We start from the raw sequence: 52,778 nt of genomic DNA, 5'->3' as shown, positions 1-52,778 counted from the left end.
TGTGTGTGTGTGTGTTAAATCGTCTTCAAGTCAAACAGTGGCTATGCAATGAGCAGAGACACTAAGGAAATATGACAGAAGACATGCCCTGAATGTCCGCACATGGAAGCACCATGGACAGATTTAATAATGCCCTAAATGTACTAACGTCAGTGAACACATCTGAGTCTACTTTAAGCCATCTGTGTGTAAGTGCCTGCTTTTGTTGTTGTTTATTTAAGAGTTAGTGGTTTAACTTTAGCCAACATCCACTCGTTCTGATCATAGGCACATAGACATCTTAGATATTATATTATTATATTATCTTTTTGCTTTGCACTCTGTAGGATCTAACAGTATATGTTTTTGTTATGTACAGTAATAGCAATGTATTTATTGACTAATCATATAGCCTAAATAAAACATAATGAAATACATTTTCAAGAAAATACTGATTTTATATTTCTAAGTTGTTCTCTGTGAGCATGTGAAGGATGAGCGCGTCCACAGCTCTGTCCTCCTGTTAAACAGCTTCTACTGCTGCTGTTAGAATATCTGCTCATTTTAAGCTAAATATGAAGCAAGACATTTTAAAATGCATTTTCTCCTCCATGTCTCTGAGTCCACACACATTATATGGAAGGATTTTCCATCTCCATTACTTTATTTTAATGTTTTAAATTAAATGTAATTTAAATATATTTATATATATTTTGCTCGGGCCGTGAAGGGACAGCGCCACTTTTTACATGAACACAAGATGTGCGCCAGTGTACTTCTGATAGGTCGCTGGTTTGTGACAAGGTTCCTAGGATTCATTTACCTTTAAAGCCAGGTGACTCTGGATAATCAACACCATGGAGTGTCCTGCTAAATAATTCATTTTTATATAGCACCTTTTACAACCTCTATAGGGTACAGAGACCCAGAGTCCGAACCCCCGAGCAAGCAGACAGGGGCGAGAAAACTCCCTTTTAACAGGAAGAATCCTTGAACAGGACCCGGCTCATAAAGGACGGGTAGAGGAGGAGAAGAGGTGGTGAGTAAAGTTTTAAACCATAAATAAACTTTGGCAGTAAAACATCTGAAGTGGAAAAAGTAACATTAGCACTGAAAAAAGAAAAAGGAAACTAAAACACTTATATTAGGCTACATTAGTCTTTGTTGTTTTTTTATTTTATTAATTCTTATGTTTTTATGACAGGATGACACGGGGGTGGTGTTCTCCCTGTGACTGCGTGGGTTTTCTCCGGGAAGATTAATTGCTTGTTAGGTTAATTGGTGACTCTAAATTGCCCGTATGTGTGAGTGTGAGTGGTTGTCTGTCTGCGTGTTGCCCTGTGATGGACTGCTGACCTGTCCAGGGTGTACCCCGCCTCTCACCTGTAGACAGCTGGGATAGGCTCCAGCCCCTGTGACCCTGCACTGCAGGACAGAGCGGGTTCAGATGATGGATGGATGACAGTTTCAATTTTCACTGTTTTAGCGCAGAGGGGAGGGGCTTCAGGGGAGGGTCCTCTGATTGGATGAACGCTGTCACTGTATGGGCTGCCTGCTCCTGGACTTCATGCCATGTTTGAAACTTTCTCTTATACCTGAAAAGTTGAGTGAAATGTTTCTGTAAAACATTTGAGGCGAGGAGTAGCCTAAACTGTATAGATTTGGAATCTGCTCACATTTCACACCAACAATGGCAGTTTTGAACTTTTTGGCTGTGTTTTAACAAGGCATGAATTCATGCTATAGACGCGGCTTATTTGCATAAAAAGCAGAGCTATGAACTTTATGTAAATAATTAAAATATGGCTCAATGTGTTGCAATTACCTCCAGTGTCTATAGCATGAATTTATGCCTTGTCCATCAGACTTTCTTTCAGCACAGAAGTTATCATCTTACAAGGTGTATTCACTCGTTATTCAGATATTATGTTCACATGTTGACATTAAAAGGATGCATGCAAAATAAAAAAACAATAATCACATTCTAAATAAAGAAAGATGATGTTACTAAAAGTGAATTTCAAATTTGCAATCACACTAAAAAAAGAACAAAAAAAAAGTTGAACACCCACCAATGATGTGCCTCTTGCTCTTTAAATAGCTGAAAGTGTTAAGTGAAAAAAAACAGTTTTGTTAAATTTCAAGGTTCCATGACATTTATCTATTTTTTTTTTGTTTCTGCAATTGTACACTTTGTTTCAAATTAAAAAATGTATACTAATTTCCCTATGTTAGGGGTGGCCCACCAACGGCACCTCCCCCCACTCCCCCAAGATGGTCAAGTCAATTTTATATTATTTTATCGCATCAGATCACTTCTTTTATTAAACAAATAGTATGTTATTTATGCTATTTGCACGCTGCCGTAAAGACTTCACCCACCTTCCAGAGTTGCACCACCCATTCAACACCCGTCTCCCATGGATCATCCCAGGGACCACCATATCAGTGAAAGAGTGGCAGTGGATCCTACTGATGATCTAAAGACAAAAGAGACATTTAATAATATAGTAGTAGTATAGTTTAGTTTTACATAGATGGCCTCTCTGTGTACATTTTCTATCCACAAAGGAGTGACGGCTGTCTTTAAGGTGGAGATGTGCTGCTGAATCCTGACCAGAGGAGGTAGCTCTCCTGTGCTGTGCCATCCGTTAAGAAATAAGAAAAGCAGAAAGTGTTTATAGGAACGCTCGCAGTCTATTTTAGTGGGTTGATGTCCTGTAGGCAACATTATACAGTATCGCCTCCAGACCACGGGGTAGCGCTATTGCGGCATTAAAGCTTAGGCCGACAACTGTCCCAGAAGAAGAAGAAGAAGAAGACGAAGAAGAACCATTGTGTGATAAACCAAAACATCAACGGACATTTTTTTACTGGTGCTCTCATTTGCCCTCCATGACAGTTAGCAGTTCACAACAGCAGCAAGGTAAATGTATTCTGAACTTTGTAACACGCTGTACATCGACCTGTGCTGTTTCCTGTGATGAAAGGAAACCCAAGAACTCTGGCCTGTGAAACTGTGTCGCTGGAGAGTAGCAAACCAGGGCAAAGGGAAGGTCTGTTGTAGCTGTCACCGTTAATACACGCTGCAATAAAAAAAGAGAGAATGGCGTTTGATAAACAGTTATTTAGGCAAATAAGGAGATGTTGGTGTGAGTGGGCTAAAGGCACTTGTTTTAACGACGCTAACTAGCTAAGAGTTCCGGGAAACATGAAGTCACTGTAGTTCTGTGGTCTTGCTTGTGTTGCCCACTTTGTCTTTAGGGTTTTAAAGGTAACAATCTGCCCAAATCAGCTGGATTTATACAGTTGTTGCGTTCAATACAAACTCGCTAAAACCTGCTGTGGCTTACATGTATGCACGTGTCTACTTCCACCTGTAAGTACACTGCCACAATGCAAACGACGGGCGCCTTAACTTCTGAGTGGTGGGCAATTCCACAAAACCTGTGTCATTACTATTACTATTTTATTTGTTGTTTTATATGTGTTTTTATATATTTAATCTCTACTTGTTTCCAGCTGTGCTGTGCGAGTTCCCAGAAAATATACGAGTGCATTTGTAACAAACCCTGCAGTCAAGTGGACCCGTCATCTAAAGAGTCACGGGTTGTTTCCGAAATCATATATTCAGTCCCCGCTCCCGATAAGGGAGGTCAGGGTAGGGCAGTATATAGTGAAATCTTTGGGGAAACACTATCCTGTATTCTGTTTTCTGTCGCCGTTAATTGCGTCATTGCTGTCGCATAAATAAAACGTGACGATCTCTGCCGCCTAAACTAGCAATTGTAATTTGTGCCGATTATTTATTAAGTGAACGTTTTATACGAATTTACAACTAATAAACCAAACCTAACAAGTCATGTTACATTAGTTAAACGGATCAGTGTATTGGTAAGACACGGTGCTCCCGTTCCCTTTCTTCCGCGCAATGCATGACGGTACATTGTTAAAATTGTTAATGTACTGACCTTGTACACTACTTTTCACAATGCACTGTGGCGAAAACACTATATAAGGCGCTATACAGCAGCCATGACCACAACTTAGTGTAGTTAGTAGGTTGGGTATGAGGACAGCATGATAAGATATGTACCTCGATACACGATGCAGTGTGCTACAAATTGATATGATACCAATACTGATACTAATGAATAATTCCCTACTACTCAGGTAATCTAATAATAGGCATGCTCATTAACCAATGATCAGTGAGTTGACAAGCTGTTTTAAGTCATAACACTTGTGACATTCTGTGCTTCTACCAGATAATTTGATTTATTTTTATTTTCTCTTGTAGTGTTTATTCAGCCGTGGTGAAAAGATGACAAGAAGGCGTCAAACAAGCTGTCGCTTTATTGTTGAACTTAAGCGGTTACTGTCGGCAGTAACTATGCCAATACAGGAGATTGCCTAAATATTGTGGCCAACCTTGGCACTGGTTCAGGTGGACAGTAGTGGTGAGAAGGTGGCCACGGTTAGATAGGTGGTAAGGATGAGACTTTAGACTAGCTTTTGAGCAATAAACAATATTGCCCAAGAGTCTCATTTGTAATCAAGTGAGATTCAACATTCAGCACACCTGGGTAAGAGCAGATTTGAATGATAAGAACCATTGATGCATCCGGTATTGATTCCTCTTAGGTATAAGAGAAATTTAAGAGAATGTTGCTGCATGTGGGCCATGTTCAAAAATTTAAAAAAGGGCTCACAAGTTCTCAGTAAGGTTAAGGTTAGGTCCTTTTTGGCTCCCCTTGGCACCCATACTATAATACCTTGCATAGCATGCCGGTAGTTGGACTTTTCCTTAGATCATGGTTCACTTGGCTGCAGTTAAACGTAGCCAGGATTTAATCTTTATTTAGATATCACTTCTGCTAATGAAGCTGTTGTGATACATAGACTGCATGAACGAGAGAACAGCTTGAGACAGCTACAGTTCAGAGTTGCCATGTGACTCGCAGTCAAAGCGATCTGTATCAGGAGCTGAGAAAGAGATTTGGCTGCTGTGAAAGCACAACACAAAACAATGTTTTAATCTGAAATTGGACGGTCATTTGTCCAAATGACTGCAGCCCCAGAACTACACCTGTTTTGTTTCCATCAATATATACGCAAAATGCAATTTGATCAGATAAATTGTCCAGAAAGGTGACAGGAGACAAACGCATTTAAAAGGAGAAAATGACAGACTGTCCTCACCTCGAGAAACAGAACAGAAACAGATTTGCATACATCCATGAGTCCTGTATCAGTAAGTTTGTTTTTTGGGGGTGGGGGTTTTTACTGATCTGTTGAGTATTGTTTTCTTGTAGTGGATGTTGGCCTCTCTGACCACGATGATGTCCCATGGTTTCAAGAACAGTAAACAAGACTTCTCTTTTGGGCCATGGAGAGTGACTGCTACCAAAAACCACATCATGAAATCCAAAGACATTGAAAGGTGAGATGTTCAGGAAAAGGTATTGTTGATAGGTGATGAAGGGATTTATAGCCACAAATGATCTTTATTCCATTTGATATATAACAACCTAAAAAAGCAAATCTCATTTTAAAAACAAGTGCTCCAAGTGATGTGCTGGAATGTTTTTTTTTCGCCTTTTTAAATAGTTCCACTCAGTTATTTTTTCCTTTCCAGGTTAGCAGACGAGATGAACATGCCTGCTCTTCCAGAGATGTTGTTTGGAGACAATGTGCTACGTATTCAACACGGCGAGGGCTATGGCATTGAATTCAACGCCATTGATGCCCTTAGGAGAGTCAGCAATATGAATGATGCTGTGAAGGTGGCCTGTGCTCAAGAGTGGCAGGAGAGCAGGTAACATGAGCATCTCTTGGTGCTCGAATACACTAAAGCATTGCTGTACATTGATGCTGGGCCTTTATTAGCCTGTAGTAGTAAAGAGAGAGCTTATGGTAATTATTGAAAGTGTGCGATCCTAAATGCAAGTGGGATAAATAGGATTCCCACACAGGCTGGCTAGGCATACTTAAGGAGTGGCTCAGAGTGAATCTCTTTCACATTGAGAGGAATGAGTTAATGGGGTTCCACCATCAGGGTGCTTCCTGGACACCTCCCTTCACAGGTGCACCAGGCAAAGCCTGGTACTTTACTGCTGGGCAGGGGGAAGTTGGAGGCAGAAATGTCTGGGTGTTTGCTGCTGCAACCCTGATGGACTAACCATTGGTCAAAAAAAATTTGCCTCATCAAATAGACGATTTCTAGCCTTTCACTGTTACACACTGTTACAAAGTTTTCCCTTTTTTCTGTTTAGTTTTATTTAACATTTGTGAAGCATTTCAGTATCATGTTATTGTTCTTTTTTATGTTGTGTACATATAATGGCCTTTTGAATTTATAGAGCCTTTACAGAAAGACCTCCTACTTAATAACTATGATCTGACTTTGTCAAACACTGTTAATGTGTTTCCAGAACAGATTCAGAGCTCTCCAAAGATGTGATCCGACCATATGACTGGACCTACACCACAGACTACAGAGGCACGTTGATAGGAGAAGGTATGCAGATAAAGGTGGGTGGTACAGTATCAACTAGGGACATGTGGTACTCTTCTTTTTATTTTTTTTATTATTTTTTTATTATTTTATTTTTTTATTATTTTATAGATAGCCAATAAGTGATAGATGTGGTCTGTCATGTATGATAATTACTTTTGCATACACTATATTCTATTTCTAAACATATAGAAAACGTAGTTCAGACTCAGTTTACTGAACCGTTCGTCCATCTCTACAGCTACGCTCAGGCCTACAGTGCTGATCATGCTAACCAGTCAGCACACACATATGATAAAAACAATGTTTTTCTGCATAAAAATCTGTAAAAATGATAAATATTTAAGGCCAAGACTTTTATTATATGTTTTCAGCATTTAAAGAATACATGAATCCTGGTGAAATGTACCAACAACCACATTTACAAAAACACACATCTGAATTACATAACATAGAATAGGTAACTACTAACTATGTAACTTACTGAAATTTCATTCACAGACGTAAATGTTTTTTAGTCTTGAAATTTGCTTGAACGAGCAGGAACAAAACACAACATTGGCAGCAACAACACTTTAGTGCCTCCATCCAGCTGTTTGACGACACAAGTATGCCAGCAGCATGCTGTGTTCAGGGTCCCTCCCCTAGCTTATTGGCTATAACTTGCATTTTGTGGTTGATATCATTTCCATTTTGTGCCTGATAACTTTTGTGCATTGTCTGTAGTATCTGCAGCTTTATGTTCGCTATTAATAGTGTGTGTCTGCCTGTTGTTAACGTGAAGGTGACTGAGACAACAGATCGTATTGATATGGAGAAGCTGAAAGCTCGGGAACACATCATGTTCTTTGATGAGGTGCTGCTATTTGAGGATGAGCTGCATGACCATGGAGTCTCAATGCTGAGTGTCAAAATTGTAAGTGCTTAATGTCACACACATATTATAGTTTGGAAAATGGTTGTTTTAGTTCAACACCTATTAACTAAAGCAAACTGTTTTAACCTTTACGGAGGTGAAGATGAAAAGCTTTCGTTGTGTTTTTAATGATGCAGAGGGTCATGCCCACCAGTTTCTTCTTGTTGCTGCGTTTCTTCCTACGAGTGGATGGAGTACTGATTAGAATAAATGACACAAGACTGTATCATGAGGTAAGTTGGCACCTTTACACCACATTAAATAATAAACAAGTCATAGAGCTGCAATATGGATTTGGTGGCCAAGAGCTGCCGCAGCTTCAGAAGACTCACGCAAATAAGCAAAAGGCTTATTATAAAATTTAGAAAAAGATGTTCTTTAACTTGATTACATGTACAGAAAAGTGATGTAAACACTAACTGCATGTATACAGCCTACATTCCTGCTGAAACTAGTATGCGAGTGTGTATGAGTATGAGGCAAGTAAGGGCACAAGAGGCAAGCAGGCAAACTGGGATGTTTGATCTTCACTGTGATGGTTATTATAATTATGAACACAGCTGGAGTAAGACTTGCATACTTGTTTCTTACTCTGCTCTGCTATACTCTGCAGAAAGTAGCCCCAGTATCTCAAAGCCATTTGACAGAAAACACAACAGAGAAACTTAAATCGTTGTGACACTTGAATGTGTATTGTTTAATTTGCTGGGGTTTTGTCAGTTTTTATGCCTTATCTGAAGTTGCATTGTGAGCTGGCCACATTAGATGAATGATCATTCTGCTTTCCACTCCAGGCTGGGAAGGAGTACATGCTGCGAGAGTTCAGTACAAGGGAAAGCAAAATTGCAGAACTGAAGGTGAGTTATGACACGTCATAGTCTTGACTAATTGTTCAATAAGACAATACATCAAAAAATAGGAGCTACATTTTGTTGATGTGTTACTGTTACTTGCTAACATGCCTCTAGAGCGGTCATCTGACAAGATTACATGCATGTGTGCAGACACATCTTTCAAATGATATCAGGCATCAATGCTTGTGACTTTTTGCAAACATCTGCACATTCAGAAGGATATTTCCTGGAACTTTACACATAATGATCAGACAAAACTAAATTCCTGAAAACTGATTTCACACTCCCACACATTTAAATGTGTAATATTTAAAAGGAACTAGTGTTTTTTTAAACAGTCATGTCCTTAGATAAGCCGCTTCATAACTTGGCTTATGAACATAAACTGAGGAGTGAACATCTTCACTAACACATCCCAAACAGGCGGCCCTGTCTATGACTGTGGAGGGACAAACATGCCACTTTCACATACAGTCATGTTCAAAAGATGGTACCTGCTCTTTTAATACAAAGTTTTTTTGTGTGTGTGAAAAATAAACAAGGCTGTACACCTACACGTCTTCACTGGGCGGAAATACTTGTGAGCGCAGAGTACTGTACAAGTACAGTTTGTTTGGAAGGGTTGCCAGAAGAAAGTGTGTTTGGCTAAGGTTCGTAAAACTGCAGCAACCACACCAATTGTGGAACAATGTCTTGTGGACAGGTGAAACTAAACTGCAGGTATTTGGTCTTAATGCACTCCACCGTGTCACGTGTCACAGTATTTGAGCAGAAACACCTGCTACTTGGGAAAAAATGACACAGTATCACTCTAACACTTCATGACTTTTGCAGGTTTCATGACTGTGACAACCTTGGCTTACTGGTTCAGGGTACGGTAGTCATAAAGCTACTAAAGCCACTAGAAATTGTGAATATGTCCCCCTGATTAATGAAATTCGCATTAGGGAAGGTTGCAGATAAGATGTGTAACTACACCAGGTCATATATTGACAATCCCCAGGTTTCTGCAAAGGCAGACACATAATTTTAGGTTTTATGCCTCAGCTTATTAGCTTCAATGAATAACAGCATCCATTGTATCCAAGCTTAAGATTTACTAAACTAAAGGTTTAATATATTCTTTATTGTGTTTATTCTGTCACGTGAGCTCAGATGTTACTCTCTTCTCCAGGGTGTTCCCGCTGCGTTGTACACTGATCACAACGAGATCGCCCAACACTTACCACTGAAAGAGACCAAGTGTGAGAAGTTGGAACTTCCCCTGACGCAGCTTCCGACAACCGATGATGAAGTTGTTCACTAACCCAGACACCATGAGGTCAACACTAATGTGTTGTGTTGCGTAGTGAAAATTTTAAATGGTTGTCTTAAAGCACATCATCAGTCTTACAGTAACATAAAAAGTGTTTGTTAACCCTTCAAATAGGTTTTATGTTACTGCTGTAATGGTAATGTATTGAAACTCAGCCTGATTTAGTGCACTGTTGATGTGTTCACGGTGCAATTTAATGCATTATATTATATTTTTGAAACTTCAAACTCAGTGAAATACATTAGTCTGGCCTCATTTTCATTTTTTATTGACCATGTCATTATCACTTGACTTGAGGTCTAGTAGAATAGCTGTTTCTGTGTTTTAAAAATTAGTATATTAGTGTGTCTAAAAACCTTTAACAACATTGTATTATATAAAGTACCAGTCATCAAGAATATTTTGTATTTCTGCTGTAGTTCTTTACTTCCACACTTCTTTACTAATTGCAAGTCAAACACGACCAGAATCTATGTAAATGTCAAAAAACAATAATGTGTGTGTAAATACAACCAGCTTGCTTTATGTGTTCTGGATTTATTTTGTAAGTTCATCAATTAACTTGTGCAAAATAGATGCATTTGAATCACCTAATTTCTTCTCAGGTAAATTTTTGTTTGCAGCACAACCAGTGTCAAATTCACACCAATTAAGTTTTGTGGCTAGCATCCTCAGATGGTCAGGGCAGTAATAAAATAGAATGCAAAATAAAAAAACTGTCCAGGGGAGTCAGGGCAGAGTTTGTTTCTGTTCTGCTTTGGACTGAAATACGTAATGCAGAACACTCTTAGACTGAAAAGTTATGACCAGATCAATATCATATATTGGCATTATGTGACCATGATGAACAATTCAATCAGACATATAGAGGAAGTCTGAGAACTTCTATGTGAATATTTTGTAAGATTTCATTACACTTCCTGTACTGTAGTGGAGACAGCCCTCTTGCATAATTGGAGCCAGGTGCTGTACGTCGGCACACAGGTTCATCTCAGTAAATCAGAATATTATGTAATATTCTTTTGGGGTCCCTTCTGCGTGAATTACTGTATCAGTGCCATAGGAAATGGAGGCACTGTGGCACCACTGATGAGTTATATGGAAGCCCAGGTTGCTTTGAGCTGTGTTTAATTTTGGTGTCACTCATCTGCCTCTTCACAATAAGTACTGGCCCACCAGTACAGTAATATCATGGTCATTTAAGCAGTTTTTTGGTAATTTTGTCAAGCATGATACGCTTTAATAATTCTCTGGTAAACAGCTGTGTTGACTTTAGACTCGAAAACACTGGAACAACACCAGCAGATCACATGGTAACCCAAACCACCACTTAGTGTGCAAACTCTACACTCTTCCTTCAGACCCTGGGCCCTTGAATTCAAAATAAAATATTAATTCCTTTCCTCTTAAAGACGACTTTGGACCACGGAGCAGTAGCCCTGGGCCGTGTAAGATTCTTAGTGCTAAGAGCGACCCCTAGTGGCGAAATTCTGAGAACAGAATTTGTAATTAAGACTAAATCCAGTAAAGATAAAAGTGATTCACAAAACATCTTATCCATTAAATACATGTGTTGTTAACAACAGCAACATTGTAGTAAAAAGTTCTGCCTGTTTCCATCTTCCTTCATCTACCCTCTGGCTGTCTGCATACAAAACTGCATGTTTGCAGTGATATCAGTCCATGAACTCACACAGATCATTTAGAACTTTTTTAGAATCACCTCAAACCCATTGTTCCTGCAACAGACAGAGCAGCCCTCTGACCTCTGTCTGTTATCACAGTGCAGCAGCTTTCATGTGTGCTTGGTGACTTCTTGTACTTTTGCTTTGACGTCTTGTCTTGCTGCATTTTTTTTCTTGTTCTTCTTTTCTTTATTATTATTATTATTATTATTATTTTTCTGTACGTTTTTGGCTCAGCATATCTTCAGAATGCTTGGGCCAATTCAAACCATTCAAACATCAAAAGATTCAGCTCATTCAGGACATGTGTAGAAACCATCAATAATAATTGCAAATATTCAAATGGCCGGGGACTTTTGAGGTCTCCTCTTCTGTTACCATGGTGACAGACTGATGCTACTTTCAGCTCCGTCTTCAAATGGCGGCTCACAGGTTCAGGTTGCCATGGATGCATGGTTGCTCATGTATTCATGGTTGTCATGCATCTCCTCTGAGTAGACTGCTCAGCAGGTTGCCATGGATGCATGACAGAGTTTGTTTTTTGGTAAAAACAAACTTGCTGTGGCAACCAAACTTGCATTTTTGTATTTGTGAGGACTTTTTATGCTGACCTATTACAAAACACATCTGTGACTTATTATTATTATTATTATTGCCCAGCAACCAAACTCTTGTTATTAATATTAATGTGTATGAATATTACTAAATGTTTTAGTGCTCACTGTGTGCACAAAATGAGCTTAATAGTTGAATTCTAGATAAACTAAGCCTTCTAGCAATGTATAACATAACATAACATAACATTTAAAAGCGCGACCGGAGCGCCGGCGCTTACAGTGACGCTAGGGTGCAACTGAGCATGTGCATCATCAAAGGACCTATGATGTCATGAAAGGGTATATATGCATCTACACCCTTACAGAGAACCATTTCGCGCAGCAGGAGCTTTCAGTCTACGCACATTCAACGGAGAATCTTTACTTACTAACACAAGGACATCAACAGGACACGAGATCTTCACTCAACTGAGAATCTTTGTGGACTACAATACCCTTGGACAACACTATTTTGCAAGAAGAGCAAAATGTCTATGAGAAAACTCTTCCCTGTTGGGGCTACCCTTGGTGCTTCTCACAGGATTGAGGAGTTTCTCGGTGAGGGAGCATTTGGTTGTGCGATCAAATGTTTCAACACAGAAACCAACACGTCGGAAGCCGTTAAAGTTACTACAGGACAAGAAGCTGTCCAACAAGCAACAGCTGAAATGAACATACTGAGGAGTGTCAGCCACCTGGACGCAGACAGCTGCCACATTGTAAAGTTCAATGGACATTTCCTTCATAAGAAGAACATCTGCCTAAGATTTGAACTTTTGGACCAGAGTCTGCATGAATACCTGTGTGACCGACACTTCCAGGGTCTTCCACTCTCACAGGTCAGGACAGTGTTGCATCAGCTGGCCACAGCTCTTCTCCACCTGCAGTCGGCTGAAATCATACATGCGGACCTCAAACCACAAAATATAATGGTTGTGGACCGTCATGTTGATCCCATCGAGGTAAAGATTATCGACTTTGGCCTCGCTCAGCCCACCTCTGAGACCAACTCTGAGACCTATGTTCAGAGTCTTCCATACACGGCACCAGAGGTGCTGCTGGACGCTCCGTTCAACGAGGCCATTGACATGTGGACTCTGGGATTGATAGCCGTAGAACTGGCTGTTGGCCGTCCTCTGTACCCTGCATCGGATCCCTATAATATGCTTAAATACATCATAAGCACTCAGGGTCCGATACCAGACCACATCCTTGACCGTGGGGCTCTTACTGAGGAGTATTTCCAGCCTCAGAATAACAGGCAACAACGCTGGGCGCTCAGAAAACCAGAGGAGGTCTTCTTTTCAGAGAACAATTCTTCCCACAACCGATACTACGTCCTCCGCAGCCTTGACGACCTTGAGGCTCTGATGGCATACCTGGCAGGCAGCCATCCTGATCAGCCTCATTTCGTCGATCTAATTAAACGGATGCTGCACTTGGATGCTGATCAACGCATCAAACCTATGGAGGTGCTGAACCATCCATTTTTCACTGCCATCCACCCTGGTTCCCACCCAGAGACCAGCCATGGTGTGATGAGTGTCAATACGGAGGACCTTCAGGCCAGTGAGCAGCCACCCTGCAGCCTGGCAGCAGCATCAACAATCAGTGAACAAGCTTCTGTTACCTCGCTGGCTGCACTGTTCAACGATGAAGGAGAAGATATCTCCACAGAGGTGTCAAATCCTCCGTCATCCACATCTTCAGAAGATGTCTCCATAAACATACCAACAGGCACACTAGAACAAGAGGACTCCATAGAAACAGCAGAAGGCACCAAAGAACATGGTACCTCTATAAGTGTACTAAAGGACACTCCAGACCACGAGGTCTCTATGGCAATGACAGAGGACATGAAAGAAGAAGCTGTTCTGGAGCAAAGCAACAAACATGTCTCCACAGAAACACCAGAAGACAGTGACACTTCAGATGAAGAGCAGGTTGAGAATGGCGGATGCTTTTGGCACATCATGAGAAAAATCATAGATGCCTTCTGCTGTTGCTCCTGCTGAACAACTCTACATTTTGAGCAACATGCAAACTGAAGCAAAAATAAAAAAATATTTTTTTAAATTAAGATGACCTCTTCTATTTATATTTGGTGTGAAAACAACCACACATTTAGAACATACACACAAAACAAAAAAGCAACCACACACAAAACAAAAAAGAAAACACACATAATAAAACACATACACACACAATAAAAAAACAACAAAACACACAAAATAACAAAAACACACACAAAACAACAAAAAGAACTACAAAAACACACACCTAATAAAAAAACAACAAAACACACAAAATAACAAAAATACACACAAAACAACAAAAAGAACTACAAAAACACACACCTAATAAAAAAACAACAAAAACACACAAAATAACAAAACACATAACTGTCTTCGTGAGTGCTGGGTATAGGTACAAGAGTCAAAATGAGTTGATTTTTGTGACATTTTATATTTAAAGACAGAATTGTAAGGAAAGCAGAAAATATGGTACAAAAAGAACAGACCATTTCTATCAAGTATATTATATTATATACAGGAGGGAGGTGGACCGTCTGGTGTCCTGGTGTGCTGACAACAAACTTGAGCTGAATGCCCAGAAGACAGTGGAGATGACAGTAGACTTTCGGAAAGTGCCAGCTCCATCACCCCCCCCCCCACCCTGACAGACCCCCCCCCCCCCCCCCCCCCCCATTTCCACAGTGGACTCTTTCCGCTTCCTGGGTACCACCATCACCCAGGACCTCAAGTGGGAGCTCACCATCAGCTCCCTCATCAAAAAGGCCCAGCAGAGGTTGTACTTCCTGCGGCAGCTGAGGAAACTCAAGGTGCCAGCCAGGATGATGGCTCAGTTCTACACGGCCATCATTGAGTCCATCCTCACCTCCTCCATCACAGTGTGATACGCTGGGGCCACAGCCAGGGACAAGCACATACTCCAGCGTGTTGTGCGCTCTGCTGAGAAGGTGATCGGCTGCAGCCTGCCATCTATCGAGGACCTGTACGTCTCCAGGACTCTGAGGCGTGCAGGTCAGATCACAGCTGACCCTTCTCACCCTGGACACGGACTCTTTGAGCCACTCCCTTCAGGCAGGAGGTTACGGTCCATTCTGACCAGAACCTCACGCCACAAGAACAGCTTCTTCCCCTCTGCTGTTGGACTGTTGAACTGTAATTAATGCACTGCTTTGCACTGTCACTTCACAAGCTCACTTTAGTATAGTCACTGCACAATGACGACTATTTGCACTGTTTACTCCATCTTGCACTACTTGCACACGAGTACCACCTCACCGACCCATGTGGTACCTGTTACATTATTACATTACTACACTGTTCCATTCGTTCATATAAGGGTCTATGTTTACCATTACATCCGCCACTCATTTTGTGTTCTGTTCATTGTATGTCTGTTATGTCATGTCTGTTATGTCATGTCTGTTATGTCATGTCAATTTAGCCTTACTTTAGTTTATTTACCTTAATTTTATCTTAGTTTTATCTTATTTCATGTTAATTATTATATGTTCTTTGTATGCACCAATCACTAAGCCAAATTCCTAGTAATGTGAATCCCCCTCACTTACTTGGCAATAAACACGATTCTGATATTCCGGGTTAGAGGTGGTAGAGAACCTGCTGGACTCCTCAGTCTGCCGGGGCAACTGCCCTGAGGACTGAAGCTCAGCATCCTGGCCCCCTCTCCTGTGGGCTTCTGATGCTGCCACCAGCATGTTCACTGTAGAAATGCCAATATCTGAAAAGAAAATCTTTTTGTTGTTGTTGTTTATTTCTTTGAGATTCAGATCCTGTGTGAAAATAGTTCAAGATAATTTTAGAAATGAATTAAATTGCTTTTTTTCATAACTGTGGTTTTCTGTTGCTGTTAAACAAACTTCACTCTGGGTACAAAGGGATATTGTGAAGTTTATTTTTCTAAAGGCAATAAGCACAAGCTGCATGGTGGGTTTCAAATGCTTGAAAAAAAACTTGTAACTTCAGGTTAACATCCAGCAATACAGCTACATTCAAACTCATGTTGCATTAATATTGTGCCTTGTGTTAAAATGTCAAGTTACAGTATAGTATAGTTACAGTTATAGTATTTCTCTTCCACAGATGTTTTCATGTTGCCTGAATAGATCCTGTCTTTTGGCTCTATGTGGAAACGAGCAATAATTAGCCAGGGTCAGTGCAAACACCTGTGTGAGTGTGCATGGCCATGAATAAACATATTTTAACTTGATGTCAATAAAGCTTCATTTCTGTTTGTTCAGTTCTTTTGTGGCTCATTGTTTGGGTCCAGTTTTAATGCGATGTGCGAAGATGTGTGCAACCATTTAAGGTTTCATCAGAACAGGGATCTGTTCTGACATTTAGACATGTTTGAGAAAACTCTTTCAAAGAAGCTGTTAGTGACTGTCTGCTTACTTCAGTGATGTGAAGAGTTGATGGACAAAGTCCTCCACCTGAAGGACCAGGGACTCAACAATGTGCATGTTTGTTCAGAGAAGAGAGACATCCTGACATTCTGCATGAACACACTGTGGAACCAACACTCTGTAAGACCCTCTGATGCTTAACTCCTCCTCCGTCATGGTTGGAGCTTTACATTCAAAGAATCATCTCATACAGTGAGTGTGTGACTCACATCATTTTAACATTCACTGAAACATCCATTGTTTCCGCTATAGAAACATCTGCACATCACCTGATTATGTCTACATCCACAAAGAAGAAAGCAGCAGTGAAACAGTAAAGTTTATATTTCATGATTTCAATGTTGTTGTGAAACCCTTTTTATGCCTGCCTGATGGCCGGGCGGGTTTCTAGCAGTTTTTTTTTAAAGATGTTGCGCTGCTCATCCAAGCAGCTTCATCAGTTAATCTCTGATGTAGAAATTGCAAACTTTCTGTTAAAATTAAAATCCTGTGACGTCACGTGAATGTAGTCACTTCACCAACTAAACGATTGGGTGAAGATGAACTCGTCTATACCAAACCTTTTATAGGTATTTCCGAATCCTTTTATATTTGTTGAATCAAGTGTGCATGGATCGGATTTTACATCTGGTGAAATTGTTCACGCGTGGGCGTGTTCCGTAGGCAGCGTGTAATAGAGGGGCGTGGCTTGAACCGTCTGCACAGCTGCTGCCCACCGCAGTTGTGGATCTATCATCTGAGGCCGATCCCAAAAGATGAAGAAGGGCGGCGCTACAGCCCACATGAAGACGCGCTTGTCTCTCCCAGCTCAGCCAATTGGATTTCTTCTTGCTCAACAACGGACCAATCACAGAGCACGCGTTGGGCGGAAAACTATTCAACATGGAGACAACAGTTGAAAAGCTTGAGGCGATGGTAAGCGGAGCGACGATGCGTTTATTTCTGGGAACATTAATGTAGTGCAACTGGTGTCGTCGAACATCCGGAACACGTAGTGTGTTTGTCCAGTTCGGGTCGCGTCGGTTCACAGTGAAGTCTGCGCCTCATGCGGCTTCCTGCTGTAGCATGAGCTAACTCTCAGAGCTGACCACCATTTACACACAGAGCTGTCCGTCGTTGCAGTTTAACTATTGACATGTTGTCAGGTGATGTTTGTTTACGTTTTGGGTCATTGGGACCAGCTCAGTGTTGTCACTTCACCTGACTGCTGCTGTTAAGAATGACAAGATATTGACATAACAGCCTATATCCTGTTAATACCTATGAAACATGCTTATTAAAATAGCCGACATATCTAAAAAAACAACAGAAAACTGTGTGACAGCTGTGTAACTATTGCCAGCATGCTCTGTGTCCGGCCGACAAGCGTCTATCACTTCTCGCTTCTGCATTTCCTTCATCCTCTTTCAACATATGTTGTCGATGTAATTAACTCTAGTGCCACAGGCACATAAACCCTCCTTTGAAAATGTCTGACAGACACAGTTACAGCAGACAGGAGACTGTTTTTACATCTTCCATGTGATTGTAATGAAGTAAGCCACTTGGAGTGGCTGTGCAGTGTTTGCTTTTATTTCGAAAGGTTTGAGTGGCCTGATCAAACAAGGCCAAAGGTACTATGTGTCTTTTACATCGACTACAAACAACGTAGAAGATATCAACAGATAAAGCAAAAGGTGACAGCATCTTGTCGGTGTTCCGAAAGAAGCGCTACCAGTTTGGCAATTATATATAGGTGAATCTCAGTAAGTTAGAATATTGTGTAAAAAAACATTTGATTCTGTATTTAATGTATCTATGTAATGTAATGTTTTTGAATGTACTACTGAAACGGGTAAACTTTTACATAATATTCTAATTAGTTGAGATGCACCTGTAGCTGTCACACATGGTTTCAATTCCATCACTGGAGTTTTTAGATATGTGTGTGTGGTATTAACAGAAAGTATGTTTTTATTTGACAATGATGTCTTTCCATTTTTAAAAGCCATGCGGTGTAGGAGTTGTCGCAGGGAGGGATGAATCTACGAAGGCTGACGTCACGGTTGCTCTGATTACTGCCTGAAAAATAAACAAATATGTCAAACAACAGCAACCCTCCAGCATCAAGCAGCAGAAAGCAAGCTGTTCACAGTTCTGGCAAATTCTTTTAGAAGGCATTAATGTAGTCCTCTATTGCCAGTGCCTTCTAAACTAAAAGCTCCCCACAGTCCAGATTAGCAAACAGAGCAGTGCTAATAGTTACAGGTTCGAAGCTTCGGCTGTTGGCAGGTGCTCTGACTTCATTGCACTACTGTATCAGACAGCTAGTAGTGCAATAGTATTGTCAAAGCATCTGAAAACTTCAATGGCTACTTTTTCACCTATATATTGCATCGAATAATGTAGAATCTACTGAAAATAGATACGTGGATTAGTGTGTCTGTGTGTCAGTGATTGTGTTTCAGACACTTGCTTGTTTTGATAATTTAACCACACTTATTTTGGTAGGCTGTTTGCAATGTAAATCGTCATGTATGACCCGAAACTATGAGCAGACTGAAAGATGTGACACTGTACTGTGTGTTTACTGTGTGAAGTGTAACACTGAGTGTCTTTACAGTTCCTGAAGTCAGAGGCAGACCTGGGATACATTGAGAAGAGGCTTCAGCTAGACTTCATTAACAACACAGCACAGAATGGATGTCCTGCAGAGGTGACACATTTTCCCCAACAACTACAGACAAGACTAGTTTGACAATCTGACACCAAGGTGTTTATAATTTCCCCCTGTGGCCGGTAGACTCCCATACAAAAGTGGCAAACGACAGCAGAAATCAATGTTTATAGCTGGGTTGCTTTTTGTGACAACTGTATGAGGGTTAAAGAAAAGATACAATGGAGTTATGGGTAAACCATGAGTGAATGAAAGATTTTTCCCCTGTAAAATTACTTTTTATTAGACAACAAATGCTTTTAACCTGACTGAATATGGAAAGCACCTTAGTAGCAGTGATGGGAAACTACAGACTGTAGAGTGGAGCTGCTTCTTTTAGTATTTGGTGTAAATCCTCATCATACTTCATCTCTGCTGTACACAGTTTGCATACTGTAAAGCTGGGGACACACTAAGATTTATTTTTTTTTTGCCTACGATTCCATCGGGCAAATCTGCAGCAGCCTGCATTAGGTGGTGACAGTCGCCGTGTGTAGTCGGCACCAAAATCTGTTTGTGAGGGGTCGAAGACGCACATTTGCAAGTGTGTGAGGGGAACAGACCTCAGTCGCAGTCATTCACACTGTTGACCCGAACCGTTTTTGTTTTGTTTTTATTTTTTCAAGCTGATAACTGCACAGACTACAGCAGCAGAGGGCCGACTGTCATCAGCATTTCTTTCCTTCTTCTTCTTTCTCTTCCTTCTTCTTTGTGTTTTTTTTGGTGGTTGGAAAACAACAAATATTTGGATTGCTGCCACCAGCTGGAATGTTTGCTGCATTGAGTTTTTAGTTTTGACAAATCCTGTAGTCTGTGATCCCTCATCAGGAGCAGTTGTTCAGTGTGACCCCCATCATCGTAACAATCTGCTGAAGTCGGTCTGTTAATGTGTCCTAGTCTTTTCAAAATCTGGTAAAACTTAGAAAGATGTGTAGTGTGTCCCCATCCTAAGTAAGATAGATGATAGATGATGAAATCCCAATCGTTCAGCAAGAACAGTGCAGGGGTTATTGTTTCTCCTCTTTCAGTCGGACATAGCATGAGGAATGCAATCCAAGTTGTAACACAACACCCTGCTGGTTTCAACACCGTAACATCTGAAATTTGTGACTCAGTTTGAATTGGTAGAATATGCAGGTCATATGTAAGTCTCCACCTCTCTTTGAAATGCATATGAATGTGTAGCATAAAGTCATTGTGTGTGCTGGTGTACACACACAAAAGTACAGGTCACAAATGGGAGATAGAAAACTATAAATAAAAGGAAATACTTTGCACATTTTACAAGAGTTTGGCAATTGATGTGCATACCGGTAATCAGATAGCATGAATACAGAATCTGCAAGTGAGGCTTGATAAGAGACGGACCATTAAGGCTGTTTACTGATGCTTGACTTGCAGGACAATCCGGTGCTGATGCTGGAGAACCTTAAGGCAATCAAGGTCAAATACTCAGCGCTTTGCTCCCAAGTGAAGGAGATTGAAGCTGCACAGAAAGAGTCCATGTGCTCCATCAGAAATAACCTCAGCAGTGTCATGGAGCTGATCCAGCACTTTGAACAGACTACTGATGTGGAGGTACCCACACTACTAACCTCACACTACACAACTATATCATGTGCTTTATCATATCGTGTACAGTAAAGGTTTGTTCATTGTAGATGTCAGCTAAAGTTTACAGTGTTTTATCATTGTACAGTAATGCTAGGACAGCCTGCATGCGTTAAAGATGAGACAGCACAGAAAATAAACGGTGTCCCTGTTAACATGTTGCAGGTGGAAGCACTCACAGAGTTTGAGCAGGAGTTGGTTGCACAACTGGGTTCAACTGTCGGTACCACAGCAGAGGTAAGACACAGTCAGCACTACTTGATCATTAGTATCCTCAGTGAAACTCTACACTGATTTGATAGGTTCTCTTAGACTCCCATGTTAAAGTGGCAGAAATAAACTTGTTTCTTACAACCTGATGCAACAAATGATATTGGGCTCAAATGATGAGTTCCCTTTCAGCTGTGATTAAAAATTGTGCATGGTCATGGGTGTTACTGCATTTAGCGATGGGTGTGCCGTATCACAGCACAAGCTTCCTGCTTGGCGATTGCGAGTGCTCCCCCTCCAAGTCTGTATTTGTAGTTTTGGCAGACAGTCGGAGTGTTCCGGACCATCCCAAAGCGCCTTTTCAGAAACCAACGGTCAATGGTCCACCCAACTGTGTCAGGAAGCATTGTTGATACAGGTTTTCTATACCAGGTTAGGTATAGGTGCAGGCCCAGTCAGCAACTTTTGAATAAATCACAGCCTGTGTCTGTGGTAATGTTAGATTGCCACTTACAGACCTGGCATTGTATATACTGTGTTTTCAGACACTTCTTCGTAATTTATTGCTTACTTGACAAATTTTTCAAAACCAAATCTATCATAGAAATTCATCTTAAAATAAGCAGTTAGTGTTCCTAAAAATAAAACGTGTTTCCATGCATTGAACAAATGCTGTCTGGGTTTTGATGTTTTTCTCTTATTGTGGTAAGGGTGCTCTCAACCACTCGTAAAATTTGATATAACCTGGAGGGAAAAAAAGAAAACATTGGTGAAGCCCACAGATCTGGGTACGAGCAAAATAAGAGAAAATTTGTTCGTATGGTTTCTTGCATGAGGCCCAGTGAACATGAACAATGACATGTGGCTAAACATGCTATCATGGGTCAGATCTGGGAGGGGGCCAGAGAATGCCACAGTCTAACACCTTATTTTGGTGTAGCTACGCACCAACACCTTATTTTGGTGTAGCTACGCACCAACTAAATGTTAACTTTGGTCTGTGTGTTTTTAGCTTCAACTTGAATGCTTCACATAGTGTAAAATGGAGTTACCAATCACCACGGTTGGTTTCTTAGTGGGGGTATTACTGTGTGGGGGACAATGATTAGATACCTGAAGCGGATGGTATGCTTTTACATACTGTGCAGAAAGAGGGGGAAAAAGTAAGGAGCAAGAACACAAAAACAGAGTTCGGAAAACAAAGAAACTCTAAATTTACTAAAATGCTTGTGTGTTCACATAATAACAGCCACAGTGCAGAGTTATCAAAGCAAAGCACCATGCACACCAACAAGCAGAACAGAACGCCTGCAATCATCAGTTTGAATGCTGTTCGCTCCAGGATAATTCACGATACACAGCTAATATGAGAAGAACATATTCTAACCTGCTTTTCATCCTAAGTGGTTGATCAGCTGTGATGTATATTCTGATTTCAGGCGAATAATTGTTTAGCCTAGATACTAACATTTGTTTGCCTCCATCAGAGAACTATGGCCCTCACTTGTTTGTATGTCCCCAGGTGGTCAGTAAGAAGAGTGGAGAGCAGCCACATTGAAGGCAGTTCCTCACAGCGTACACTCCAGCATCCCAGTGACTAACCTCAGAGCCATCTAGCAGCAGCCTAAGATACTGATCATGGGATTGACAGATATTTGTATGTAAATAGCTGCATGTTGAAAAGAGACAATGTGAAGATGTGTGTTTTTGTATTTTGGTGAGTAAGTATGGACTTTTATTGGACCTTTGTGATGTAGATTCAGTTATTAATTTAAATAATAATAAAAATATCTTCTAGTGAAACTTGATTGCAGTGTTTGCTTCCTAACCAGTTAGATGCTGTGAGAGTAAGCCAACATATGAACTGAGCTCTTTTGCCCATAATAAATCTCATCACCCAGCTCTACCAAGTGGGTGACATGATTTGAGATATAATGTGCTCTGCATCTCACATCACAGTTGTGTTCATCGCAGTAACAAGACACAAAAACAGGATTAGCACACTTTATATGAACTGAAGTTAATTTAGTTCTTTTCTGTTATCTTGACTTTCAGTGGCCCTCAGCCTATTTAATGTGGCTCCAGTGAGTGTCAATAACATACAGTCTTTCCCTTGGGTGTGTGTAGTGTATGGTGAGACAGCACCAAATAAATATAGAGAATTTAAACAATGTTTTTTAACATTTAAACGGTGCTTATTCAGTAATTCAGTACTTTTGGGTAAGTAGAAAAAAGAAATGTCTGTTTTGCACATAAATGCACATAAAAGGGGGGGGGTAATAAGGTCTTTGGTGCAGTCATAAGGTCTGTGAGGGGGAAGAGAAGTGGCTTTGTTCTTAGTGAATACTTTGGCAAGATTAGGTTACTCTGGAGAGACTGAGGAGAACTCAGCATGGAGAAGTTAAGGAGCTAAGGCAGATAGCAGGCAGTTGGCAGAGGCTGATGATGGGGGAGGTAGCCAGCTGATGTGAGGTGCGTAAATGTGCGTAATGGTGAAATAAACAGCAGTACGCATCCCAAAATGACCAAAATAAGGCTCTTGAGTTAAAGCAGATCATAGATGAGTATTCAGGTTAAAGATGGCTTTGATCAAAGTAAGAATTACTGATGGCAGTGCAAGAGGTGAAGCAAGCCACAAAGAAGCCACACTCACAGTAACACACAGTAATTCTGTGAGAAAACTCCTCCCAGCAGAGAGGCCTGAGCACAGGAACACAGCCACGACCCTGTCCAGGCTGAATGTTAGATTATCAGCATATGGTCAGCAGCATCCACAAAACCACAGCTGAAGCTCTATTGAAGTGATGTGAAAACTACTACTGAGGTGTTCAAAAGCAAGTGGAAGGAACACATTTAATCTCAGAGTTTGACAAAGGCACCCATGTGCAGTCAGCTCCATTTGGGTTTAAACCAGAAATGGTTTCCCAACAGTCTTGAAGGAGGTCCCAGAGGTGCTGAGCACTTGCTGGCTGTTTTGCCCTCCCTCTGCATACTAACCCTTGTTGTTGTTGTTGTTTTCATTTGCATTTCGTTTGATTTATTTCGAGCCTGTAAATAGTACAAAGTGTATATTGTAAAAAAAGATCAACACACACACATATGTGATCTACACATAATGCATGCGAACGTAGATATCCACACAACATCAATGTGTGTTTGTTTCCGCTCCCTTTGTTCAAGAACTGCACTCAAAGATCTTAAATTTTTCTTTGTACACAAAATGCCTGTTTCTCAAAAATACTGTTCATAAATCTGTCTACATCTGTGTTAGTGAGCACATAACCCATCCTGCTCACATGTGTGGCATATCAAGATGATGGTTAGACAGCATGATTATTGCACAGGTGTGCCTCAGACTGGCCTCAATAAAAGACCGCTCTGAAAGGTGCACTGTTATCACACCTAATCAGCATCTCTGCAATAAGATGTTATATGCTTTAAACAGGAGTTGTGCTGTGCATAATGTAACCTGATCATGGATTATTAATACTCTTATTATTTCCAGACACATCATCTATGACTACTTGTAGTTCTAAATGTATTTTGTAATTTCCAAATGTCATGATTTTAGTTTTATTTAAATTTAGTTATACATTTAATTTTTCATTATTTACAGTGTTTATAAGGTTTTTATAGTTGTCACCACAGTAAAATATTTAGTGTTGTCTGCAAATAATGTGTATTTAAATAATTTTGATACATTGAATACATCATTAATATACAAGTTCAATAGTTAAGGGCCTAATACTGACCCCTGGTGGACACCAAAACCAATGTCAAGACACGTAGAAGAAAACTCCCATCTTCACATATTGTAGTCTATCAGTTAAATAACTTTAACCCAGGTACAGGCCACTCCTTTAATTCCATAAGAAAGTTTTTTATGATTTTATTATGATTAATGGCTTTTATGAGATCAGTGAATATTTGTATTGTCCAGCACATCTGAGATGTTTTCTGTTGCATCAGTTATTGCCATTGAGGGTAATCTTTTTAATAAAGGGAACACTTAAAGAACACAATGTAACTCCAAGTCAGTCTCTTCTGTGAAGTCAGCCTGTCCAGTTAGGATCAACACTGATTGTGAATCAGTTTCAGCTGCTGTTGTGCAAATGGAACAGACAACAGGTGGAAATGAGAGGCAGTTATCAAGACAGCCCTATAAAGGAGAGGTTCTGCAGGTGCTGACCACAGACAATTTCTCTGCTCTCATCCTTTCTGCCTTATGTTTGATCACTTTTGCATTTTGTCAGTGCTCTCACCCCTAGAGGTAGCATGAGGCGGTGTCTACAACCACACAAGCTGCTCAGATACTGCAGCTCATCCAGGATGGAACATCAATGAGAGCTGTGGCAAGAAGGTTTGCTGTGTCTGTCAGCAGTGTCCAGAGCATGGAGGAGAGGAGGCCACTGATATGCATGTTTCTGCTCAAACTGTGAGAAACAGACTCCATGAGGGTGGTATGAGGGCCCCACGTCCACAAGTGGGGCTTGTGCTTACAGCCCAACACCATGTAGGGGGATTGGCATTTGCCAGAGAACACCAAGACTGGCAGATTCACCATTGGCGCCCTTTGCTCTTCACAGATGAGAGCAGGTTCACACTGAGCACATGTGACAGCAGACGTGACAGAGTCTGGAGACGCTGTGGAGAACGTTCTGCTGCTGCAACATCCTCCATCATGACCGCTTTGGTGGTGGGTCAGTAACGGTGTGGGGGGCCATTTCAAAGAATCTAAAATATAACACATCTCCTTAACAATATGTCGTTCACTACAATCCCATATGTGTTCCTTTATAGTAATATCTTCAATATGAATCTATAATGTAAACAATGAAGGTAATAAAATAAATTGAATGAAAGATTCTTGCTTCTTTAGAAGCAACGTTTGAAATGATTCTTTTTTATGATTTTTCTGTTTTTTAGAATGATTCAGTTGTTTCAGAACATGTACGGAGGGATTGTCGGCCCCTGATATCAAATCTGGTACTTCTTCCAAAAAGGTCTGGACACCTCTGACGTTGCGCAACTGATAGTTTTAGTTGTAGAAGTAGAACATTGTCTCAATTCCGATATTTCCGACGGCACCCAAATGCAACAGTCTCTGCTCAAACACACTAGCCCCTGTGGTCAGGTCCCCTTTCCTCCTCCGTTCGTTTGCACTTTCTGTTTTTTCTCCGCTGATGTGCCTGCACACTTAAAGTGACACAAACAGTGTTTCAGATGCAGCGAGTTATACACACTGGAAAACTGTGTAGTGGAAGTTTCTTGTTGTTGGCACGTGTTGGACAGAAGAATTCTATTTCTTTAATTAAGGGGCATACGAAAACAGTGAGGAGGGAAAAAAGAGGCGGAGGAGGGATTTTCCTGCTCCAAAAAACTTTTTCATCCATTTTCCATTAGCTGAAGGAGGACGGAGGGGGAGGGGGCTAGACATTCCTCTCATACTGCAGGTCAGGAAAACTTCCTGCCACTTTGCATGTACCGCTTTTCTTTATGCTGAAACAGAAGATTTGTTGGGGAAGGTCGAACACTTTAATGTTGGCGATTAAGCTCCGTTTGTGGCGGAGGACGGACTGAAAGCGAACAGCGGCTGATTGTAGAAAGAAGACGGCGGCAGGACGAGCCGCTTCCAGAGAAGAGAAGAAGGAAAGAAGAAAAAGATGTTTCACAGTCTTCGGGCAGTGGGGAAGTAAACGGAAGAGCTCTACAGAAAGGTAAAGGCAGTTACTGACGCATGCGGTCATAAAGTTCAACAGTTTGGCAAGATCTGGAAAAGACTGATTCCTCAGAGGGGCGTTCTGTTTTTATTTATCATGATGAAGGGAATCAGAAAACAAACAAACAAACAAACAAAAACCGTCGTTGACGTTCTTCAGAAGAATTTGTTTGTTTGTTTGTTTGATCCAGGCCGGATGTCACTCACACTGTCTTCATATTCTGTATACTGTGTGCTGCTGTGAGTGATTTTGTGATCGGGGCTTGGATGCAGTGAAGGTGGGTGTTGCCTTCATGCATTGTGGCCTTTGTTATCATGACTTATGTAGATGGGCTGTAATAAGTGTCACAGCGTTCATCACGGCTCACTCAGACCTACAGAACAATCCTCTTAACTATATATATATTTACCTCAGTGTTTACCAGATCCGTTGCTGTAAGCACAGTGTGTTTAAAAGCTTTATTCTAATAGGGAATTGTAATTCTAACAGTTTATGGTGTGTCAGACACCAAGCACACTTTAAGCCCCTTAACTCCCACTGCAGGGGCTTTTCTTTACATTTTGTTTTTTTGCATAAGATTCCTCTGCTGGCCATCAACCAATTGATTTAGTAAAACGTGACTCACAGTGCTGCTGGACAGTTTGTGAGCCCTGTAGATTTTATTTTTAGACTTTATATCAGAATCAATATCAGCGCTGTCCCTAACTACTGTTTTTAGTTTAATTGATTAATCTGTCAACCCATTTTTTGATTAATCAATTAATCTAAATGATTCATTTTCCACCAAAAAACGAAACTCAACATTACTTTAGTACATTTTATTTATCATTCATTTGTAACAAAAATAATAAACATGGCCATACACATGAAAGTGAGAAAAATGAAGGCAAGGAAGAAATATAACAGTAGTTGCACAACTTCAGTTAAAACTCAAACTGCCTCAAGACCTTTTTTTTTCAAATGAAAATTTCGAGTTACAAGCTGCTGCAATTTGTGGTGAGCAGTCCATCTGCTGCAGGAATTCAGTCACATCTATAACAGAGAGAGAGAGAACAGATCATTTTAAAAAGTAATTAGCTACTAAGTGGAGAAAACTACATTTCCAGATGGTCTTTTAACTTCACCTACTCTTCTCATTACATACACTCAACAAAAATATAAACGCAACACTTTTGTTTTTGCTCCCATGTTTCATGAGATGGACTTGAAGATCTAAACTTCATTCCAGATACACAATATTACCATTCCTCTCAAACATTGTTCACAAATCTGTCTAAATGTGTGATAGTGAGCACTTCTGCTTTGCTGAGATAATCCATCCCACCTCACAGGTGTGCCACATCAAGATGCTGATCTGACATCATGATTAGTGCACAGGTGTACCTCAAACTGCCCACAATAAAAGGCCACCCTGAAATGTGCAGTTTTGTCTCACAGCAAAATGCCACAGATGCCACAAGCATTGAGGGAGTGTGCAATTGGCATGCTGACAGCAGGAATGTCAACCAGATCTGTTGCTCGTGCATTGAATGTTCATTTCTCCACCATAAGCCGTCTCCAAAGGCGTTTCAGAGAATATGGCAGTACATCCAACCGGCCTCACAACCGCACACCACGAGTAACCACACCAGCCCAGGACCTCCACATCCAGCAGGTTCACCTCCGAGATCGTCTGAGACCAGCCACTCAGACAGCTGCTGAAACAATTGGTTTGCATAACCAAACAATTTCTGCACAAACTGTCAGAAACCGTCTCAGGGAAGCTCAACTGCATGCTCGTCGTCCTCATCGGGGTCTTAACCTGACTCCAGATCGTCGCCGTAACAGACTTGAGTGGGCAAATGCTCACATTCGATGGCGTCTAGCACGTTGGAGAGGTGTTCTCTTCACGGATGAATCTCGGTTTACATTGTTCAGGGCAGATGGCAGACAGCGTGTGTGGCGTCGTGTGGGTGAGCGCTTTGCTGATGTCAATGTTGTGGATCGAGTGGCCCATGGTGGTGGTGGGGTCATGGTATGGGCAGGCATCTGTTATGGACGAAGAACACAGGTGCATTTTATTGATGGCATTTTGAATGCACAGAGATACCGTGATGAGATCCTGAGGCTCATTGTTGTGCCATACATCCATGAACATCACCTCATGTTTCAGCAAGATAATGCACGGCCCCATGTTGCAAGGATCTGTACACAATTCTTGGAAGCTGAAAATGTCCCAGTTCTTGCATGGCCAGCATACTCACCGGACATGTCACCCATTGAACATGTTTGGGATGTGCTTGACCGGCGTATACGACAGCGTGCACCAGTTCCCACTAATATCCAGCAACTTCGCACAGCCATTGAAGAGGAGTGGACCAACATTCCACAGGCCACAATAGACAATCTGATAAACTCTATCCCCTATAAAGTCCCCAGACCGCCAATAAAGCAGAAACAAAATGCACATTTCAGGGTGGCCTTTTATTGTGGGCAGTTTGAGGTACACCTGTGCACTAATCATGATGTCAGATCAGCATCTTGATGTGGCACACCTGTGAGGTGGGATGGATTATCTCAGCAAAGCAGAAGTGCTCACTATCACACATTTAGACAGATTTGTGAACAATGTTTGAGAGGAATGGTAATATTGTGTATCTGGAATGAAGTTTAGATCTTCAAGTCCATCTCATGAAACATGGGGGCAAAAACAAAAGTGTTGCGTTTATATTTTTGTTGAGTGTATATCACATCCATCCATCCATCATCTGAACCTGCTTTGGTCCTAGATATCCCAGCTATCTACAGTGAGAGGCGGAGTACACCCTGGACAGGTCACCATCAATCACAGGGCAACATATATCACATTGTATTTATGTATTATGTATGAATTAGAGGGATTTAGATGGTATTTATTGTGCAATTGATGTCATTATCTACACAATGAAAACTCCCTAAGTCGCCAGGATTAAAATGAATAGATAGTAGGCTGCTTGGTAACGCATGCAGCAACAATGTCAATCAATGTAAGGTGAGCCCAGATTCTAACAGACAGCAGACGGAGAACTTGTCCAGCTTAAAGGACAGCATCATTGTATGTTTGTGTGTATGTAGTGGCGTGAATGACCGAAGGAGTGAGATCTCTCACCGTTAATACAAGATCTTTAAACAACACGCAAGTTTTTGGACCATCATCAAACTGGACAGACAGCTGGATGCTGTGGAGGACTGTACTGCAGCAGTGATGGGAGCTCAGACTCTCACAGCTTCTTTCTACCACCCTGAAAAAAATCACAACAATATACAGTTGAGCCCAAAATGATTCATACGCTGGCCAAACTGAGATGAAATTAATTTCTACTCAGTTAATGCAAGTGACAAAAGACTGTAAGACCTTGTAGAAACATGTTTATTATAATTAACATAAAAATCAGTGTAAATCAAAATTATTAACCCATGGAGGTCTGGATTTGGAACCATACTCAAAATAAAAGTGGAAAATCACATCACAGGCTGATCCCACTTGAGTGGAAATTCCTTAAGACAAGTCAGAATGAGGCTCAGTTGTGTGTGTGGCCTACACGTCCCTGTATGACCTCCCTACAATGCCTGGTCATGCTCCTGATGAGGCGGTGGATGTTCTCCTGAGGGATCTCCTCCCAGACCTGGATTAAAGCATCAGTCAACTCCTGGACAGTCTGTGGTGCAACATGGTGGATGGAACGAGACATGATGTCCCAGATGTGCTGGGTTGGATTCAGGTCTGGAGAATGGGCAGGCCAGTCCATAGCATCAATGCCTTCATCATGACACACTTCAGCCACATGAGGCCTAGCATTGTCATGCATCAGAAGGAACCCAGGGCCCACTGTACTCCACTGGTGTCACAATGGGTCTGAGGATCTCATCCTGGTACCTAATGGCAGTCAGGGTACCTCTGGCTAGCACATGGAGGGCCACTACCAAACCGGTCATGCTGGAGGATGTAGCAGCAGCAGAACGTTCTCCATGGCGTCACGTCTGTCACATGCTCAGTGTGAACCTTGGTTTTCTCTGGCAAAAGCAAATCTCCCTGCATGGTGTTGGGCTGTAAGCACAAGCCCCACTTGTGGACATCTGTTACTGACAGTTTGAGCAGAAACATGCATGTTAGTGGCTGCTGCAGGTCATGTTGCAGGACTCTGGCAGTGCTCCTCCTGCTCCTCCTTACACAAAGGAGAAGGTAACTGCTGCTGGGTTGTTGCCCTCCTACGGCCTCCTCCAGGTCTCCTGGTGTACTGGCCTGTCTCCTGGTATCTCCTCCATGCTCTGGACACTGCTGACAGACACAGCAAACCTTCTTGCCACAGCTCTCATTGATGTTCCATCCTGGATGAGATGCACTAGCTGAGCAACTTGTGTGGTCGTAGACACCGCCTCATGCTACCTCTAGGGGTGAGAGCACTGACAAAATGCAAAAAACAAACATCAGGCAGAAAGGATGAGAGCAGAGAAATGGTCTGTGGTCAGCACCTGCAGAACCTCTCCTTTATAGGGCTGTCTTGATCACTGCCTCTCATTTCCACCTGTTGTCTGTTCCATTTGCACAACAGCAGCTGAAACTGATTCACAATCAGTGTTGATCCTAACTGGACAGGCTGATTTCACAGAAGAGTGACTGACCTGGAGTTACATTGTGTTGTTTAAGTGTTCCCTTTATGTTTTGAGCAGTGTATTATTATTTAACGTTTTGCCAAAAAGAACCATGCCCAAAATTATTCATACTCTCTCAATAATTAGTGACAAAGTCAAACTCTTTTTCTGATTATATTCACTGGAAGTTTGGACCACTCTTCTTTTGCATAGATCTCAAGGTTCTGGTCTTTAGTTCTTTGCAAAAATGTTCAGTTGTGTTCAGGTCTGGACTCTGGCTGTGTGTTTTGGGTGGTTGTCATGTTTGAAGGTCTGTTGTATCCCCATGCAAAGTTTTTCTGCAGATTATCTGATGTTCTGTTTCAGAATTTTGATGTAGTCCTCTTTTTTCCTGATGCCATGTACTGTAACGTAAAGTTGCCTGGCCCATTTACAAAAGCATGCTTATAATAAATAACTAATATAATACTAATATAAATAACTTCAAAATTACCACCTGAAAAAACAACTGTAACAACTGATACTTAAGATTGAAGATCTCACTATCAGATATACACATTCTCACATGCTTTATTCACTCCAACATACAATGCTGCTTGAAAGTTTGTAGAATCAGCTGATGTTGGGTGTCACATTTATGCAAAAGTATAGTAAATTCTACAGGGTTCACAAACCTTCAAGCAGCACTGTAAGCTTGCACATAATCTTAATAAATGCATCATGCATACTGTTGTGTGACCAAATTCCAGTTAACTTTCATAACGTACTTCTATCATACCAAAGCCAAAATAAGAAGATCTAATTTCAAAGATGCTTGTGAGGTAGGAGCTTAGATTCTCCTCAAAACTCCTATATCATGCAGATTGAGTACATACAGAGTGAAATAGTTCAGGCATGTGTTTCTTTATTCTGATGATAGTGGCTCAATCTAAAAAATAGAATATTATAATTATACCAGTATAAAAAGGAGTTTTAATACAGAAATATTGACCTTCTGAAAGATATTCATGTGTGTACACTCAGTGTTTGGGTTCTTTTTGCATGAATTACTGCATCAGTGCAGTGTAGCATGGAGGCACAGTGGCACTGCTGAGGGGCTATAGAAGCCCAGGTTGCATAGGCCTTCAGCTCGTCTGCGTTTTTGGATCTGGTGTCTCCCATGTCCCTTTTGACAAAACCCTTAGATATCTATGGGGTTCAGGTCTGGTGAGTTTGCTGGCCAATCAAGCACAGTAATATCATGGTCATTTATAAGCATGGGAAGGTTCAGGGAAAAAGATCCTGTTCAGTACACGTGTCATGGTTTGGGAAGTGTGTTTTGTTTGGTTCAGGACATGTGCAGCAAGTAATGCATAGAGGCATTTTTTCCTACTGGCACGGAGACAAGTTTTGCCAACTTGGCAACTCTCTTGCTAAATCTGGCGACTTTCCAAATCTTTTTATTTCAAAAGTGACTAGTGACAAATCTCCTCCCCCAGCCCAAAGCACTCACAGGTGGGCAGTCTCATAGCAGCTTCATGCAGTCTCAGCTGCAGTCAGATCAGAGAGGAAACCCACACCACTCTGCGTCCAATTGTGCACAAAGCTGCCACTGGTCCCATCAGGGCTTACAGAGTGGGATGGATAAAGTATATTTCAATGGCAAATTTAAAAAAAAACAAACAAATTAAATAAAGTAAAAGTGGTAGTTTCAACACTTTCAATTATGCAAAACATGCAATAAATGCAATCATTTAGTGGGACAGCCAATAGCTATCTTTCTTACTGAGGAGTTGGCAACACTGGAGCATCTCTCTAAAGCACTAACAGTGAGCAACAGCAGCAACACAGTGTAATAACTGATTCCTAATTATGGTAAATGTTGGCTAATTAGGCTATATATGTATTGCTGATCTATGGTATTTAAAAAGTAGGAAAAACCTCAACTATGTAAACTGAACCAAACCAAAAACTGTGACCTCAGAACCGTGAATTTTGTGAACCATTCCATCCCTACATGCTAAATGAGAGAGAGAGAGAGAGAGAGAGACAAAACCATAACAAAGACTGGACACCCAGTTAGTGACATAAATTCCTGGATTATGAATATGGACCTGATGAGAGGAAAAGAGGAGAGGAGGTGGAGGAAATGCTTAGTGGACCATGTTTGTGTCCTCTGGCAGCATAGCTGCTATAGGCCTGTGCTGCCCGAGGTGGTACCTGCCTTTTTAACCCAGATTGGTAACTGGTTCCATAGTAGCGGTGCCTGATAGCTAATAGTTAAATTCTAGGAACTACAAGTAAACCTGCACTCTGAGATCTGAGTGTTCTATTAGGTTATGGTACTATTAGATCCTGCAGCTACAGTATAACAGAGCTAGTCCATACAACCTAGTATGAAAGCAGGAGAATTTAAAAGCTTTTCTGACTTTTACTGGAAGCCAGTGAAGAGAAGCTAGAATTGCTGATTCCTGTCAGAACTCTTGCTGCTGCGTTCTGGATCAGCTGCAGGCTGTTAATGCAGTAATCCTGATAATAGTGAGTTGCAGTAGTCCAGCCTAGAAGTAACAAAAGCACGGACGGGCTTTTCAGCATCACTTTGAGAGAGGATGCTCCTGATCTTAGCAATATTACGGTGGTGAAAGAAGGTGCTCTTAGAGCCCCGTTTAATGAGGCAAGGACTCTGCAGGGTCTGGACAACCGGAAATGGTGGCGACGCTTCTGGAACTAGGCGCTCGTATACTGGCGGCGTCAAGGGGAGCCAGCTGACTAACATACAGATGAAGCACTGACCCCAGCTAATTCCTTGGAAGACTCCAGACCACCAGCTGGCTCACGAACAGATGAAGTGCTGACCCCAGGTGGCTCCAGTGAAGATAAGGACCAGACTCATGCAAACAAGAGTTGGAAACCCCAGCTAGGTCCATAGTCACAGGAGCTTGGACTGCAATCGGAGCTTAGACTGCAACAGAGGCCTGCACTTGGACTGGTGCTGGGAGTGGACCTAGAATACAGGCGGGAACCTTTGCAGAAACCTTGGCTGGATGTCAAGGAAGGCTTGGTGGCCAGACAAGTTCTTGAAAAATATGTCCTAAACTGGGGGAGGAGCCAAGCTTATAGTCCAACATGTCCTCAAGGTTGGCAGGCAACACCTGTTTGCTCTTCCTGAGGCTCTCAGATAAGCCTAAACAAAAAAAGAGCTATAGTGAAGATAAAGCCAAAACCAAAAATTTTAAATTTAAAAAAAAAAAAGATCAACTAACAAAAGATGAAAAGATCTGAACATTATGTTTGATAAACTAAACTGAAGCAAGCTGCACAACACTGGAGGAACTGGAGAACACAGGGGTGACATCACATGAACGAACACAGGGCAGGAACGCAGGATGAACTGACAAAGTCACAGGGGAGCACAAGACTTAAATACACACGGGTTAACAAGACACATGTGGGAACAATAAAAGCGAAGCATGTAAACACACTGGAGGGAAAACAAGAGGAAGACACACAAGGAAACTACACTTTCAAAATAAAACAGGAACCACTTTATACAGAGCTAAAAAAGGGGCATTTGTTCGTCACCTGTTAAAACACCTTGTGACAGTTTTTATCAGAGAGAAAGACCCCGCATAGCGCATACAATTGAATTGAAACTCTTCGCGAGGCCAAGTGATGAAAATGGAATGAGGAGTGTTTACATCACAGAGAAGCAGTGGAACACTGACAGGCATTTCTAGGCTCTGAGTCACAGCCACTTTTTGCCTCTGTCTCTAATGTGTATGAGGTTTTCTTTCACATTCACATATTTTCCACATGAGAATGGGAGGCCTCTACATCGCAGGGACCTTGAAGGAACTTGTTTTTCCAAACTTAAATACACAAGTAGAACATCAGGGGTTCTGTTGAGACAGAGGCAAAATAAATATTGGAGAACTACTTTTTAGTGTATTCATCAGCCTGGAAGCTGTGCATGGGGATGCACTTACATTTTCACTATGACAATAATCCAAAATGCAAGACCTTGTGCAGCCCCTCACTGGCTACAGCAGAGAGACGCAAAGATCATCAAATTTCCTTTACATTTGGACTGATACCATCGGTAATTGTAGTACTTTATTATATTGAAATGTTAGAATAACATTATGAGAGAGTGAAAAATGTGTTTCAACTTGTCCAACTAGTTAAGAAATCACATAAAGCTGCCAGTAACACTTTTTTTTTTCAACTTTCATCACTTACTCAGCAGCAGTTGGCTGCTGGCTGTAGCTGCTACTGTGAACCACATGACTCACCTTTGCTGTGACTGTGTCAGACTGTGTTTCTCACATGCAGAACTAGGTCGTTTCTTAAGTAAGTTTAAGTAAGATTAAGTAGAATTTGCAACCCATCTTAGCTTTTTATTAGTATCTTTTAATTGTAATCCTGTTGAAGGACACATCTGCTGTCTGTCCTCCCTCTTGCCATCCAGCGTTCAACAGGGACACTCTGAGTTTCTAGTGTACACAGTCGCTAATAAATAGTGATTATTGTGTAAGTGAAAAACGTAATTTCTCTCATGAGAGAAGGATGATGTGCTTTCAGGAACAATGTAACTGAGTAAAAGCAACTTTTGAAACATAAATGAATATTTGCACATGTTTCTACCTTGCTACAGTCAGGTGGTGGTGATGTGTAAATGTCCATGAAAGTTACAAAGCTGAAATGTGATGGCTAGCCAACAAGCAGCAGGGGCTATAATGGTGAAGTTGTCGGGAAATATTAGATGTTGGTTATGAGGAGAATTTTTCAAGCAGCTTAAACTCAGGTGGATAACAGTGGACAAAGTGCTAGTGCTACTGCAGCAGGGTCCCTGAAGTGTTCACACACCTGCCAACAGCAAACAGCCTGATGCTGATACACAGCAGCATAACTAGAATAAATACTTCGAATATGCCATTTGTACTTTAGTTTGCTGGGCCTTTAATCAAACTGCTTGAAAACCCTGTGGGAATGCCCTCCTTACTCATAAGAAAGCCAAGGCTAGTAAAAAATAGTCATTTTGGACAAAACTAATAGGACTGCTTTCAAATGGTTGAATTTTAATGAGTAAGGTTTAGAGAGGGTACATTAGTCTGTCATATTATCACACTCAGCATGACAGCATAGCACACACGCTGTGGACCAAAGCCTCCTTTTTATGAGAAAGTATAGGAAGACAAATAAAAACATTAAAATCATGGTTAACACTGAATAGTTTTTTCTTTTTTTTTCTCCCAATAAGTTAGAGAGGCTTTTTGGCTGTGTCCTGGCTGCCTGATCCTCTCCCTCACTGGTTACACCCTAATATTGTTTTTTTTTGTGCACAGACTGAGGAAATACTGCATGTTAACAGTAACATTTTTATTTCTGTCTGTTATACGTTTGTTGAGTGTCCAGCGAGAACCCAGGAAAACTACATACAGGTTTGAAGAATGAACCTTGTTTGCTGTAAGGAAACAGTAACACTGTCGCCCAAAAAATAAATAAAAAAAAGGAAAAAAAGAAGTGATTCATAGAATTAATGAGCTCCAGTAATGTGATGTCCCATGCTCTAACTGTCACAACCACTTTTCTTAACATGTCTGCGGTGGTAGGAATTCAACAAAGACTGCTAAAGGAAGTAACATTAAGAGGAGCTGCCTCTATGCTTTCCTGTCCGTTCCATGAGATGAAGGACAGGGAACAGATTTTATTATCAGAAAAAGTTCCACGAGATCTATATTTGCAATTTATCTGCATACCTACTCAATCGGAAATTATGTGTGGACATAAGTTCTCATAAAAAATGAATTGCAGCATTGATTTCTTTCTTGATCTGTATTTTGTTTGGAGTTGGAAATTGGCTTTTGTGCATCTTGACTCTCTACTATCCAGCCCCATTATACTCTCTTCTGTCTGAGAAGAGAATGATCCACTTGCAGACATTCCACCAAAGCTAATACTTTTTCTTTTGTCTCAAATTTTATGTGCCTACAGATGTTTCGGAAGAAAGACTCTTCCTCGTTGAGAATGAGAAGGATAACAGAAAGCACTAGATGTAATAATTTCTTTCTTTACTCTGTTGGAAAAAGGTAAAAAACAGTGGAGTTAAACAAACAATGTTGTCAGAAGAAACCACACTAAGCATAAATCCAGCTATGGCATGACCCCTCTAAACATAGACATATTTTAAGGCATGAGAATGGACCTTCTGAGTCACACCTTGGACTTTTACAGTAATCCCAGGTGGTTTCAACTTTGACAGCATTGGATGTTTTAACTGTTTTAACAAATACCTCTGTCTTTTAATGCTTAACATTGTCAGACATAATTTCCTAACCTCTGTTTTTGGTGTGGAAATTTGTTTGGGGACGTTAGGAATTTCTCATGACTTTTTTTCCCTCTCTCTCTCTCTTTGAAAGCTTGAAATGGAGCCACTAACCTCAAGGGTGGGCTCTTTGTTCAAAAGCTAGTAATCCCTTAAGTCCATGCAGCAGGACAGAAAGCAGTGATTTCATTACTGTCAGGAACAGAAAGATCATTTTTTGCACTGTAAGCATTTTTACTTTAGTCAAATCCATGGGTTGTTATATGAAGATCAATATTGCACACACCAGTCCGCCCCACCAGCTGCAAGATACATGCATGAGTCCGCACAACAATAGTTTGGACCAGTTTTTTGTGAGGAAGCACAGTCACTTAGAGGCATGTGGTTTCAAGTCAAGTCGTTCAATGCCCGATTGATCCACGGTTTACCACAGTCTTTTTACATTAACTGTTGCCTGCTGCTTAATAAGCTTTTCCTCACAGGAGGCAACATAAATGACAACAATCCTTAAATGTTTTCATTCTTTGGTTAATGGTGTTTGCCGTGGTGTGGTGTACTTCCATGATTTTGTGTGTGGGGAGCTGGTGGTGGATGGCCCTCATGAATCTTTAACTTCAATGTTTTTTTTTTGTTTTTGTAATTTTTTTCTTCTGCCCTTTTTCACCTTGTTGTATGTTGATGCCCATTCTCTGGTTCAGTCTCCTCATTTCTCATTTTTTCCACTTTTTTCTTCTTTTCCTCACTTTAGGGAGTATAGACCGTGGACGGAGTTTGTCCTTCCATGAGGTGTGTAGCCAACGTGAAGTAGAGATGAGGGCTGCGGGTGAGGAGTCACAATGCAGCAGCAACAATGGAGGAGGTGGCAGCACCGTCCTGCAGCGCCTTCTGCAGGAGCAGATGAACCGTAATTATGTGCTGCAACAGCAGCAACAAGCAGCAGGCGGAGGAGCGGGAGGGGGAAGCGGAGGTGGTTACTCTGTACAGGGGCAAGTAGGTAGCTCTGACGATCATTCCATGGCTCCTCACCTTGCCCGACAAGAACCCCAGGGACAGGAGCTACAGACAGAGAATGGACTGGAGAAGCTTGCTTCCACAAGAGTAGGGGGAGGGAGTAGTAACAGTGGAGGGGCAGGAGGTTTAGGCACTGGAGGTGGTGGGAACAGCCAAGGGCTAGATGACCTTCCTTCTTATGACGAGGCCAAAGTGCAGTCACAGTTCTATCGTGGACATGGTCCTCCTCTCCAGTCTCAGCAGCAGAACCAGCCCCAGCAGCCTCCTCTCTCTGCTGCTGTGGGTCCTACCTTCTATGTCACTGGGGTGAGCAGTGCCAAGGTGCGCACTGAAGGTCGCCCCACAGTGCAGCGAGTCAGTGGCAGCGGAAAAGTGCACCAGGATGATGGACTGAAGGATCTGAAGCAAGGACATGTTCGGTCTCTCAGTGAGCGACTTATGCAGCTCTCTCTGGCCACCAGTGGTGTAAAGGCCCATGCTCCTGTCACCAGTGCCCCACTCTCCCCTCAGGTGCCCCCTGCAGGGCCACCTGGTGACTACTACAAACCACAACATCGTGGCCCACCACCGGACTACCCTTTCAAAGGAATGGGTTCCCCATCCAAGCAGCCAGAACCTGGAGTTCAGTTTTACCAAGAACAGAGAGGGAGGGAACACTCAAGGGAGGTGCCTCATGTTCGATACCAGCCCCCACCTGAGTACGGCTCATTCAGGTAAGGAATACAGCTCATACCCCTTCAGCAACACACATAGTTTTGTGTTATTTTATGGATGTGTAAATGAACAGCTGACACATGATAGTCAGGATAACGTGGCACAGTGATGTGTCCAAACTGTGGCGGTGTTGATGAATCTTGTTTCTGTTTTTCTTTCTTTGCATGCTTGTGTTTTTACTTCATCCACAGATGCTGTGATAAACTGTGTAGCCTGAGTTTGAACAATATGATACTTACCCATGCAGTGACGTCACTGCAGAATCCTGTATGTATTCATTGTTGATCTTAGGTCCTGGAGATCAAAGTTACCCAATATATTGAGTACTGCAGTTGATGGGATAAGATCCTTCAGTGCCTTCTGTGATTACCTCAGTGAATTGCCACCCTTTGTTCAGGATTTTTCCTGGCCCAGAATGGAGCTGTAACTGGCAGAAGGGTGCAGTGTCTGCAGTGATGCAGGCTCTGCTCCAGGTGTTGTAGTCAATGGGGAGCATAGCCAAAAGATAAGGCTCTTGATTTACCAGTTGATCTCTGTTGTTACTATTACCCATGGCCATGAGTTGTGCTTGATCCTCTAGAAAGTGCTTAGTGGAGCCACTGCTCCAGCCAGATGTAGTTGTATGAGTTGTGAGGATGACCTCCCTGGTAAGATGTTTTTTGGGTATGTTCAACTGGGAGGAAGCCCTAGGGATGCCCCAGAGCATGCTAGATAGATCATACTGTATGTCTTGACAGGCTTTGGTGTACTAGGAGCAGAGGAGGTGGCTTGGAAAAAGGAGGTCTGGGCTTCCCAGTTTAGGCAGCTGCCGACCTGACCACAGATATGTGGATAATGATGGATAGATATCTGGATTTGAATGACAATCTTAGTGTTACAACAGTTAATGGGACTTTGATCATCTGTCTGACGTAGGCCATATTAGATGATATAATTAAGGTGGTTCATCATTAAGATTAACCTTAACTGCAGATGTCTTCAGATCCAATTTAATTCAATTCTGTTCTATTTATGCACCTTTCACAATCAAGGTTGTCTCTAGGTTGTTTTATAGAAACCCAGAGGCCGAACCCCCTAGCAAGCAGACAGTGGCAAGAAAAAACTCCTTTTTACAGGAAGAAACCTTGAACAGGACCCGACTCATGAGGGAGAACCTTCCTGCTGACAGTCGGCCAGGTGAAGCAGAAGAAGGTCAGCATGTGGATCTGGAGGGAGAGAGACCTGCAGAAAGATACAGAGAGAGAAAACTACAAGGAAGACTGGACAGTGATGTAAAATTATGGAACGTCGGCCTGATGAGAATGACGAGAGGAGGGAAAGTAGAGGAGAGGCGGTAGGGGAATACAGTAGTCCACTTCTAGACTGGACTACTGTAAGTCATTATTATCAGGATGTCCCATTTACTTCCTTAATAGCCTGCTGCAGATCCAGAACGCAGCAGTCAGAGTTCTGACAGGAATCAGCAAAAGGGATCATATCTCTCCTGTCTCCCTTTACCTTCTCTTTACTGACTTCCAGTAAAATCCAGGCACTGCTACTATGGAACCAGTTACTAATCTGGGTTAAAGAGGCAGACACCACCTCCACCTTTAAGAAGAGAATTGTCAGTGTGTAGGACTAATAGGTATAGTTATAGTCACTTTTTGATATGGCCACAGCTACAGGTACATTAGCACGGACTAACGGTTACACTTAAGCCTTTAACTATGCTGCTATAGGCCTACACTGCTGGGGGACACAAACATGATCCACCATCTCTATTCCCCCACCTCCTCTCCTCTCATCAGGCTGACCCATATTCATGAGTATTTTACGTCACTGTGTTTCCAGTCTTCCTTGTAGTTTTGTCTGTCTCTCTCTCTCCCCCCTCCCTCTCTCTCTTTCTCTCTCTCTCTGTATCATTCTGCAGGTCTCTCTCCGTCCAGATCAACATGCTGAACGGCATCCAGCCCTCTGACAAATCCAGTGTCTACTGTCAACACCCGTCTGTCATTTTCCATGTAGTGCTAGTATAATTAAGTTGAACAACATATCCGCTAAAAAACAAATTAACACAATACATAGTTTTTTTTAGCATTACAACAACCTGCCATGTATGATGTTTGTTCCTCTCTCTCTCTCTTTTTCATCCTCTCTGTCCTGTCTACCTCTTCTTCTCCCTTCACCCGGCCGACTGTCAGCAGGAATGTTCTCCCTCATGAGTCGGGTCCTGTTCAAGGTTTCCTCCTTGCTCGGGGGTTCAGGCTGTTGGTTTCTATAAAACATCTAGAGACGATGTTGATTGTAAAATACGATAGATCGCTGCCACTCCTGCTTCTTGGCCTGTGCTTCGATGGACATGATAGTTAGCAGAGGGGATTGAAAAATTTAAACTAACAGACAGAAGAACATATGGACAAAAGGGTTACAGTCAATGAAATCTTACTCTATTGCTCAGAATGATTTACTTTTAAGTGCTTCATCATCTCCTAGCCTAGATTCTGCTTTAGTGCAGATTGAATTATTATGCTATTAGACAACAAATCCCTGCATCTCAGTGACATTCACTCAGTGACATCAGATTATTGTAGCCACTTTTAAACTTTTCTGTATCAAATTACGCACATTAGTTTGGTTTGTTTTTGTTTTTTTAAGGGACACTTCTAGAGAGTTTGTTAGGTTTGTTATATTTCTCAAATATGTTAACATGTGAGTGTCAGTGAAATCCAGAACTATATTATTTGTGCTGAAAACAAGCCTGATATTTGACACGATGGTGTGTGTGTCAAAAGAATGTGTTTTTTTTATAGGCTCACTTGCTGTTTGCTTGATTACTAACACTGACCTGTTTTTTTGGTGTGGTAGAAAAGCACTGACGGGTTTTATGCAGAGCAAACATTCCTGTCTTTAACAGTCAAAGAAACTTCAACAACATCAAGCGGATCATGTCCCAGCTTGTCCTGTGCTATGACTAAAATTTTGTGGCATTCATTCATTGAATTGGGGTAGCTCAGATAAAAGAAAGACTAGCGTGCTACTGGATGGAAACAGGCCCAACAGGATCTGTCTGCACTGTTTTACAAACCAGTAATGAGATCATATGGAAAGGTGCTCATGTTATTTTCTGAGCTCATGAACTGTGATCATACTAAAGGATTTATTGACCGATCACAAAACATCACTTGGTTTTATCAAAATTGAGCTGTGTGATTATCAGATGAAGTCAATAATAAACATGCTTCATCAAGATTAATTAAAAGACATGTGTGTGACCTACCACACAGCTGACTATGTCTAGAGATATAAACACAGTATCATAACACATATGCATCATCAATTACCTACTAGAGAAAAGTGCAAATTCCCAGATGTCTGAGGGGCAAAGACCATCCATGCCCCCTCGTATTGCTTGCCATAGTGTGAAACTGCAAAGCCAAAATAAAATGCAAACACAAGATGTCCTGCGAGTCTGCAAGGTTATGTTGACCAATGATGGAGCACTCCTTAGCAGTAAGCTCTGCACCCCACACAATGCTGATTAATTCTTTCCTGTGGTAAAAGCAATCCTGGTGCTCTCTGACCAATCAAATCAATTTTAGGTACCATAGTATGCATTTGCATTGGGTTAACAGCAGGTAGATCCAGCCATCGTAACCTGCTTTGTTCTGTCAGTGTTTACTGGGTGCATCTCAGTCTTCAAAGGACAGGAATGCTGTAGTGCACCATTAATGCAGAATTGGAGCAGGTTTGGAGCATCGTGTGCTGCCATTCAAATTCAAATCTTTTTCAAAGAAGGCTTTGTGTATTTTCATCACAGCAATGGCTGTGTAAACAACATGTTTCTATACTACAAGAGTTAAGACACAAAACTGGACTGAGCAGCCCAGTTTCTCAACAAACCATAGGGTTAGCTAGCTTGCTTTTCAAAAATTAAGATTTCCCAGTTTGACATTTGTAGTATGTGTCTTTATTCTATTTCTAATTAACTGCAATGACATTGAGGGACATTACACAGCGCCCCTTGGACCCAAGTGTACTCACATTTTTGGAGAGATATTGATGATGCAGATGATTCATGTGATGCACATATCATTCAACATTGAAAGATTTATGTATGCTAAAGGACCATTGTGGGCAAAATGGTGCATGGTAAGAATCACCAGTTAGAACTAGTTTTTTTTAGATATTTTATTTGATTTTGTTTTTATGTTGTCATAATATGAGTTGTCGGTTAATATAAGGCAGTAGATGGCCAGAGAAATATACGGTTCTTTTAAAAAGAGAATCCACTTTACCCAGCCCTATAACTTAAGTTCCGCTTTCTCTTCAGGTCCAGCAAGGAGGGTGCAGTTCTGCCCATGAGGCCCCTACACCAGCACAGTCCTACCTCCTCGGTCACCTCTGTAGGCTCATTGTCTCGTACCCAGTCGTCCATCCTCAGCAGTATGATCAGTGCCTCTCATTCCTTCCATCCTTCGTATCCTCACCCTCAGCAACATCAGAGTCAGGGAGAACACTTCAACAGCATGGGACCTCGTAGTCCACAGGGTACCAGCTCCCACCAAGAGTCTTTCGGGCCCATTCACCTGGCGTCGCAGAAAGGGCACAGTTTCCCTGACCCCTTTGGCTCTACTCAAAAAATGCACCAACAGCAACAACAGCAGCAGCAGCAGCATTTCCAAGGACCTCCACACACTCAGCCTCAGCTGCCAATCCAGGCAGGACATTTCCCAATGCCACACTCCTATTCCCACCTGCAGGGGGAGCCCTTCACTATGATGGCACGTGCCCATCAGATGGTAGATTTGCTAACGGAGGAGAACCGGATTCTGAGGCAGGAGATGGAAGCTAGTCGGGAGAAAGTCACAAAGCTGCACAAGGTAAAAGGGTTCGAGAAGTGCAGTATTTTCAGGATTTTACATTTGACTTTCTGCTGGTATAGTTTGGCGTCACGGTTATGAGTGTTTTACTTTTGAGTACTGTAGTCATTAGTGTTGGGAATATATCTTACAGTGGGGATAACCATTAAAGTTGATTAGTACATTGAATACAGTTGTTTTCTCTCGATCACTCTCGATCAACCTATGCAGAAATATCTTAAATGTAGTGTAAAAAGTATTCATGGAAGTTACAAGTGTTATTAACTGTTTTATTAGCTGTTTTCTATAAGGCCAGATTTCACTAATGTCTATAGTTAAAACAAGTATACAACAAAGGAATAAATACAAATACTCTTTCTGTGTGTGCAAAGTTGGAAACTGAGATCCAGCTTGTGTCAGAGGCCTACGAGAACCTCGCCAAGTCCTCCTCAAAGAGAGAGGCCCTTGAGAAAACCATGAGGAACAAGCTTGAGCTGGAGGTGCGCCGTCTACATGACTTTAACAGAGACCTCCGAGGTAAGAGAGCACTGTCTTGGAAGATTATCCTGACCTGTCCTCCTGTGCTGTGCCATCCTTCTGTGTAGTGGTTGTTTGTTAGATTACATCGCTCCGTCTGTCCCTGGGAATTTGTTGGGATGAACCAGTTTTTGCCTCAGGGTGGAGCTGGGTTTAAAGTGTAAAGGAATCTGACGTGTACTGAAAATCCTTCTGAGTTTCTCAGAAACTCCTGATACATATGGGATGACAATGTTTTTGCTGTGTGACTGGTCCTGTCCTGTTGCGTGACAGCCCAACCGGAACAGGACCAGTCATGCAGAAACAACGTAAATGAACCAGTCATAATCACACCCTCCATCCGGTTCTCACTTACAGCATAGAAACTGAGAACCTGTTAGTAGCCCCTCAAAACCCTCTGCTTTCAGACCACTCACTTACAGCTTTTAAACCAATAAATTCAGGGATGCAATCCCATCAAAGCTCCCTTTAGCACCATCTATCAGCACAACAGAGCGTGCCGATTTATGTATTACTCCTGAAGAAATGGATTGCAGCTAAATTACACACAGTTTGAGATATGGTTGCACCACTGAAAAAGAAGGTTATGGTATAATTCAAGATGGATGGAGAGGATGTGGTACTCCTCCATATCAGTTGAAGCCCAGAGGGCCCGGAGAGATAAGAAGGCAGCCCTTCGTAAGGCCAGAACAGGGGTCAGGCTCCAGTGATTTGTTGTTATTATTCATGTTCCTAATCTACTACCGTGTGTACGTTCAATGCTGCTGTCACATCTCAGCACATCTCAGAGTGATATTTTTCTATTAATAATATACAATTCAGATTTTTTTTCAGCATCAGGATTGTCATCAATACATATCATCGTCACCAATGTGTGCTGTTGTTTTAAAGAGCGCATGGAGACGGCAAATAAGCAGCTTGCTGCTAAAGAGTGTGATGGCTCGGAGGACAACCGAAAAACTATCTCGCAGCTGCTCACACAAAGTGAGTGTCACACACACACACACACACACAAAATAACTACACTTTGAGGCGGCTGCGGTGATATGATATGCACTTATTTGTGTTCAGACAAAGAAACACTCCGTGAAAAGGAGAAGCTGGAGATGGAGCTGACTGCACTGCGGTCCACTATGGAGGACCAGAGGAGGCATATCGAGATAAGAGACCAGGCGCTCAACAATGCCCAGGCAAAAGTGGTGAAGCTGGAGGAAGAGGTAAGATTCTTACTGCATGTGATCCTGGTTCTTACAGAGGCATGCTACGCTAATCTCTGGATATTGCCACTGGAATTACAGAGAACATCCGGCCTTTCCTGTAGTGGAATTAACATATAAAGTTGGTTAATTAAGTTTGTACTGTGGTGTGCTGTCTCACCGGTCTGGCTGTCCTAAGGTTAACAGCGTGCACTGAAAACTGAATGTTAAACTCGGCATCTATGGAGAACCAAAAATGATTTAAGCATAAATAAATAATAATAATAAATACAGACATATACACTGCTCAATAAAATAAAGGGGACACTAAAATAACACATCCTAGATCTCAATAGATGAAATATTCCAGTTGAAAATCTTCATTCATTACATAGTGGAATACGGCATAACCACTGCAGACAACCCATTCAGAATACTACATTAATAATGCAGTCTTTACATTTCTGTGTACGATAGGTCCAGTTATTTTTTGTGTGGGGGTAAATTAAACAAACTCACATGTGTTTGTTTGTTTGTGTGTGTAGCTGAAGAAGAAGCAGGTTTATGTGGAGAAGGTGGAGAAGATGCAGCAGGCTTTAGCTCAGCTGCAGGCGGCCTGTGAAAAAAGAGAACAGCTTGAACATCGACTCCGTACAAGACTGGAGAGAGAACTGGAGTCTCTGCGCATGCAGCAGGTAACACACTCACTAACTACAGCTTAAACTTCTCTTGTAAACTTATACAATCATACAGGAACTGAATTTGTCCCGCAAGGAGTTATGATATAAATACTCAATAGTGATAATGAAAAAACTTTTCTCCCTTGCTATAACCATACTATCTGTAATCTTCTCAACTCTCATGACAACATGCAGCAAATAATCAGGTGGGGATTTCACCAACAACTGGAACTATTTTTCCAGATCAGGTCATGTAGAGACTTACACCATTACGGTAAAATTAATAAAAAGGTTACATCCATCTGTCCATTGTGTTATGCTAATCCACAGTTAGGTCGCAGGGTTAATGCTTGTTGTAGCATTAAGGTACTGCTTCAGCCCTGTAGCCTCTTATTGTTCTAAAATGAGTTCATCTCATAGGCCCAGAAGATGTTTGATTCCTCTTTCTGTACTCTGCCTCCCCTATTCCTTTTGACTTTAATCCTACTAGCGCCAAGGAGGATCTCAAAGCAGTGGTGCAGTCCCATCAGAGTTCAATGCCACAGCCCTGATGGAACACCTAAGAGAGAAAGAGGAGCGCATCTTGGCTCTAGAGGCTGACATGACCAAATGGGAGCAGAAGTACCTGGAGGAAAGCGTGATGAGGCAGTTTGCTCTGGATGCTGCAGCATCTGTTGCCACTCAGAGGTATGTTTTATTGTCCTCGTGTCCTTGTGTCAGACCCTGATGTCTGCATAGTAAGGTTTCTAAGAAATATTAACCCCGATCTATAGAGGATACTTTGGTTGAGTTTCATTGTCAGAAGAGCTAATGTTGAATGTCTGAGAAGCATATAGTATGTTCCTAGTAGTTCTGACTCAAAACACTGTGCATTAACCATAGCCGTGCATGAACGATTTGCAGGGATACCTCCACTGCTGTGATAAGCCACTCTCCCAGCAGCAGCTATGATACATCAGTGGAGGCTCGAATCCAGAAGGAAGAAGAGGAGATACTCATGGCTAATCGCCGCTGTCTGGATATGGAAAGCAGGTATCCAACTGTCTGCATGTATATTTAGTCTCCCTGTGTACATTATTCTAAACAATTTCCAATGATAGTTTTTGTCTTTAGGCATTAGGTTCAAAACACACATGCACACATACAGAATACATACCCACAGCTGACAACAGTAGGACATACAGAAACCACTCAGGTGCTGTCCTGCAATAACTGTGGTTCCCTTCTGATCCTCCCTGACCCAGAATAAAGAATCTCCATGCCCAGATCATAGAAAAAGATGCTATGATCAAGGTGCTTCACCAGCGGTCCAGGAAGGAGCCCATCAAGTCAGATGGTCCATCTGTCATGAGGCCTTCCAAGTCCCTGATGTCCATCTCCAACACTGGCTCAGGAGGCTCAGGACTGCTGCCTCACAGCCTTGGACTCAGTAGCTCACCAATCACTGAAGAACGCAAGGACACTAGCTGGAAGGGCAGTCTGGGTAAGAACCTGTAGTCTTTACAGCATGTATGTATGTATGTATGTGATATGCTAAAATTGTTCTGTGGGTTAAAAATCACTCGTGGCAAATTGCATGTTGTATGTTGTTACCATTTGTGTGGACCATTTCTTCTCATGCTCTTCAGGGGTTCTTCTGGGTCCTGAGTTTCGTACAGAGTCTCTCAGGACAGAGTCCATTTCATCATCTCCTTCCCCAGTACTTTCTTCAACCCCAATGACTGCAGGCCACTCAAAAACAGGCAGCAGGGACAGCTGCACGCAGACCGACAAGGGTCACAGTCAGGAAAGCAGCAAGCCTAGCACTCCTGCCCTTCAAAGCATGACGCTACCAGCTCGCCTGTCCAACCCCAGCCCTGTCTACATCCCCGATCGGATCACAGGTGTGTGTGCATAGTCTAAAGTCCTATATAAGTATTTATTTATCACACTAATCTTTGTTTATTTAAAATTGGATAACATGTAAAATCCTTTAATTTTGCAAGCAAAGATCTTAACCTGTTCTGTATACTGTCTCTGTAGATGTACCAGTGTTCCACTCCTCTACCATGGAGCGGAGGCTCCCCATCCAGTCCCACCCACACCATCAGGCTTCTCTTCCAGCCCCGTCCACTCAACAGGAGGTGGACACAGATATGGTGGAGATCCTTATCTGAACATATGCTACCACAGCTACATAGGAGATCGGATGGTAGCTATGTCAGAAGAAAAACCACAAAGACAAATAAGATCATTGTTTCTCAGCCCCCAGATCTGCTGCTCTGACTGTGCTGACCTGAAACCAGAGACCATTTATGTTTACATGTGCATTCATTTAAATACATCACGTTTTTTTAACTGGAGTCATTGTACATTTGAAAATACTAAAGAAATCAGAAGCAAAAATACAGGTGTGACAGAACCTGTCTGTCATCTCAGCTTTCATTGTCTGCAGTTTTCCTGAAAGTTCACGAATGAAGTCAAACCTTTTAAAGGTTACCTTGGAGACCAATGTTGAACAGAGAGAGTAGCCCGAAATCATTTTCAGATATGATGTATGCTTCAAGTGACATTCTTTTTAACACATTATTATCTTTGCAACATGCAATCAAACTTAAAACACACACACCCTTTTCCTGCTGCATGTGTATAGGCACTTGCTGATGGAAGTTAATTTCATTGGACCAAATGCATTGGCTACCTTTTGTTGAATCTATTGCACTATATACACACACATTTTTATTATTATTATTATTTTTGCTTCAGTATAATACTTAAAGAAGTATTATACATTAGGTATTGTATTAATGTAATATTTTTAATGTAGTTATACATGGCACTTGGTATTTAGAAATAATGCAAATTAAATATTTTGTATTTCTTAAGTAGGAGTTTGAAACTGTGTGCAGATGTGCAGTCGAGGACTCTGTAAGCTGCTACATTTGAAATGCTATTGAATGTTGGGATAGCAGACCAGAACCTGAAGTTCTTCGTGAAGCAGACCAAGATGGATGCTTGATCCAAACAGATAAAAAAAATACATCGTGTCCATGCTATGAAGGACATTTTTTTTTTTTACTTGACAGTGAGAGCCTGCATTCTTACCACTGGTCATGCAGTATAGCCACAAAACGTTTAGCATTTCCTTTAAAATAATCCTTGTGTATTAAAGTTAAACAAATTCACTGTGATTGAGCTTTATTTTTTTAGTTTGATGCACAACATGCCACGTAGATCATTTTTGTATTCATACCTGTTTTCTTATATTTACGTCTCTGGCGTATAAGTTGTTGGATGAAAACGAACCGTGGTCACTGTATTAACAATGTAAAGTCTGACATTTCAGCGTCCCTCAAATATCACTCATTTGTCAGGCTAAGAGAACTATGCATATCCTTTCCTTCACCTAGTTGAAAGCCTTGGATAATGAACATGTAAAGCTCCACACATAGGGTATGGAATAAATGGTTTCCATTTGTATATGAACATTAACACATTATTTTTGAATGACTAGTGTGCTTGATATTCATTTAAAAAAAACAAACATGTTTGACCAAAGTTGGTGAGCATGGTCAGCAGTATTATGTCACTAAAGTTGTTGTTATTACAACAGCTTTGTAATGCACTGACATGACGGCTAATTCAGCTCATCTGAGCCAAAAATCCCTTATAATGATTAGTTATTGTTTGTTCGATGCCAGACCACTACTGTACTGTTGTTCATCATTACTAGTAAGTTGTTAAGCTACATTGCAGTCTGTAAACATATCCACATGGTGTTATGTAAGGCGGGAAGTTATTGACTGTGACTGTAGTGACCTTTTCCAAATAGACCCTGTAAGAGGTATTAACAGGAGGATGACCACACCTGAACAGAGACTCATACATATACACCTGTATCATTAATACTCACCTGTCCCATCCTATCATCAACTGCTTCTAGATGTGCTTTAACATGTAAACCTTATCTGTAGCTCTCCACTTCCAATTTTTTTTAATGTTTTTTTTGGTGAAATCCAAATGTTCTGAAAGTGAATTAATGGTAACGGTCTTTCTGTGTGATACTCTGTATTCACACACATACAAGCTTGCACAGTGCTCTTCTGTTACTTACAATCATAAGGCTTTCCACATTCCACATCTTTCATTTTATGACAACTGCAAGTGTCTCCTCATGGCATTATGGACTCCTGATAGTCTTGTGTTGCACCAAGGCACTCCCACAGGCTAGTAGTTATTAGTAAAACTCAGTGTAAAGGCACTTCTAACATGATTCAATTTGAGTCGTAATTGTTGTGACACTTCAGAATGTACAGTTTTCACACAGTGTGACATAGAAAGCTCAGTTGTTCAAAGAATTGTAAACAAATCAATGTTTTTGTCTGTTCATGTGGTTTATGCTGCGCCATTGTACAATCACAATTAACACAAAAAGCAATTCTTGTTAAATAAATGAATGATGAGATTTCAAGATTGTTTTATAGTGTTAACATGAGTCAGCTATTTGGGGAAAATATTTTGGGGGCAAGAAATAAATAATAAGAAAAGGCTTGACAGTTAACTGGAGCATTATATGATTCATGAAAATACACACACACACTGAGCTGACACCAGGGAAGGCCAAGTGTCGTGGAATGCCACCTCCAGACTTGTACCGATTAGAGCAGACCTGGGCAAAGTACGGCCCGCGGGCCACATCCGGCCCGCTTGCGTCTTCAATGCGGCCCGCGGACTCGTACACACAATAAAAAAAAAAAAGAAGGCATCAAAAGTCAGCTGTCAGCACGGCATTACCGGTAACGTCTCTCCAACCCTCCTTGTCTCTTCCACGCTGGTGTACTGCTTCATCCCATCTACTCTTTGGAGAGACACAGTCGCGCTGTGTACACTTTAAAAATGCTGCGCGACTATGCTGAAATGTACGGTAAAGCGAGAAGAAACGCCACGGCGCATTCAGATGTTTCCGCGGTGCTGCAGCCGACATCGTCATCTGCTCTTAAAAAGCTCAGACCTTGTCCAACTTTCAGAGCTTTGGGATTGTTTTTAAAATTAGTTTTAAATCTAATGGTTTTCTTCTGTAAAAATATCTTTACATCATCTGTGCTGCTCTGCACTGTGCGGGAGTGTGTTTCAACATACAACCAGCACACACCAGTGGACCTGGACACACACAGAGGACAGAGGAGTGAGCAGTAAACACACAGACCAGTTCACATCATCAACACCCTCCGCCACACATTGATTCTGAGCCTTTTTTCCGCCAATGCGACTTTATAATATCGCTATCTTTCCATTCATTCAACTCCGCGCAACTCTCTCTCTCCCTCCCGTCCGCGTTCACACACACGTACACACATAAGCGCGGATATGTTCACAGAGAAGACGACCAACGTTCTTGATAATGGAACATCGCACCCCAACTCAGCACAGACAGAGCTGGTAACGCAGCAAACATTATAGGTCATTTAAGGTGAAACGCGGTTGCGGTTGAGATAAACTACGTCATATGACAATAGTCACATATGAATAATAACATCAAAAGCTGTTTTATTAATCAGTTAGTTGCCTTTAGTAGTTCCATATATCTGATTATAGTATTTATGCTATTAATGTATTTATGTGGTTATATCACATTATTTATTTTAACCTTTATTTTACCAGAAAATGTCATTTTACAAAACAAGAACAGGCTGATGTATGAGGTCAGTGTTGACTTCATATAGTGAAATAAAAACCTTCAGCTTCAGATGTTTTTGTATGTTTTTGTGGCCCTTTGCTTTTCTAATGGAAGTCTATGTGGCCCTCGCAAAAAAATAATTGCCCACCCCTGGATTAGAGAGACATGTTAAACAAATGTTTAAGTTGAGCCAATTTATGTTTCATTTGTAATTATTGGATTATTATGTTATATTTTATCATATGGAGATCAAAAATAAAACCAAAAATCATCTGTTCTGATTTCTACAAATCTGAAAATTTGCTGCTCTGGAACATTCAGGTGTGTGTTAACACAATGACCAGAGAGAAAGACATAAACAATGGTGTTAGAGAAGCAGCTGTTGCTGCACATCAATCTGGAAAGACTTATAAAGCTGAATGTTGCATTGTGCTCATCACAGAGCCCTGGCTTCATCCACTCATTCCGGATACGGCTATCGAGCTCAGGCACATCAGCCAAAAGGGCCATCCTGGATGAGCTGCACTACCTGAGCAACTTGTGTGGTTGTAGACACCGCCTCATGCTACCTCTAGGGCTGAGAGCACTGACAAAATGCAAAAGTGATCAAACATCAGGCAGAAAGGATGAGAGCAGAGAAATGGTCTGTGGTCAGCACAAAATGTCAGCCAAAATGT

At 41.5% G+C, this 52,778-nt stretch overlaps 3 protein-coding genes across 7 annotated transcripts; all 3 read left to right on the top strand.

Annotated features, from left to right (window-relative positions):
* The first annotated feature begins 2,766 nt into the window (after positions 1–2,766).
* On the top strand, positions 2,767–10,106 carry tiprl (TIP41, TOR signaling pathway regulator-like (S. cerevisiae)). 2 transcript variants are annotated; one of them, XM_028422285.1, is made up of 8 exons: positions 2,767–2,905; positions 5,295–5,422; positions 5,618–5,797; positions 6,414–6,513; positions 7,281–7,412; positions 7,550–7,645; positions 8,207–8,269; positions 9,441–10,106. In XM_028422285.1, exons 2-8 carry the CDS (start codon positions 5,298–5,300, stop codon positions 9,570–9,572), a joined length of 828 nt encoding a protein of 275 aa, XP_028278086.1. In that variant the 5' UTR covers positions 2,767–2,905; positions 5,295–5,297; the 3' UTR covers positions 9,573–10,106. The 2 variants fall into 2 exon arrangements, with proteins under 2 accessions (XP_028278086.1, XP_028278087.1); XM_028422286.1 differs by having other exon boundaries at positions 2,901–3,035.
* Positions 10,107–14,962: 4,856 nt separating this feature from the next.
* amot (angiomotin) lies at positions 14,963–50,275 on the top strand. Of its 4 annotated transcripts, XM_028421010.1 has the most exons (14): positions 14,963–14,973; positions 26,293–26,551; positions 37,139–37,199; positions 38,218–39,193; positions 43,504–44,053; positions 44,425–44,569; positions 45,461–45,553; positions 45,641–45,786; positions 46,311–46,460; positions 46,936–47,132; positions 47,349–47,477; positions 47,690–47,928; positions 48,074–48,328; positions 48,468–50,275. In XM_028421010.1, exons 3-14 carry the CDS (start codon positions 37,139–37,141, stop codon positions 48,599–48,601), a joined length of 3,075 nt encoding a protein of 1,024 aa, XP_028276811.1. In that variant the 5' UTR covers positions 14,963–14,973; positions 26,293–26,551; the 3' UTR covers positions 48,602–50,275. The 4 variants fall into 4 exon arrangements, with proteins under 4 accessions (XP_028276811.1, XP_028276810.1, XP_028276812.1 ...); XM_028421009.1 differs by lacking the exon at positions 14,963–14,973 and having other exon boundaries at positions 26,031–26,551; XM_028421011.1 differs by lacking the exons at positions 14,963–14,973; positions 37,139–37,199 and having other exon boundaries at positions 26,031–26,551.
* On the top strand, positions 17,092–22,637 carry ska2 (spindle and kinetochore associated complex subunit 2). Its single transcript, XM_028421014.1, has 5 exons — positions 17,092–17,233; positions 18,921–19,013; positions 20,415–20,591; positions 20,790–20,861; positions 22,357–22,637. Exons 1-5 carry the CDS (start codon positions 17,201–17,203, stop codon positions 22,390–22,392), a joined length of 411 nt encoding a protein of 136 aa, XP_028276815.1. The 5' UTR covers positions 17,092–17,200; the 3' UTR covers positions 22,393–22,637.
* Positions 50,276–52,778: the final 2,503 nt, after the last annotated feature.

This window comes from Parambassis ranga, chromosome 14 (genome assembly GCF_900634625.1).
Source record: "Parambassis ranga chromosome 14, fParRan2.1, whole genome shotgun sequence".
Classification (NCBI taxonomy): domain Eukaryota; kingdom Metazoa; phylum Chordata; class Actinopteri; family Ambassidae; genus Parambassis; species Parambassis ranga.
The sequence above is the reverse complement of the archived record's forward strand: the minus strand, read 5'-3'. Positions and strand labels throughout refer to the sequence as shown.

What these genes read in the sequence shown, in the direction of transcription:
- ska2 (XM_028421014.1), top strand. Translation starts at nt 17,201, where the DNA reads ATGGAGACAACAGTTGAAAAGCTTGAGGCGATG. An exon ending in TTGAAAAGCTTGAGGCGATG is followed by an intron (nt 17,234 to 18,920) that starts GTAAGCGGAGCG and finishes GTGTCTTTACAG; the next exon opens with TTCCTGAAGTCAGAGGCAGA. An exon ending in CTGTCGGTACCACAGCAGAG is followed by an intron (nt 20,862 to 22,356) that starts GTAAGACACAGT and finishes GTATGTCCCCAG; the next exon opens with GTGGTCAGTAAGAAGAGTGG.
- amot (XM_028421010.1), top strand. Translation starts at nt 37,139, where the DNA reads ATGTTTCGGAAGAAAGACTCTTCCTCGTTGAGAATGAGAAGGATAACA. An exon ending in AAGTCACAAAGCTGCACAAG is followed by an intron (nt 44,054 to 44,424) that starts GTAAAAGGGTTC and finishes GTGTGTGCAAAG; the next exon opens with TTGGAAACTGAGATCCAGCT. An exon ending in CTCGCAGCTGCTCACACAAA is followed by an intron (nt 45,554 to 45,640) that starts GTGAGTGTCACA and finishes ATTTGTGTTCAG; the next exon opens with ACAAAGAAACACTCCGTGAA.
- tiprl (XM_028422285.1), top strand. Translation starts at nt 5,298, where the DNA reads ATGTTGGCCTCTCTGACCACGATGATGTCCCATGGTTTCAAGAACAGT. An exon ending in AAATCCAAAGACATTGAAAG is followed by an intron (nt 5,423 to 5,617) that starts GTGAGATGTTCA and finishes TTTCCTTTCCAG; the next exon opens with GTTAGCAGACGAGATGAACA. An exon ending in GAGAAGGTATGCAGATAAAG is followed by an intron (nt 6,514 to 7,280) that starts GTGGGTGGTACA and finishes GTTAACGTGAAG; the next exon opens with GTGACTGAGACAACAGATCG.